General features: G+C 40.9%; 7 protein-coding genes across 8 annotated transcripts; 2 read left to right on the top strand and 5 right to left on the bottom strand.

Moving 5' to 3' along the window:
• Window positions 1-3,109: 3,109 nt before the first annotated feature.
• On the bottom strand, window positions 3,110-3,939 carry LOC115758319 (trypsin alpha-3-like). Its single transcript, XM_030698886.1, has 3 exons — window positions 3,788-3,939; window positions 3,456-3,726; window positions 3,110-3,400 (listed from the first exon to the last, which is right to left on the bottom strand). The coding sequence occupies exons 1-3, from the start codon at window positions 3,916-3,918 to the stop codon at window positions 3,110-3,112; spliced, it is 693 nt and encodes a 230-aa protein (XP_030554746.1). The 5' UTR covers window positions 3,919-3,939.
• A 706-nt stretch (window positions 3,940-4,645) lies between these two features.
• LOC115758314 (trypsin zeta-like) lies at window positions 4,646-5,802 on the bottom strand. 2 transcript variants are annotated; one of them, XR_004017418.1, is made up of 3 exons: window positions 5,368-5,802; window positions 5,030-5,302; window positions 4,646-4,968 (listed from the first exon to the last, which is right to left on the bottom strand). XR_004017418.1 is itself a non-coding variant. In XM_030698880.1 (3 exons), exons 1-3 carry the CDS (start codon window positions 5,622-5,624, stop codon window positions 4,894-4,896), a joined length of 609 nt encoding a protein of 202 aa, XP_030554740.1. In that variant the 5' UTR covers window positions 5,625-5,802; the 3' UTR covers window positions 4,646-4,893. The 2 variants fall into 2 exon arrangements, 1 of the variants encoding a protein (XP_030554740.1); XM_030698880.1 differs by having other exon boundaries at window positions 5,030-5,306.
• Window positions 5,803-10,584: 4,782 nt separating this feature from the next.
• Window positions 10,585-46,268, top strand: LOC115758318 (cyclic nucleotide-gated cation channel beta-1-like). The gene is made up of 10 exons (XM_030698885.1): window positions 10,585-10,855; window positions 11,206-11,569; window positions 11,630-12,678; window positions 40,363-40,514; window positions 40,691-40,832; window positions 41,005-41,142; window positions 44,820-44,987; window positions 45,409-45,625; window positions 45,676-45,821; window positions 45,943-46,268. The coding sequence occupies exons 1-10, from the start codon at window positions 10,585-10,587 to the stop codon at window positions 46,251-46,253; spliced, it is 2,958 nt and encodes a 985-aa protein (XP_030554745.1). The 3' UTR covers window positions 46,254-46,268.
• LOC115758316 (calmodulin-like) lies at window positions 14,821-15,474 on the bottom strand. The gene has a single exon (XM_030698882.1). The coding sequence runs from the start codon at window positions 15,355-15,357 to the stop codon at window positions 14,878-14,880; it is 480 nt and encodes a 159-aa protein (XP_030554742.1). The 5' UTR covers window positions 15,358-15,474; the 3' UTR covers window positions 14,821-14,877.
• On the bottom strand, window positions 36,664-37,332 carry LOC115758315 (galactose-specific lectin nattectin-like). The gene has a single exon (XM_030698881.1). It carries the CDS (start codon window positions 37,325-37,327, stop codon window positions 36,767-36,769), a length of 561 nt encoding a protein of 186 aa, XP_030554741.1. The 5' UTR covers window positions 37,328-37,332; the 3' UTR covers window positions 36,664-36,766.
• On the bottom strand, window positions 37,929-38,486 carry LOC115758313 (C-type lectin 37Da-like). Its single transcript, XM_030698879.1, has one exon. The coding sequence runs from the start codon at window positions 38,484-38,486 to the stop codon at window positions 37,929-37,931; it is 558 nt and encodes a 185-aa protein (XP_030554739.1).
• Window positions 46,269-56,371: 10,103 nt separating the features above from the next.
• Window positions 56,372-61,136, top strand: LOC115758317 (filamin-C-like; the record flags this gene model as incomplete). Its single annotated transcript, XM_030698883.1, is given in 6 exon segments — window positions 56,372-56,742; window positions 59,447-59,484; window positions 59,486-59,996; window positions 60,067-60,093; window positions 60,686-60,991; window positions 61,061-61,136. Coding segments are annotated over 6 exon segments (1,195 nt in total), but the record flags the coding sequence as incomplete, so codon positions are not given.
• Window positions 61,137-61,152: the final 16 nt, after the last annotated feature.

Genomic DNA, 61,152 nt, shown 5'->3' with positions numbered 1-61,152 from the left:
GTATATTTTTCATCGCGGCTCAATTTAATTGAGCTTTCATGTACCCAAAAGTCTGTCAGTCGTGCCTAGCAAGCCCATTTGGTCAGGTCAGGTTATTAAAAGCATTATGAATAAAACGCCAGCTAAGCTTGGCCATTTGGTCAAAATAAGAGTACACACCTGTATATACCTTATGCATATATATATGTATATATATATGTAGTCTGTTGTTACTTTGTGGGTCTGCTGCAGCTGGGACGTTTGTGCCTGCTAATTGAATTGGCTGATGCCTGCTGCTGTGGACACATCTCTCTGTACACCTGTCGCACACACACACACACATATATATATATATATATTTATATACATATATGAGTATTTACACGCACGTGCGCACAAGAACTACTACAGCGGCGGTTCCGGCTGCCTGCCACGCCCACTTGTCGCACACAGTCAATGCCCAATTCAGTATTCCCAATGGCGTGCACCTTAATACGCATTCAAGCGTACAAAGGGCGTATGAGTGCTGCGATATTGCCTTTCTGCCAGATATCTGCTGTTATCTGACTCAATGATGACTATGACAAGGATGCCATTTTCAGTTTCGTTTCGGGTTTGCTTTTCTTTAGCAGCCGCCTCTCTTCCCCACTGTCTCTTTCTCTCTCTCAGTCTCTCGCCCTGCCTTTGCGGGCGTTTAATTAAATGAAGTCGTTTGCATTAATGTTGTCATTACGCATTTGCCTACGGCGCGGCGCAGCAGCTCGGCAAGTGTCGGGTAGCAAAGGAGCAGCCGCAGGAGCTGGAGACGCTGTGGCACGAAATTCATTACATAAATGGAGCCCAGGTGCCGTCTATTGTCCATGTCCTGACATATGCGCAGCGGCAGCGTTACATACAAATTTGTATTATCAGACATCGGGGTTCATGAGTTCAAATTCGATATGACAACACGTCGCCTACAGCTCGATGATAATTTCTAACTTAATGTTGATTGCAATCATTTCGTAATTGCATTTGTACAGCTATCTGTGAATTGAGGAGCTTTGCAGTCTGCTAAAGATTTTGTAACTATTAATTGTCGCAAATCAAATGCACACTTGACACAAGTTGATGAGAGGTCATAGAGGTTAAGTGATTGCGAAGCCCTCATGGGGTTGTGCTCTTGTAGCAATATTTCCATTACTATCAATTGAGATAAATTTACTGTATCTATTCACACAGTTAGTAAATTGATTTTATTCATAGATTTAGTCCCAGTTAATATGCAATAAGTTGATGTGCTAAATCCTTGCAACCTTTAGCTTAGATGAGGACTTTACGAATCAAACCATAAGTTTGCCTAAAGAAAGTATTCGTTGAAGACATGATTTTTTAATTCTTGAATGAAGCAATTTTATTTTTAATAAAATAGGATGCGGGCTACATAAACCTTTCCCGTTCGATATCTTATCAAAAAGGATAAAATATTGGATTCGGGTTTGGTTCGGCTATTTTTTGACAGCTTTTTATTTGTCCAAGCTCGAGCCAGTTGTTCTTTCCTTAGTTTAGGCACTATATCATTTATAAGATTTACATGTTATATTGAACAGTCTGAGATATTACTCTTACTTTCCAATCATATAGATGGAAATTTTAATTAAAATGAAGACGCTTTCGACAAGATATGATACCATAGCTTAGATAAAGTATCCAGAAAGATGTTACGACTTAAAAATGAAGTTTCCTGATAAAACGATCTAGACTGATTCCTTGTGCTACGTGTGCTTCTACCTCGATGAATGGTTGAGTTATTGCTACTAATTAAAATGGTGTCGCGCTGCAGCAAACACGAGCTGATGACCTGCTTGGTGGTGTTTGTTAACTGCACCATGCTGCACAGGTCTGGTGTCAGCTCTGATGTAGACCCCATCCAACAGCGAAGAATGCATGTGGAAATTGTGTGGCACTTCTGCCAATCCATGCACCATGCACCATGCATGTCTGTGCTGCCAGTGGACTCTATATTCGGTTAACTCGGTTTATTCGTTCTAATTCAGTGATTCAGTCCGTGGCTGCACTCAACGTCAATTTGGCCACGCGTGTGCGTATGGCCATCATCTCTGCTGAGTCGCGAACGTGGTGCGCTGGTTTATGTTGCAGTTGCAACAACTTGTGGCCGTTGTTGTCTTTGCACACGCTGATTGTTTGCTTGCCAGGCGCAGCAATATTGGGGCACAAATCAAATCAAACACGGTTTCAAGCTGCGCCAGCAACCGTCGAGGCAGCCCACCAAGCTGCCAATTCATCCACGAAAACGACCTCAAGTTTTGTGCGTCCACCAAGCGACTAGGCAGCCAGGCAGGCAGGCTGGTTATTTGTATGGGCATCTACCTGTCAGCTGCCACCTGCCACCTGCCCACCTGCCACTTGTGTCGATTGGTTTTTCATTCCTTTCGCACACACAAAACGTTGCCGCTCCTGTTGACCCAGCAACATGGCAAAAAGCACCGAGATGTGGGCCGACTGGCTTCTGGCCGAATGACCGAAAGGCGACCGGCTAACCGTGTTCTTAATTACTGCAAACTGGGGCCGCGTCTGTGCGGTGCTTGCGAGCATTTTAATTGCCTCCTTCCAAAAGAAAAAAAGGAAAGCAATAAAGAACTCAAATTTAGATTTAGGAGAAGCTGCCATGCAACAAAACTGGCAACTAAGGCCTTAGCTTGCCTCAAGAAGCACTTCAACTTGTGATACTCTGCAAATACTGGACCTTGCTGGGCTATCAAAGTGGAGTGTGCATAAGTAACTTAAGCTGATGAACCAAGAGCTTAGAAACAGTATCTTTGATTGCATTTTGGATACTCTACAAATAATTTTCCTGTCAAGCCGAAGAGTCTTCAAAGAAAACTCCGCTTGCTTGAAGGAGTAAACTTTCTTTGAAAAGTGAACAGCTGAGAGGCATGGCTGGCGCTCGGCTTTGGCTCGAGCTATTAGCTCGCCTTAAGGCTTAACGCGGAGCTGCTTATTAAATTTGAATCTCTGGTACAAACCATCTCGGCTTAGAAACGCAAAACACTAGTCTATTCATTTTATTTGACAGTCAAACAAAGAAGCGAGAGTATCAGCAAAAATACAGCACCTATCTGCAGTTAGGCTAGATGCGTTGGTAATTGTGTCGTTTATCCAGTCCATGTGGTACCACATCAGTGTAGATCGAAGGCGTTGAACTTGAGCCGCAGCCCAGGCGATGCGATACGATGGCTACCAGCGTGTTATCAATCATAGGCCCGCCGGTGTCGCCAGCACAAGGACTATTGTCCCCGTCCTCTTCAAAATTGCCTGCGCATAGCATTTCGGGATACAAGGTCTTCACCATGCTCAGACAAGTCTTACGATCCATCAGCTTCACAAAAACATGCACTAGATTGCCAGTCAGGGGACCACCCTGTGGACAGTGGGGCAAGTTGAATGACTGCGAGTGGGTTAATGCCACATCTCACCTTGAACATACGTCCCCAGCCAACCACCATATAGATGATACCATAATTGGGTTCCGCCTTGGGCAGGTTAATTATATCGATGCTAGGATTACCTGTTGGCCACGAATCAAGCTTGAGCAGCGCAATATTGTTTGTGCTGCGTTGTACAAAATTATCCGCCACAAAGATCCTTTGCACCTTATTAGTAACTGTATCTTTGACGGCTATTAGTCGGTTGGGTGTGCCGCCAACGACAACAATAGATCGCAATGTGTGCTTCACTTTGCGATTGCTTCAGACAGATTCGGCTTTCAGGCAATTTCGTATTCATAAGAACTCCAATAGATACTCACCTCATAGTACACGCAGCAGCGGTAAGAACAAACCTGGGCGCAACTATGGAACCCACACAGAAATGATTGTCTCCAAAAATGATCTGCGGCTTTTGCGATCGTATGGAAACAACATATTTGGCCACCATCATTGTCTGTTCATTTTTTAGAGCTGAGGTAAACGTTCGTACGTTCCACAGTTTTGATATCGGCGCGCACGATCGCCTCCAACATCAGATATAGCGCAGAATATCTAAAACTGAATAATTTCGGTGTTGCATTTATACAAGTTTTGTAAAGTGGAAGAATTCGTAATAGAGCTGAAGGACGAGATGGTAATGCATATTCCCAGACCCAACTAATGCATGTTAATGTGTGGAGAAATCCCCTTAAAAATATTTTTTTCGACTGACAACTAGTGTTTCAAATGTGTGTGCTTGACTAGGGAAAACCAGTACTCAGCTCCAATTTGCGGGAATAAACATAACTTAGCTGTGCTTTGGTTTTTTTCTTTCAGCCGCGCACCTTAAAAATTGCATTCCTCTATATAATTTTTGTTGTATTTGACCAATCATTGATAAGTTTTTCTGGTTTTACGTGTGTGTATATCCACAACAGACAATACCTCTCAAAAGCTTGGGAAGCGTGGGAAAAATACTGATAGATGACGTGCATCCACTCGCCTGTTGATACCAACCAAAGTATATAAACATATTTATGTTAAAAATGACAACTTCTGCCGGCAACAAAAAATTTGCACAAATAAATGTGACCTCTTCTTTTACCGATACCTGGTACATGGCAATAAAAACTAACTTCGATATTATAATTAGGATACATATATTTCTCTGAGCCCAATCTAAAATGCCACACTGACAGTGAAAGCAAGGTGATCTTTATTATGGAATGCTGCGCAGCATTCATTATACTATTGATCCAATTTATGTGATACCACACATCCGAATAGACAGAGGGCAGGTAGTTTCTGCCACAGCCCAGCCGATAGGTAGCAATACCATACACAGTATCGTTCAAGATCATGGGCGCACCCTCGTCACCCTCGCAGGGATTCTGATCGACGCTGTCATTACTATGCTTGGCGCACAGCATCTCCTCTTTAAAGGTCATTAACATGCATTTGCATTTCTCACGATGCAAAGGGTAATATTGATATGCATGATGTTCGTAGCCAAAGGTCCGCCCTGTAAGTGAAATTGTGAAATATCTTAGCTGCAGCAACACCCTTAACAACAATTAACTCACCTTATATAATCTTCCCCAGCCAAGGACAGTGTAGCTCGTATTGAACGTGGGATTTGAGTTAGGAAGATTGATAATGCCAATGCGTGGATTATTTTTGGGAAACGGATCCCTTAGCAGCAGCACGGCAATGTTGTTGGTATTCTTACTGGTAAAATTAATAGGTACATATATGTTCTTAACTGGCAAATTCACAGAGACATCGTCAACGAACTTGAGCCTGTTCGGGGTGCCAGCCACAACGAGTATCGACCGGCTGGAGTACTTGAATTTGCTCTTGCTTTGGGCAAGGGACATACATTAAATTTGATCTAGCGGTCTACAAATGCATTTCTACCCACTCCATGACGCAATGGGCAGCAGTTAATACATATCTGGGCGCTATTATCGCACCACAACAAAAATGATTGTCCCCAAAGTAAAGACGAGGTGTACGGGACCGGATGGAGACCACATATTTGGCCAGCGCTTTCACTCGGTTCTTGTCGTAGTCAGGCGTTGAAAGGCGTTTCACGCGATTGTCAGATTTAGTGGGTTCTACGCACAGCAACAAAAACAGCAGTAACGTCTCTTTCACTGAACAATTTCGATAGTTCATTTCGAGCTACAAGTGCTTCCAATAGTTTTTATGAAAATTTTGAATAAATTTCCTGGCAAATTATGGGTCGAATTGTGCTCCAATTCCGACCACTATATCCATCCTCCGGCATTGCAAACTAACTTGTTTATGCGCGAATTAACTAACTAACTATTTATTATCAAAATATTCCAAGTACAGTTAAAATCATAGAAAAAGTGTTTTTAAATGTAGTTCACTTTTGAAATATGTTTTCCCTCAAGGGGTAAACTGGGTATACAGATATACAAATCATTTTCAAAATAATGAAGCGTTGACAGTTTCCTAAATCGGGATTTGCTTAAAGCTTCCAGTTCCCTTAATGATAACATCATCAATTCTATACATTTTTCAATCATGCGAATATTTCGGTGCCTGAACCGGCGAAAGTTTGAGATATCTTTTTTCAACACCTTATCTTCCCGCATTACCTTAAAACGATTGTCTTAAATCTTATATTTTAAAATGAGCTTGAAATAGGTCGATTTAAGGAATAAAAGGTATTCCGAAATTAGTCAAATAAAAAAGTTATCAGCGATTTTTGCTTGCAGGTGCAATTTCCCATCGAGTGCTGTGATTGAAGTAGAAGTTTTAGTTTTCTAGCGTAAGATTTGGGCCGAACGTTGACCACCAACTTGTCAGTCAGGACAAACAGTTATATATACGTAACATGTATAGATATGTATATTGTATCTGCAAAGTTTTTGAATCTTTGGCACTCCTAAAATAACTTCTCTTGCTTGCCAATAATATTATGTTTTTTTATAATATTGCTAGACTACATTTAACATTTCAATTTGTTGAGCAGATTATGCTTCTATTCGTTCGATTTGACGCTGTCAGTCAAGTATTTCTATTTCAGTTGAAAATTTGATTACATTTTAAATTCAGCTCCGGGAACTCGGCTCAGTTATGTTTTGGCCAGTTGTCAGTCAACGATTCTGAAATACTTTTAGTGGACTTCTGTGGCTGCGGTTGTGACAGAGCTTGGGTTGAAGTTCGTTCGAGCGGACAAACCCGCCTCAATGTCAATTCACTTGACAGCTGTTCCACTAAACACTTGACTATTGTAATTTTCAATGTGTCAGATATGTGCGGGTGGTATATGATGGGGGGCTTGGTGTTTCAAGTTTTTATTACTTGACTTCCGTTTTATGTATTTTTTGTATATTGCGGCAATTCTACAGCCACTTGCAGCTACCAGTTGCCAACTCTTTTAACTGTATGTGTGTGTGTGTGGCGTTGCTCTCAAGTATGTTTTAAGCAAAGTTTGCGCATAAACTTTTAGGCAAAAGTATATCTGGCTACAATGCTCAAATATTTTCATTTGCTTGTGGCAGCTGCACCAAATAATTGTGGCTCTGTTGGCTATCTCGCCCTCGCCCCCACTGTCTTTGGCCACATCGTGACTGGCCGCTTCGCTGATTTGTGGCAAGCAAATTTATTGACAATTCATGGCGCCAACACCACCACCACCACCACAAACACTAACACCATGAACACCAACTCCAGCTCCAACTCAACAGCCGCAAAAGCTATTCAAGCGGTTTTTTTCTGTTGAACTTTGGCGCAAGTTTGTCGCAAGTTGTGCTTTCCGGCTGGCCGCCCGTGACAAACTGCCTGCCCATTTAAGCCGCAGATTTTTCATTTTTCATCTTTTGCGCCTCTTCTTCTGCTTCTTCTGTAAGCACTCGCAATGTCCAGACGGAGCGCGGCGCGGCAGAATCTGTGCCTGCAAATGGCCAAAAGACAACAAAGTTTAAATTAATGGTACTCAACTATTAGCAAAAATTAAAAAGCCGCCACGGTTTGAGTTTTCATGCGAGTCAAGTGGGGGCGAGTGGCGAGCTGCTGCGGAAAACTTCAAGAGGGCGTGGCTAGGGCGGCTGGCAGCGGTCACGCCCATGGCCTGAGCCACAGTTATTGGGGCCAGAAACAGCGGCAAACTGTGGGCCAATTAGCGCTGACAGCGAATTTAAGTCGAGCAACAGGCCAGAATATCAAATGTGCGTGCGTGTGTGTATGTGTGTGTGTGTGTGCGCGTGTGTGCGCGTGTATGTATGTGCATTGTCTTACATTCGTACACACACAAAAAACTTTAGTCTACGTGACATGAAAATGCACTTTCACTTGGCCAAAAATGGCTGCCAGGCAACTGTAAACTGTAACTGTAGCTGTAACTGTAACTGTAATTTTAACTGTAACTGTAACTTTAACTTCAATTTTAACTGTTAACTGTAACTTGGTCAACTGACTAAAAGTAAATGGCTGTTGCGGCTGCTAACACATTTATTAAGAATTTATGCACCTGAATTAATAAATTAATTTGACTGATTTGAGTGTGTGTGCGTGTATGTATGTGTGTGTGTGTGTGTGTGCGTGTATGTATGTGTGTGTGTGTGTGTGTGTGTGTGTGTGTGTGTGTGTGTGTGTGTGTGTGTGCGAGCGCTGTGTATGTGTGTATGAGTATCTGTGTATGTGCGGCAGCTAAATTAATTCGAATTTATTGCGCAACTCGAGCAGCGGTAAGTGCAAATACATGTCGCTCATACGCCGCGTTTGCCGCTCAAATTAATTAAACAATTTTGCATTGTACGGCAACAGGGACAGGGCGGGTGACCTTTGAGGGGCAGCAGGAGCTTAGTCGGTCCTCAGCCCAGGGCTGATGCATTGCTTTTGGTGCTCTAATTGAATTAAAGGCGCTTCAAGACAGCGCAGCGCAATAATTAAAAGCGGTTGGCCTGATAATCAATTGGCAGCACAGCTGGAGACAGGTAAAACAGCAACAACAACAACAAGAACAGCGGTAAGAAAAAAACAACTGCTGAAAGTTGACAAAGCAACGGCAGCCACAGTGGCCGTAGCAACTGTGGCAGCAGCAACAGGCCAGACAGACAATTGGCAGCATTCGAGTAATAGAAATATATTGGCGCCGCACGCAGCTTCAAGCAAGCTTCTTGGCCATGGCAGTCAAGTGCCACTAGTGCTGTTCTTTGTGTTTATGTGTGTGTGTGTGTGTGTGCGTGAATTGCCAAGTAAGCCAGTTGCCAGCAGCTGCTTAAAACTAATGAACCACCCGCTCGCGCGTATGTGTGTGTGTGTATGTGTGTGCATACACGCATCCCTTCATGTGTTTGGATGTCTCATTTTCTTCTACATGCTCCATAAAGGCGCACGTAATTAAATCTAACTTTATTAGCACATTTGTTCAAGTGAGCAAACTCTTTGCATGCTGCCAAGCGCTCATAAGAGACCCACAGCCCAAAAACAAAAGTCAAGGAAAACAAAAGAGAAAAAACTCTGTCGATTATCTACATACCTGCCCATTGTCCACACGTGCCAGATGTTCAATGAATATTGCTTAAATAAGCCATGAGAACTTTTTCAAAGGTTTTTTCCACTTTAGTCGTAAGAGTGCAAGGAAAGTCAAATTTAAAACAAATGGCAACTTGGAACTCGAATTCAGAATAATATATCTACTTTTTGTAGCATACTTTTCGGGATATTCTAAATAAAATAAGGCAAAGTTCACATATGGTACATATTGGCTTGCGCCTAAAAGTATGCTACGGACAGATGCAAATATTTTTGTTTCTTAGATGGAGGTGTTCAGGTGTGTTATAAATGAAACAGAATATTCTCTTGCCATACAAAATAACTTAACAACAGTTTTTGTTTGGTTTGGAAGAATAAATAAATAAAATTGGAGCTTGTTAATTAGAAAACTTCAATATATTAAAGACACTAGTATTTTACTTTTTTGTGGAAGTTTTGTTATTTGTATAGATATATTTACATATACATAGTTATATATTTACAATTTTTAAATATAGAGCACAATTGAAGTCCTTACAAAATATTGAAGAAAAAATCAAATTAATAATAAGACTGTAGTCTTTAATATAAAAAATTTGTCTATGTTAAAAAAACATTTTAGAGCCTTACAGCTTAAGCATTAGCTTACTTTCTTTTAGAACTTTAGATACAAAACGTTAAGTGCATTTCAAATGAAATTTCTAAACTGAATTTTGAATCGTTACGAAAGTGAAATTCTCAGCATGTTTTATATATTATATTTTAGTTGTTTATTTTTTTTACCATTTGCTCTGCTTCTTGACCATTTTGCTACCCTTTGCCCCCTCAACCTTATGTCAATGGAAAATAACAATTAGCTTAAGCTTTATCCAGTATTTAATTTATACACTATAAATAAATATAAGTTGTTCGAATCTTGTTGTTGCTGTTAATTGTTGTTAAATGTTGTTGTTAATTGCAGTTGTTGACACCAGACACCTGTAGCCACAAAAAAAAAAACCACCAACCACTACATCACCACTGTCCGTCACTTTAGCTGCCCCACCCTCTTTTTCTTTATATTTCACTCTGTATATAGCAGCTTCCTTTCCAAGTACACACAAACGTTTAATATGGTTAATATGCATATAATCTTACTATCTGCTCACATTTCTCTTGTTTTTCAAAAATAAATAAAACAACAAATAAACAAAAACTCGGACATAAATGCAACAAATTATATAATTAATGCAAAAATCTATCAACAACAATTGCAAATGATTTCAACTGAATTGCTTGGATGGCTGCAGCCGAGCTTAAGAAGGCCACGCCCAGTGGCCGCTTGTGCCGCACAGCGGCCATTGATGGTGGTGACGCAGACGTCAACGCGGACGTCGACGCCGCCGCCGACGCCAATGCTGGCTGTGACGTCAACGATGATGCTGACGATGATGAACGATGGCAGCCAAATGTGCTGAATGCAACAACTGCAACACTTGACAGCAGACAGACCAAAACGACAGCAACTAAAATAACAACAACAATAGCAAAATATCAAAACAACAAAAGAAATACAACAACAACAGCAGCAACAACAACAACTAAAACCAGTCAAAGATTCGCGCCACGCGCTAGCTTTCCTGAAATAATGCAGCCACGGCTATCCCTGAACGGCATGCTAAATCCACCGTATCCATCGTTAATGCCATCGCCGCGTCCTCTGTACCGGGATCACAGCTCGAGGTCGATAAATCCACTGACCGCTTACGAGCAGCAAATGGCCGAGCTCGATGGCAGCTTCTATGGCAGCAATGCGGCATATTTGGGCGCTGGCATGAGTGGCAGCGCCGGTGGAGCCACCACGTGCACCAATCTGACAGTGGGCGGTGCTGCGACAGCAGCTTCTGCTGCTGCTGGTTGTGGGGGTGGTGGTGGTGGTGGTGTTGGCAGCGGTGCTGCCAGTGGCGGTGGTGGTGGTGGTGGTGTAGGCGGTGGTGGTGCTGGTGCCTTTCATACAACCGAACTCTCAATAACACCAACAATGCCAGCTGATGAGCAGTTTATTGATTTGGGTAGCCTGCGTCGCTTCTCAATCGATCGACAGAGCTTTCTCGGTAAGACTGCAGTGTGTCTGTGTGTGTGTGTGTGTGTGTGTGTGTGTGTGTGTGTGTGTGTGTGTGTACTCCTGCTGTGCGCTTTGTATACACTGTGCCCCATAATTTCATCAATTAGCAACCCGTTCAACTCGAATTTCTCGTCTCTTCTTCAGATCTAGGCCCCAAGTTTGGCATGTCCCAGCCGAAATTCGGCCAGAGCGTCTCGCAACAAGGTTTCTTCACGTCGCATGACAGCTTGGCCACACCATGCGCCTCCAGAGCATCGAACTCGCATATGGCCACCGTAAGCACTGCCTCCGAAATGGATTTATTGCACAACAAGCAACGCCCCAACAACAACAAATCGCGCGGCCGTCTGAAAACGACCGGCGGCGATCAGCCACTGCTGGGCACCTGGAATCGATCCACAGGCCGCGGCTCGCAGGATAACACGCTAAGTGGAGGTGGTGGTGGTGCTACCAGTGTGCTCATGGGGCATACACAATATGGCGGCAACTATTGCAACGGCACCGATCGGTGAGTACCCACTTTTATAATCTATTCTATAATCTGATTCAACTTCGTTTTCAACGACAGCTACCCGCGTTCGCGTTCGCAGCAGCAGTCGCACCACAATGCCGGACAAGCCACGCACCACCCATACCAGTTGCAGCACTCTGCCTCCACGGTGTCGCACCACCCGCATGCGCATGGTCAGTCCGCACATGGCGGCCCTGGTCCGCCCCATGGCGGCCATCCGCACCATCAACTGCATGGCGGCGGCGGTCCTGGAAGTGGGGGTGTCAGCGGACATTCAACACAGCATCAGAAACCGCATCGCACTGCCTCGCAGCGTATACGCGCCGCCACGGCCGCCCGCAAGCTGCATTTTGTATTCGATCCGGCGGGGCGGCTCTGCTACTATTGGTCCATGGTGGTTTCCATGGCCTTTTTGTACAATTTCTGGGTGATAATCTACCGCTTCGCCTTCCAGGAGATCAATCGGCGCACGATCGCCGTGTGGTTCTGCTTGGATTACCTGTCCGATTTTCTATATCTGATTGACATATTCTTTCACTTTCGCACTGGATATCTGGAGGATGGGGTGCTGCAAACGGACGCAATCAAACTGCGCACACACTACATGAACTCGACGATCTTCTATATCGACTGCCTCTGCCTGCTGCCGCTGGACTTTCTCTACTTGTCGATTGGCTTCAATTCGATACTGCGCAGCTTTCGGCTGGTCAAGATCTACCGGTTTTGGGCCTTCATGGACCGCACCGAGCGGCACACCAACTATCCGAATCTGTTTCGCTCCACGGCCCTTATACACTATCTGCTTGTGATATTCCATTGGAACGGCTGTCTCTACCACATTATTCACAAGAACAACGGCTTCGGCTCACGGAATTGGGTCTATCACGACTCCGAGTCGGCGGACGTAGTTAAACAGTATCTGCAGAGCTATTACTGGTGCACTTTGGCATTAACCACCATCGGGGACCTGCCCAAGCCCCGCTCCAAGGGCGAGTACGTGTTTGTGATATTGCAATTGCTATTCGGTCTGATGCTCTTTGCCACGGTGCTCGGACATGTGGCGAACATTGTGACGTCGGTGAGTGCGGCGCGCAAGGAGTTTCAAGGTGAGTGCATTATCACAAATAAGTTCTAATTGTTGGCCGGTGAATCGGTTATGAAGTGAAACGGGTTTGTTCCAAAAACAGCTGATTGAAATTGAAGAACTCTCGCTGGATTATGATTTAATCGGTTTAGAAACAAAACGGTTATGATTGATAGGTAAAGGTGTAGCTAGACATAAGAGATGAAATAAATTGAATTAGTATAACAAAATCGAACCGGTTGGGAACCGGTTACATACGTTTTAATTCGAAACACTTTAAACACTTTAAATGGGTAGATACGCGTATAGTTGGAAAACATAAAAGATGTCGAAAATGCGGCAGTCGAATCAGTTATGAACCGGTTATATGCATTTTACGGTGAAGCACAAATAGTTAATGAATAGATAGAAGTATAGCTTGAAGACATAAAAGATGAAGACAATTGGCATAATTGAACAATGCATTTTAGTTTGAAACGGTTAAGCTAAGAAGCGAGAGGGAATTCAGCTAAAGAAATATTACATAGAATATGCATATATTACGATTATGCGCTGTCAACATTTTATCACTATATAAGCATGTATACATCGATTGTTAATATAAAACGCCTTTGCAGAGAATTGTTTTAGTTGTTTGGCAATATATGAGTGCGTGTATAAGTATGAGTTGCATTAAAAATCAAACGGATAGATGACGAACAAGTCAAAAGCAGAAACGGTCCTAAAGCGGCGGAGGTAAAAGCTCGAAGGATTTTCGACACAACAAAAAAGGGGCTTGTGTACTTTGGAATGGTATAACAAGGACAAACAGTTTCCACTCGAAATGCTGCCTGATACGGTAAAACTGATCTTTAAAAAGAGTACAAGGGCAACACGTTTTTGGGCCCAAGCGAATTAAGGCCAACATATAATTATTAGGCTCAGGAGAGTACCATAAATCACAGCATACAATGTTGAAATGTAATCATTATCCGTTGTTGGTTTTTCTTTTTTGCTTTTCCTTCTTCTTCTTATTTTTGCAAATCCTTATCAAGACAATTTTAAGCTGGAACATATAAATTGTTGTTGTTTCTTTGTTTGGCTTCAATATTTACGAGCTGTCTGATTAAACTGTTGCTCAGAGCTAGGTTAGATACGCATACATATGGGAACAATAATCCGCAGCTAACATAGCAACAAGATGAGAAAGCTGGAGACACCAAACGGACAGACGGATGGAGCGACGGACAAACGGATGGGATACACGAATGATACCTGGGGGTAGAGACATTTGACAAAACAGAACAATGAGCAAAGCTCTCAAAAGTATGCAAAACTTTTTGGCTTTGCCATTTTAGCTGCTTAAATTGAGGAAAATGTTGTATGTGTGTGTGTGTGTGTGTGTATACGGGCAATTGTATACAATATATACAAATCCTGGCTGGCTTAAGAGACGTTGCTCCTTTTGTGCCTGACAAGACTCTCTACTCGTGCTGCTTGAGCAAACGCTCCTCGAGCATTTTGCACTGCCAGGCAGCCTCTTGTGAGCCCAGTAGGCCATGCGGCCATTAGCTAAATGAACTCGTTTATTTGCTCCATAAATAACTGGACAAAATGCAAGTGTCGCCATTGCAGTCGGATGGCGTCTTGTCGTTTTAATTTCAAAAGACCGCCCAAGTCAAATGCCTGGCAAGCAATTCAAGAAAATGGCAAAACCGGGGCTGTCCGAGAACGGACTCTCATTAGGCGAACGTCAGCTGAAAATATTAAGGCCACTCAACGGCAATGGGCCACAATGGCGAATGCCCAAGGGACAACGGATGCTAAACTTAGCAGTGGACATTGGCCGGCAGCTGGAGCCGTAGCTTGGGGCAAACAAAGCAATTCCTCTGCTCATTGATGGGCGTGGCAACAGTTTGCACCTCTACAGAGAGTAACTGCCAGATGCAGCATCAACATGTTTACACAACACTTTTTCATGTGCATGTGTGCATGTGTGTGTGCGTGTGTGTTGTGTGTGCGAATGTTGCATGCACACAAGAGAGTCGCAAGTGATTGAGGGCTTGAGTCTAACGGAGCGGGGAGTGAGGCAAAAAGTCAGCAAGCAAAGCTCAGCGGCTTAATGGACGAAACGTGCTGCTGCATTAATTTCTGGTTTTATGCACTCGAAACTTTTTCTCATATTTGCATGCAGCAAATCTCAATTTTTATTGCACCAGTGGAAATTGTGTATGCCTTTTTTTTATGAATACCGTGACGCCATTTCGCTGGGTCCGCCCGCATGCATATAGTCGAGAAATGCTCTTAATCCCACACGATGTTCGTTGTGGGTGTCCATTTCGTTAATTATTAAGCTGCTGTCCGCCTCGCTAATCACCTCACCCACGGTGGCCATCACGGTGCGCACATCGAGAGCGTTAAAATACCCGTCACCCTGGCGATCGAACACTTCAAAGGCTTTACGCAGATTCTCATCGCTCTCGACTTCGCGCAGCTTGGGCGCCATCACTTGGAGGAACTCCTTAAAATCTAAGCAGCGCAGTTCACCGACGTCCGCCGCGTCGATGAATTCGTTCAGGTCCGCTTCGGTTGGCTCGAAGCCCACGTCACGCATGATGAGGTTCAGATCACGGGCCTCAATGGACCCATTCCGATCCTCATCATATTTGTCGAAGATCCTTTTCAGCTCTATATGCAGCTCCTGGCCCATATACTGTGGCATTGTGCGAGCTAAACAGATTGGCCAGGGATATTCGCGAATTTTATTCAAAACTTTGTACGAAAACAAAAATAAATAACAATATAAAAAGTAAATAACTGATTCTCTAACAGTAAACCAACAAATAAAAACAAATAACGAGAAACGAACTGACAACCAACTCAGAGCCGCAACTTAAACTCAAGGGCTAATAAAACACTTAGGTGACCGTTGCGCATCGCTGAATCGGCAACTTTTCACGTAGTTTTTGCCCCAAAGCCGTCGCAACTTTTGCCTCCACCACAATAATAATACATCATATAACCATGGACATGCAACGAGGACCATCCATCAATTTGTCAATTCAGCGCTTGCCGCTTCGAGTGCGCGAGACCACAAGAAGCAAACGATGCTCGATGCCTGATGCCCGATGCCTGCTGCCTGATGCCTGCTGCTTGCTGATGCGGAGCGCTTCGCGGTGCGGGGGCGGGCTGACTGGAAGGTTGGTTGTGAGCAAGCAAAATCGCAATAAAAAAACATGACTGAAATCAAATGCAGCGTTTGGTGACGCTCAAATGCTCTTTAAGTGCGGCCACAAAGCGTATGTGTAATATATTGTCGAATATAACTCATGCGCCTCGTGGACCACATGTAAAAGCAGCGAATAAAATGGTGTCAACAGGAAAAGGTTAAGTAAAAAGAAAACACGGAGCGCGTTTGACATCTAACAAGTGCACTGCATTTTAAATTCTCAGCGTTGTTGCAGATTTCCATGTGTTATTCAACATTACAAGTTTTCGAAATTTGTGCAAAGGACCTTGTCAACTTTGAAAGTTTCTATGGGGATTCTTTTATTTAAAATTCTTGTCATGAGATTTTGCTCATAGGATAAAATGCAACTCATAGCTAAGATTTGCATACGTTATGCAACACTATAAACACTAGAAATATATATTTCAAAATTCTCATTTACTTTCTTGCTTTCATTTTCTGTCGTTTTTCAACACTCTACTTAAACTCCTAACGCATAACCCTTTAAGAAAAGAGCTTTAAGTCGCGTTGAAGCTTTAACTTAAACTTGAAAAAGTTGTTTGTGGTCCACTTCTTCTTTCAATTAACTTTCAGTGCAAGCTGTTTTAATAACTTCCGCTCGATTTATGAGTGTCATAGCATTAAAGGCTGTCTTACTAGGCTGCCATTAATCTTAAAGTTTTCGAAAGTACTTGCATTTCTTAAGAAAATTTACATTATCCTTTTAATGAGCATTTTCTTCTCTTTTTATTATTATTCTCATTTTTTTTATAATCCCGCTTGCAGCTGATGCAGCAATAATTATCATTAATAATTATTAACCCTGTAGCTTGACATGATCCCGCCGATCTGTGATATCTCAACCTTTTGGCATTTACAAACTCATTCAGTTTTGTTGCCATTGCTACCCTATTCTACTTTCTCTTTCTTCTATATTTTTTTTGCACGCACTTTGCAAGCAAATATTACAAATACCGCTAGTCATGGCTTAGGGCGCAACACTTTAGTGATGGCCTTCTGCTACATTAAGCAAACTCCCTCTGGCCAACAACTTAAAAACTTATATATTTACTTAGTAACAGGCACCCCGCTTCGCATCTCCGCATCGCAACATCTCCGCATCTCAGCATCTTCGCATTTTCTCTGTTACGTACTCATCATGGGTTTCTTACTCGTTCAGTTCGTTGTGTTGGGTTGAGCGCATGAAAATTGATTTTCAAATAGTTGGCCTGCCTTTTTTCAAATTTGATTGACGTTATTACATTACATAACATCACATCAGGCACTGAGGCAACTTACACGCGCACACACATACACACAAACACATTGGTACGTATACAAGCAGCTGGTTTAAGTTATTCATCCATTTAGCCCCACTTAGGGCCCGGTTGGCTGAATGGCTGGCTGGTTGCCTGCCTGCTTGCCTGGCTGACTGGCAACAACAAGTGGAAAACTGTCATTATATTTGAGTTATTGATGGTTTTTCAAAATCATTTTAGCAACAATGTTGTTGCCACATACACCAGCACACTCGCACGCCGCAAGTTACATTTACGCTTAGTTAAGCGCCATAGCTGCGGCTTGTTAACGCCAAACAGACGCAAACTTTAAACGCTGTGCGAATTCTGTTGCTGTTGTTATTGCTGTTTTTGGGTTTCGCATAAATCCAAAAACGCTTTTCAAATATGCCATTCAAAATTATGTTAATTTGTTGCTAGCTGGCGGCTGCCTGCTGCCTGCTCTTATGTAATTATTATTGTAAATAGTTTTTTATGCAAATTATGCGTCAGCAGCGCTGTCAACGCTTTTGATTGATGTTGTGCACACAACTTATCTGTGTTTGGTGTTCGTGTGGGTGTGTGCTGTGCCTGTGTCTGTGTGTATGTGTAAGTTATTCGCTCTGCTGCTAAAATTGCGGCTGTGGCTGTGGCTGCGGCTGCGGCTGCGGCTGTTGCTGCTTCAGCTGGTCATTTGCAACGCCTTTTGCTGCAGTTGTTTACTGCAATTAAAACAATTTATGCGCTCAATTTACTCACACACACAGACGCACACACAGGCTCACACGGATATATACACTAGCTGGGCACTGGCTCAGTACTTTGAGACTTGTAGTACTTTACGTGCGAGATTTGCAGCCATTTTGACTTGAACCCGTTTCAGTGCTTCGTCTCACTCGCGCACTGGCTAGCTATGTATGTTTGTGTGTGTGTTTTTATTACTTTTTTTTTTTTTTTGTTTTTCTTTTACTTGCAGCAATTGTTGCTGTTGCTTTTGCTCTCGCACAATGAGCGCGTGTCTAAAAATAGAATTGAGCGACGTACGCACGAGTTGCGAACGGCTGAGCGAGCATTGGCTTGAGAGAGGGACGCACAAATTCGCAGTCGGTGCGCTCTTTTGCCTTTTGCCATTGGCTTTGCTTCAGTCTTCAGTCAAGGCGAGCAGCAGCGGCAGCAGCAGCAGAGGCAGCGTCCATTATCCACTTTAGCTTGGCCGACTTGCCAGTGTTGGGTAGCGTGTGTGTGAGTGTGTGTGTTTGTGCTGCTGTTGTTGTTGTTGTTCGTTTTGCTGTTTGCTTTCGCTTGCCACAGCTTCAACAACAACAATAAGAGCAACAGTAATGTGCGTTTGTGTGTGTGTGTATGTGTGAGTCTTTCTCGCTCTGTGCATGTGTATTTGTGTGTGTTTATATTTGCTGCTGCTGCTGCTGCTGCTGCTTATGCCCTACAGCTGTAACCGTAACCGTGAGTGCGCTCCTATGTGCGACTGTGTGTGCGTGTCTGTTTGCGTGTTTGTGTGTGTATTCCAATCAATATTGTAGACGCAGTCGCCGCTGTTGGCCGCTTTTGCCCATTAAGCTGCATGTACGCCAACTTACCGTCGTATTTTTAGAACATGGCTTTTTTTTGTAGCTGATGCTGCTGGCATTGTATGGCATGTAGCTGCCCTTAAAGGGCAAAATATTCCATTATCCTTGAAAAGCGAATTTGCCAAGGATATTGCTAGTGCTGCCACGCTGCTGCAGCTGCAGCTGCAGCTAACATGCGCATTGTTATTGTTAGTGTTATTGTAAGTGTTATTGTTATTGTTATTGTTATTGCAACGCTGGCTAACGGAGCGCATTTATATTTGTTTGCCGCCCGAACAAATCTACGAGAGCATCCAACATCGAGCATCGAGCACCCAAAGTACAACATACAACATTCAACGCCACCCGGCACCTCATCCAGAGCGCGTGTGTTCAGCAGTAACCGCATATGCATAATTAATGATACAAATTGGTTTTTCTGGAAAACTCAGGCAAGCGCAAAAGAAAACCCAACCATCAGTCTTTGCAGCGGAAGCTGCGAGTGCTTACAAAAGCGTGGCCAATATTTAATTATATCAGCTTTTAAAACATACCCCGGTTTCTCTTACTGGTTTTGTTAATAGAAAAAATCATGACTTCTAAAGCAAGACTTTTAAGCCCAAGATCAATTGTCTAATCGAACCAGTTGTTTTCGTTAAGGTGGTTATCCACATCCTTGAACCAAGGTTTTGGCTTAATCCATAATTTACGCTTTAATTTATAATTGCTCGTTCTACTGAAAATATTGCCAGCAAATATACAAAAAATCGACCATCATTGTTGTCCTACCAAATGTGGTCCCTCAATAGATTTCTATTGTGCTTAAATTCTGGATTGGTTCGGGCTTCGGCTCGGCTTCATTCAAGACAAGAGATATAATTTTAGCTCCAATCCTTCTTAAAAAAAAAAAAAAATGAAAATCCAGGGCTCGAATGCAGCTTGTAGCCTGGCATGGAATACATGGAATACAATTTTAAGCCTATCTAACAAAAGACTTTAAGAGTTATGAATGGGCAATTTTTCGTTTTGAACGGCAAATACCTATCATCTTGCATTTAACCTAGAATAATTGCTGCATTGTAAGCCGAAAACCACTTTTCAATCGTTTCTATGCTACTTTCCAGCTAGTTTTCAGTCCCACAACATATCAGCTCAATATTAAGCTGTTTTCTATTTTTTGTACTTCTTTTCAATGCAGTTCCGCAGAGAACTTTTAGCTTTTTCATTTTTTCATAGCCTGCCCATTGCTGGACTGGTTCTTTGTCCTAGCAACTGCATGCACATGCACATCAGCGTCGCTCTTAAGTGGTTTCTAGTTAGTTTGAAATTTTCACTTGGCCAGTTACCCACAACGTATATGCATTCAGCTTGGCCAGCACCCCGAACCGAACATCCCCTTGCTGTGTGCTCTTCGTGTGCTTTTTGTCTTGGGCTTATGAAAAGGCAGGAAGAGCAAGTTTTTGTCACGCATATTTACTGTTTGTATAAACTCGTGGTGCCACCCGCTCTCTGCTGCATCCTGCTGGCCTCAACTGAAAAACTTGCTGCAGCTTGTTTGCCAGACAATGGCTTGAACTTTTGCACCCCAGATTTTTATATTGTTGCGCCACAAAAGGCAAAAACTCACACATGATGCCAAGTTTTTTTATTTTTTTCATTTCTATTTTCATATATTTTTTTTTTTTGCAATACGCACTTAATCCCAAACCCAGCGACAATTGTCTTGATTGCCAGACTGTCAGACGCGCTAGCTGTCGGCTCAGAGGTCAGATTTGCTGCCACTTGAGCTCTTGATCTGGACAAAGCGGCCGTGTGCAATATCTAAATGCAATTATGGTTGCAGATTAGTGCTTAAGGTGGCAGGCGCCGCAAAGTGTGGCCCACAAACTGCTGTAACAACAAGAATAACAACAAAAACAACAACAACAGCACCAGCAGCAGCGGATCAAAATGCGCCAGAGGCAACTGTGGCCAAGCAGAGCATAAAATGAAAAATAAATATGAAAAACGAAGAAAAATAACGGAAAATCTGAAGAAAATGTGCGGCAAGATGCGAAGCCAAATGCAGTTTACCCAGCAAGCCCTGCCCCAACCCCAACCCCAACCGACAGCTCAACCACAAACCCTGCATGGCCACGCCCCAGCTGTGCTTACTTCAGGGCAAAATGGCAAATTAAATTTTGTGTCGGCAAAATGCAGCGGGATGGAAAAATGCGTTGAAAGCAGAACGCAATGCAATGGGGCTAAGGATAAACTGTGCGCCACAACCAACAACCACAGAGAGCAGGAATTAAATCTCAAATAATTGCTACATAAACAAAGTGTACAACTAACCACAGTTATTGAGCCGAGACCAGGCGACGCAACGCTCGAAATATCTATATATAAATATATATTTTTGGCAATTTCCATTTTCTAAACATACACACAACCGCATTCTCGCATATACACACATGCAAATAAAATGCTGCTATGGAATATGCAATTAATATTTAGATTGATTTTCAATTGTTAAAAAAGAATCCACAAAGCGTAACGTGACATGCACAACCAGTACTCGAATCCGTAACCATCCCACCCCGCCTCCAATTCTGTCCGCCATTCAGAGTCCCAGTCGCCCCTCACGTCTCAGGCTTCATTGCCGGAATGCTGGCAGTGTCATGCAGTCAAGCAGAACCGCAATAAAAATCGCTGTAATTTTGCATACTGTCGCCCTGCCACGTGTGTGTGTGTGTGCGTGTGCTTGTGTGTACTTGAGTGTGTGTTTTTGCTATCAGCAAGCATATCCGTTGTATGTAATGGTTATGTGTTGTGTGCCAAGACGCTGCGTTGCCATGCAATAATCCTTGGATGCGTTTCGTTGCCAATGAGGCAAAATTGTTTGCAGGCAAAAGAAGTAAACGTATGATAATCGATACCTCGATACCCGATACCCGATACTGCTGCCAGCATCAGTTACGCAATATTTCTTACACAGCAACAACAACAACAACGACAACAACAATAAAATAATAAAAACCCACAATGTAACACGCTTTGGGGCAAACCATGCAAAGTATTTCAAACAGCAAACGGGTAAGCCCAAAAGTATGCTATGAATTCCGTGCAAGCCATGGGCTACAATATTGAAAGAGATAGAGACAAAGAAGCGAACAAAGTAAGTCGAACCTTTTATTTGATGTACGCTTAAACAATGTCTATTGACTAAAATGTAATGTAAATAATCCATTCCATCCGATTTTTACGAGGTGTGGCTTTTTCTTCATGGTTTTCCCTCTAGATTAATCTTGCATTCAAGTCTCGACACCGATTTTTTGGTCGAAATTCATGTCCAAATCTTACCCCAAGATTCGTATATAGACATGGGTCAAAAATTACCACCCCCATAACTCGGTCAAATCTCATCCGATTTTCACGAAGTTTGGCGTTTTCTTCATGGTTTTCCCTCTAGATTAATCTTGCATTCAAATCTCTACACCGATTTTTTGTTCGAAATTCATGTCCAAATCTTACCCCAAGATTCGTATATAGACATAGGTCAAAAATTACCACCCCCATAACTCGGTCAAATCTCATCCGATTTTCACGAGGTGTGGCTTTTTCTTCATGGGTTTCCCTCTAGATTAATCTTGCATTCAAATCTCGACACCGATTTTTTGGTCGAAATTCATGTCCAAATCTTACCCCAAGATTCGTATATAGACATGGGTCAAAAATTACTACCCCTATAACTCGGTCAAATCTCATCCGATTTTCACGAAGTTTGGCGTTTTCTTCATGGTTTTCCCTCTAGATTAATCTTGCATTCAAATCTCGACACCGATTTTTTGGTCGAAATTCATGTCCAAATCTTACCCCAAGATTCGTATATACCCATGGGTCAACATTTACCACCCCCATATCTCGGCCAAATCTTATCCGATTTTCAAGAAGTTTGGCTTTTTCTTCATGGTTTTCCCTCTAGATTAATCTTGCATTCAAATTTCGACACCGATTTTTTGGTCGAAATTCATGTCCAAATCTTACCCCTAGATTCGTATATGGACATGGGTCAAAAATTACCACCCCCATAACTCGGTCAAATCTCATCCGATTTTCACTAAGTTTGGCGTTTTCTTCATGGTTTTCCCTCTAGATTAATCTTGCATTCAAATCTCGACACCGATTTTTTGGTCGAAATTCATGTCCAAATCTTACCCCTAGATTCGTATATAGACATGGGTCAAAAAATTACCACCCCCATAACTCGGTCAAATCTCATCCGATTTTCACGAGGTGTGGCTTTCTCTTCATGGTTTTCCCTCTAGATTAATCTTGCATTCAAATCTCGACACCGATTTTTTGTGTCGAAATTCATGTCCAAATCTTACCCCAAGATTCGTATATAGACATGGGTCAAAAATTACCACCCCCATAACTCGGTCAAATCTCATCCGATTTTCACGAAGTTTGGCGTTTTCTTCATGGTTTTCCCTCTAGATTAATCTTGCATTCAAATCTCGACACCGATTTTTTGGTCGAAATTCATGTCCAAATCTTACCCCTAGATTCGTATATAGACATGGGTCAAAAAATTACCACCCCCATAACTCGGTCAAATCTCATCCGATTTTCACGAGGTGTGGCTTTCTCTTCATGGTTTTCCCTCTAGATTAATCTTGCATTCAAATCTCGACACCGATTTTTTGGTCGAAATTCATGTCCAAATCTTACCCCAAGATTCGTATATAGACATGGGTCAAAAATTACCACCCCCATAACTCGGTCAAATCTCATCCGATTTTCACGAAGTTTGGCGTTCTCTTCATGGTTTTCCCTCTAGATTAATCTTGCATTCAAATCTCGACACCGATTTTTTGGTCGAAATTCATGTCCAAATCTTACCCCTAGATTCGTATATAGACATGGGTCAAAAATTACCACCCCCATAACTCGGTCAAATCTCATCCGATTTTCACGAGGTGTGGCTTTCTCTTCATGGTTTTCTCTCTAGATTAATCTTGCATTCAAATTCTCTTCATGGTTTTCCCCCTAGATTAATCTTGCATTCAAATCTCGACACCGATTTTTTGGTCGAAATTCATGTCCAAATCTTACCCCAAGATTCGTATATAGACATGGGTCAAAAATTACCACCCCCATAACTCGGTCAAATCTCATCCGATTTTCACGCAGTTTGGCGTTCTCTTCATGGTTTTCCCCCTAGATTAATCTTGCATTCAAATCTCGACACCGATTTTTTGGTCGAAATTCATGTCCAAATCTTACCCCAAGATTCGTATATAGACATGGGTCAAAAATTACCACCCCCATAACTCGGTCAAATCTCATCCGATTTTCACGAGGTGTGGCTTTTTCTTCATGGTTTTTCCTCTAGATTAATCTTGCATTCAAATCTCGACACCGATTTTTTGGTCGACATTCATGTCCAAATCTTACCCCAAGATTCGTATATAGACATGGGTCAAAAATTACCACTCCCATAACTCGGTCAAATCTCATCCGATTTTCACGAAGTTTGGCGTTCTCTTCATGGCTTTCCCCCTAGATTAATCTTGCATTCAAATCTCGACACCGATTTTTTGGTCGAAATTCATGTCCAAATCTTACCCCAAGATTCGTATATAGACATGGGTCAAAAATTACCACCCCCATAACTCGGTCAAATCTCATCCGATTTTCACGAAGTTTGGCTTTTTCTTCATGGTTTTCCCTCTAGATTTATCTTGCATTCAAATCTCGACACCGATTTTTTGGTCAAAATTCATGTCCAAATCTTACCCCAAGATTCGTATATAGACATGGGTCAAAAATTACCACGCCCATAACTCGGTCAAATCTCATCCGATTTTCACGAAGTTTGGCGTTCTCTTCGTGGTTTTCCCCCTAGATTAATCTTGCATTCAAATCTCGACACCGATTTTTTGGTCGAAATTCATGTCCAAATCTTACCCCAAGATTCGTATATAGACATGGGTCAAAAATTACCACCCCCATAACTCGGTCAAATCTCATCCGATTATCACGCAGTTTGGCGTTCTCTTCATGGTTTTCCCCCTAGATTAATCTTGCATTCAAATCTCGACACCGATTTTTTGGTCGAAATTCATGTCCAAATCTTACCCCAAGATTCGTATATAGACATGGGTCAAAAATTACCACCCCCATAACTCGGTCAAATCTCATCCGATTTTCACGAAGTTTGGCTTTTTCTTCATGGTTTTCCCTCTAGATTTATCTTGCATTCACATCTCGACACCGATTTTTTGGTCGAAATTCATGTCCAAATCTTACCCCAAGATTCGTATATAGACATAGGTCAAAAATTACCACCCCCATAACTCGGTCAAATCTCATCCGATTTTCACGAGGTGTGGCTTTTTCTTCATGGTTTTCCCTCTAGATTAATCTTGCATTCAAATCTCGACACCGATTTTTTGGTCGAAATTCATGTCCAAATCTTACCCCAAGATTCGTATATAGACATGGGTCAAAAATTACCACCCCCATAACTCGGTCAAATCTCATCCGATTTTCACGAGGTGTGGCTTTTTCTTCATGGTTTTCCCTCTAGATTAATCTTGCATTCAAATCTCGACACCGATTTTTTGGTCGAAATTCATGTCCGAATCTTACCCCAAGATTCGAATATAGACATGGGTCAAAAATTACCACCCCCATAACTCGGTCAAATCTCATCCGATTTTCACGAGGTGTGGCTTTTTCTTCATGGTTTTCCCTCTAGATTAATGTGGCATTCAAATCTCGACACCGATTTTTTGGTCAAAATTCATGTCCAAATCTTACCCCAAGATTCGTATATAGACATGGGTCAAAAATTACCACGCCCATAACTCGGTCAAATCTCATCCGATTTTCACGAAGTTTGGCGTTCTCTTCATGGTTTTCCCCCTAGATTAATCTTGCATTCAAATCTCGACACCGATTTTTTGGTCGAAATTCATGTCCAAATCTTACCCCAAGATTCGTATATAGACATGGGTCAAAAATTACCACCCCCATAACTCGGTCAAATCTCATCCGATTTTCACGCAGTTTGGCGTTCTCTTCATGGTTTTCCCCCTAGATTAATCTTGCATTCAAATCTCGACACCGATTTTTTGGTCGAAATTCATGTCCAAATCTTACCCCAAGATTCGTATATAGACATGGGTCAAAAATTACCACGCCCATAACTCGGTCAAATCTCATCCGATTTTCACGAAGTTTGGCGTTCTCTTCGTGGTTTTCCCCCTAGATTAATCTTGCATTCAAATCTCGACACCGATTTTTTGGTCGAAATTCATGTCCAAATCTTACCCCAAGATTCGTATATAGACATGGGTCAAAAATTACCACCCCCATAACTCGGTCAAATCTCATCCGATTATCACGCAGTTTGGCGTTCTCTTCATGGTTTTCCCCCTAGATTAATCTTGCATTCAAATCTCGACACCGATTTTTTGGTCGACATTCATGTCCAAATCTTACCCCAAGATTCGTATATAGACATGGGTCAAAAATTACCACTCCCATAACTCGGTCAAATCTCATCCGATTTTCACGAAGTTTGGCGTTCTCTTCATGGCTTTCCCCCTAGATTAATCTTGCATTCAAATCTCGACACCGATTTTTTGGTCGAAATTCATGTCCAAATCTTACCCCAAGATTCGTATATAGACATGGGTCAAAAATTACCACCCCCATAACTCGGTCAAATCTCATCCGATTTTCACGAGGTGTGGCTTTTTCTTCATGGTTTTTCCTCTAGATTAATCTTGCATTCAAATCTCGACACCGATTTTTTGGTCGACATTCATGTCCAAATCTTACCCCAAGATTCGTATATAGACATGGGTCAAAAATTACCACTCCCATAACTCGGTCAAATCTCATCCGATTTTCACGAAGTTTGGCGTTCTCTTCATGGCTTTCCCCCTAGATTAATCTTGCATTCAAATCTCGACACCGATTTTTTGGTCGAAATTCATGTCCAAATCTTACCCCAAGATTCGTATATAGACATGGGTCAAAAATTACCACCCCCATAACTCGGTCAAATCTCATCCGATTTTCACGAAGTTTGGCTTTTTCTTCATGGTTTTCCCTCTAGATTTATCTTGCATTCAAATCTCGACACCGATTTTTTGGTCAAAATTCATGTCCAAATCTTACCCCAAGATTCGTATATAGACATGGGTCAAAAATTACCACGCCCATAACTCGGTCAAATCTCATCCGATTTTCACGAAGTTTGGCGTTCTCTTCGTGGTTTTCCCCCTAGATTAATCTTGCATTCAAATCTCGACACCGATTTTTTGGTCGAAATTCATGTCCAAATCTTACCCCAAGATTCGTATATAGACATGGGTCAAAAATTACCACCCCCATAACTCGGTCAAATCTCATCCGATTATCACGCAGTTTGGCGTTCTCTTCATGGTTTTCCCCCTAGATTAATCTTGCATTCAAATCTCGACACCGATTTTTTGGTCGAAATTCATGTCCAAATCTTACCCCAAGATTCGTATATAGACATGGGTCAAAAATTACCACCCCCATAACTCGGTCAAATCTCATCCGATTTTCACGAAGTTTGGCTTTTTCTTCATGGTTTTCCCTCTAGATTTATCTTGCATTCAAATGTCGACACCGATTTTTTGGTCGAAATTCATGTCCAAATCTTACCCCAAGATTCGTATATAGACATAGGTCAAAAATTACCACCCCCATAACTCGGTCAAATCTCATCCGATTTTCACGAGGTGTGGCTTTTTCTTCATGGTTTTCCCTCTAGATTAATCTTGCATTCAAATCTCGACACCGATTTTTTGGTCGAAATTCATGTCCAAATCTTACCCCAAGATTCGTATATAGACATGGGTCAAAAATTACCACCCCCATAACTCGGTCAAATCTCATCCGATTTTCACGAAGTTTGGCTTTTTCTTCATGGTTTTCCCTCTAGATTTATCTTGCATTCAAATCTCGACACCGATTTTTTGGTCAAAATTCATGTCCGAATCTTACCCCAAGATTCGTATATAGACATGGGTCAAAAATTACCACCCCCATAACTCGGTCAAATCTCATCCGATTTTCACGAGGTGTGGCTTTTTCTTCATGGCTTTCCCTCTAGATTAATCTTGCATTCAAATCTCGACACCGATTTTTTGGTCGAAATTCATGTCCGAATCTTACCCCAAGATTCGAATATAGACATGGGTCAAAAATTACCACCCCCATAACTCGGTCAAATCTCATCCGATTTTCACGAGGTGTGGCTTTTTCTTCATGGTTTTCCCTCTAGATTAATGTGGCATTCAAATCTCGACACCGATTTTTTGGTCGAAATTCATGTCCGAATCTTACCCCAAGATTCGAATATAGACATGGGTCAAAAATTACCACGCCCATAACTCGGTCAAATCTCATCCGATTTTCACGAAGTTTGGCGTTCTCTTCATGGTTTTCCCCCTAGATTAATCTTGCATTCAAATCTCGACACCGATTTTTTGGTCGAAATTCATGTCCAAATCTTACCCCAAGATTCGTATATAGACATGGGTCAAAAATTACCACCCCCATAACTCGGTCAAATCTCATCCGATTTTCACGCAGTTTGGCGTTCTCTTCATGGTTTTCCCCCTAGATTAATCTTGCATTCAAATCTCGACACCGATTTTTTGGTCGAAATTCATGTCCAAATCTTACCCCAAGATTCGTATATAGACATGGGTCAAAAATTACCACGCCCATAACTCGGTCAAATCTCATCCGATTTTCACGAAGTTTGGCGTTCTCTTCGTGGTTTTCCCCCTAGATTAATCTTGCATTCAAATCTCGACACCGATTTTTTGGTCGAAATTCATGTCCAAATCTTACCCCAAGATTCGTATATAGACATGGGTCAAAAATTACCACCCCCATAACTCGGTCAAATCTCATCCGATTATCACGCAGTTTGGCGTTCTCTTCATGGTTTTCCCCCTAGATTAATCTTGCATTCAAATCTCGACACCGATTTTTTGGTCGAAATTCATGTCCAAATCTTACCCCAAGATTCGTATATAGACATAGGTCAAAAATTACCACCCCCATAACTCGGTCAAATCTCATCCGATTTTCACGAGGTGTGGCTTTTTCTTCATGGTTTTCCCTCTAGATTAATGTGGCATTCAAATCTCGACACCGATTTTTTGGTCGAAATTCATGTCCAAATCTTACCCCAAGATTCGTATATAGACATGGGTCAAAAATTACCACGCCCATAACTCGGTCAAATCTCATCCGATTTTCACGAAGTTTGGCGTTTTCTTCATGGTTTTCCCCCTAGATTAATCTTGCATTCAAATCTCGACACCGATTTTTTGGTCGAAATTCATGTCCAAATCTTACCCCAAGATTCGTATATAGACATGGGTCAAAAATTACCACCCCCATAACTCGGTCAAATCTCATCCGATTTTCACGAGGTGTGGCTTTTTCTTCATGGTTTTTCCTCTAGATTAATCTTGCATTCAAATCTCGACACCGATTTTTTGGTCGACATTCATGTCCAAATCTTACCCCAAGATTCGTATATAGACATGGGTCAAAAATTACCACTCCCATAACTCGGTCAAATCTCATCCGATTTTCACGAAGTTTGGCGTTCTCTTCATGGCTTTCCCCCTAGATTAATCTTGCATTCAAATCTCGACACCGATTTTTTGGTCGAAATTCATGTCCAAATCTTACCCCAAGATTCGTATATAGACATGGGTCAAAAATTACCACCCCCATAACTCGGTCAAATCTCATCCGATTTTCACGAAGTTTGGCTTTTTCTTCATGGTTTTCCCTCTAGATTTATCTTGCATTCAAATCTCGACACCGATTTTTTGGTCAAAATTCATGTCCAAATCTTACCCCAAGATTCGTATATAGACATGGGTCAAAAATTACCACGCCCATAACTCGGTCAAATCTCATCCGATTTTCACGAAGTTTGGCGTTCTCTTCGTGGTTTTCCCCCTAGATTAATCTTGCATTCAAATCTCGACACCGATTTTTTGGTCGAAATTCATGTCCAAATCTTACCCCAAGATTCGTATATAGACATGGGTCAAAAATTACCACCCCCATAACTCGGTCAAATCTCATCCGATTATCACGCAGTTTGGCGTTCTCTTCATGGTTTTCCCCCTAGATTAATCTTGCATTCAAATCTCGACACCGATTTTTTGGTCGAAATTCATGTCCAAATCTTACCCCAAGATTCGTATATAGACATGGGTCAAAAATTACCACCCCCATAACTCGGTCAAATCTCATCCGATTTTCACGAAGTTTGGCTTTTTCTTCATGGTTTTCCCTCTAGATTTATCTTGCATTCAAATCTCGACACCGATTTTTTGGTCGAAATTCATGTCCAAATCTTACCCCAAGATTCGTATATAGACATAGGTCAAAAATTACCACCCCCATAACTCGGTCAAATCTCATCCGATTTTCACGAGGTGTGGCTTTTTCTTCATGGTTTTCCCTCTAGATTAATGTGGCATTCAAATCTCGACACCGATTTTTTGGTCGAAATTCATGTCCAAATCTCGACACTGATTTTTTGGTCGAAATTCATGTCCAAATCTTACCCCAAGATTCGTATATAGACATAGGTCAAAAATTACCACCCCCATATCTCGGCCAAATCTCATCCGATTTTCACAAAGTTTGGCTTTTTCTTCATGGTTTTCCCTCCAGATTAATCTGGCATTCAAATCTAAACATCGATTTTTTTATTCGAAATTCATGTCCAAATATTAGCCCAAGATTCGTATATAGACATGGGTCAAAAATTACCACCCCCATAACTCGGCCAAATCTCATCCGATTTTCACAAAGTTTGGCTTTTTCTTCATGGTTTTCCCTCCAGATTAATCTGGCATTCAAATCTAAACATCGATTTTTTTATTCGAAATTCATGTCCAAATATTAGCCCAAGATTCGTATATAGACATGGGTCAAAAATTACCACCCCCATAACTCGGTCAAATCTCATCCGATTTTCACGAAGTTTGGCTTTTTCTTCATGGTTTTCCCTCTAGATTAATCTTGCATTCAAATCTCGACACCGATTTTTTGGTCGAAATTCATGTCCAAATCTTACCCCTAGATTCGTATATAGACATGGGTCAAAAATTACCACCCCCATAACTCGGTCAAATCTAATCCGATTTTCACAAAGTTTGGCTTTTTCTTCATGGTTTTCCCTCCAGATTAATCTGGCATTCAAATCTAAACATCGATTTTTTTATTCGAAATTCATGTCCAAATATTAGCCCAAGATTCGTATATAGACATGGGTCAAAAATTACCACCCCCATAACTCGGCCAAATCTCATCCGATTTTCACAAAGTTTGGCTTTTTCTTCATGGTTTTCCCTCCAGATTAATCTGGCATTCAAATCTAAACATCGATTTTTTTATTCGAAATTCATGTCCAAATATTAGCCCAAGATTCGTATATAGACATGGGTCAAAAATTACCACCCCCATAACTCGGTCAAATCTCATCCGATTTTCACGAAGTTTGGCTTTTTCTTCATGGTTTTCCCTCTAGATTAATCTTGCATTCAAATCTCGACACCGATTTTTTGGTCGAAATTCATGTCCAAATCTTACCCCTAGATTCGTATATAGACATGGGTCAAAAATTACCACCCCCATAACTCGGTCAAATCTAATCCGATTTTCACGAAGTTTGGCGTTTTCTTCATGGTTTTCCCTCTAGATTAATCTTGCATTCAAATCTCGACACCGATTTTTTGGTCGAAATTCATGTCCGAATCTTACCCCAAGATTCGTATATAGACATGGGTCAAAAATTACCACCCCCATAACTCGGGCAAATCTCATCCGATTTTCACGAGGTGTGGCTTTTTCTTCATGGTTTTCCCTCTAGATTTATCTTGCATTCAAATCTCGACACTGATTTTTTGGTCGAAATTCATGTCCAAATCTTACCCCAAGATTCGTATATAGACATAGGTCAAAAATTACCACCCCCATATCTCGGCCAAATCTCATCCGATTTTCACAAAGTTTGGCTTTTTCTTCATGGTTTTCCCTCCAGATTAATCTGGCATTCAAATCTAAACATCGATTTTTTTATTCGAAATTCATGTCCAAATATTAGCCCAAGATTCGTATATAGACATGGGTCAAAAATTACCACGCCCATAAATCGGTCAAATCTCATCCGATTTTCACGAGGTGTGGCTTTTTCTTCATGGTTTTCCCTCTAGATTTATCTTGCATTCAAATCTCGACACTGATTTTTTGGTCGAAATTCATGTCCAAATCTTACCCCAAGATTCGTATATAGACATGGGTCAAAAATTACCACCCCCATAACTCGGTCAAATCTAATCCGATTTTCACGAAGTTTGGCGTTTTCTTCATGGTTTTCCCTCTAGATTAATCTTGCATTCAAATCTCGACACCGATTTTTTGGTCGAAATTCATGTCCAAATATTAGCCCAAGATTCGTATATAGACATGGGTCAAAAATTACCACGCCCATAAATCGGTCAAATCTCATCCGATTTTCACGAAGTTTGGCGTTCTCTTCATGGTTTTCCCCCTAGATTAATCTTGCATTCAAATCTCGACACCGATTTTTTGGTCGAAATTCATGTCCAAATCTTACCCCAAGATTCGTATATAGACATGGGTCAAAAATTACCACCCCCATAACTCGGTCAAATCTCATCCGATTTTCACGCAGTTTGGCGTTCTCTTCATGGTTTTCCCCCTAGATTAATCTTGCATTCAAATCTCGACACCGATTTTTTGGTCGAAATTCATGTCCAAATCTTACCCCAAGATTCGTATATAGACATGGGTCAAAAATTACCACCCCCATAACTCGGTCAAATCTCATCCGATTTTCACGAGGTGTGGCTTTTTCTTCATGGTTTTTCCTCTAGATTAATCTTGCATTCAAATCTCGACATCGATTTTTTGGTCGAAATTCATGTCCAAATCTTACCCCAAGATTCGTATATAGACATGGGTCAAAAATTACCACCCCCATAACTCGGTCAAATCTCATCCGATTTTCACCAAGTTTGGCTTTTTCTTCATGGTTTTCCCTCTAGATTTATCTTGCATTCAAATCTCGACACCGATTTTTTGGTCGAAATTCATGTCCAAATCTTACCCCAAGATTCGTATATAGACATAGGTCAAAAATTACCACCCCCATAACTTGGTCAAATCTCATCCGATTTTCACGAGGTGTGGCTTTTTCTTCATGGTTTTCCCTCTAGATTAATGTGGCATTCAAATCTCGACACCGATTTTTTGGTCGAAATTCATGTCCAAATCTTACCCTAAGATTCGTATATAGACATGGGTCAAAATTTACCACCCCCATATCTCGGCCAAATCTCATCCGATTTTCACAAAGTTTGGCTTTTTCTTCATGGTTTTCCCTCCAGATTAATCTGGCATTCAAATCTAAACATCGATTTTTTTATTCGAAATTCATGTCCAAATATTAGCCCAAGATTCGTATATAGACATGGGTCAAAAATTACCACCCCCATAACTCGGTCAAATCCCATCCGATTTTCACGAAGTTTGGCTTTTTCTTCATGGTTTTCCCTCTAGATTAATCTTTTATTCAAATCTCGACACCGATTTTTTGGTCGAAATTCATGTCCAAATCTTACCCCTAGATTCGTGTATAGACATGGGTCAAAAATTACCACCCCCATAACTCGGTCAAATCTAATCCGATTTTCACGAAGTTTGGCGTTTTCTTCATGGTTTTCCCTCTAGATTAATCTTGCATTCAAATCTCGACACCGATTTTTTGGTCGAAATTCATGTCCGAATCTTATATAGACATGGGTCAAAAATTACCACCCCCATAACTCGGGCAAATCTCATCCGATTTTCACGCAGTTTGGCGTTCTCTTCATGGTTTTCCCCCTAGATTAATCTTGCATTCAAATCTCGACACCGATTTTTTGGTCGAAATTCATGTCCAAATCTTACCCCAAGATTCGTATATAGACATGGGTGAAAAATTACCACCCCCATGACTCGGTCAAATCTCATCCGATTTTCACGAGGTATGGCTTTTTCTTCATGGTTTTTCCTCTAGATTAATCTTGCATTCAAATCTCGACACCGATTTTTTGGTCGAAATTCATGTCCAAATCTTACCCCAAGATTCGTATATAGACATAGGTCAAAAATTACCACCCCCATAACTCGGTCAAATCTCATCCGATTTTCACGAGGTGTGGCTTTTTCTTCATGGTTTTTCCTCTAGATTAATCTTGCATTCAAATCTCGACACCGATTTTTTGGTCGAAATTCAGGTCCAAATCTTACCCCAAGATTCGTATATAGACATGGGTCAAAATTTACCACCCCCATATCTCGGCCAAATCTCATCCGATTTTCACAAAGTTTACCTTTTTCTTCATGGTTTTCCCTCCAGATTAATCTGGCATTCAAATCTAAACATCGATTTTTTTATTCGAAATTAATGTCCAAATATTAGCCCAAGATTCGTATATAGACATGGGTCAAAAATAACCACCCCCATAACTCGGTCAAATCCCATCCGATTTTCACGAAGTTTGGCGTTTTCTTCATGGTTTCCCTTCTAGATTAATCTTGCATTCAAATCTCGACACCGATTTTTTGGTCGAAATTTATGTCCAAATCTTACCCCAAGATTCGTATATAGACATGGGTCAAAAATTACCACCCCCATAACTCGGTCAAATCTCATCCGATTTTCACGAGGTGTGGCTTTTTCTTCATGGTTTTCCCTCTTGATTAATGTGGCATTCAAATCTCGACACCGATTTTTTGGTGGAAATTCATGTCCAAATCTTACCCCAACATTCGTATATAGACATGGGTCAAAATTTACCACCCCCATATCTCGGCCAAATCTCATCAGATTTTCACGAGGTGTGGCTTTTTCTTCATGGTTTTCCCCCTTGTTTTATCTTGCATTCAAATCTCTACACCGATTTTTTGGTCGAAATTCATGACCAAATCTTACCCCTAGATTCGTATACAGACATGGGTCAAAAATTACCACCCCCATAACTCGGTCAAATCTCATCCGATTTTCACGAAGTTTGGCTTTTTATACCCTGAACCCATTAAAACTGGGTATAAGGGTATATTGTATTTGTGCGAAAGCCAAATGTATGTAACAGGCAGAAGGAAGCAACTCCGACCCCATAAAGTATATATATTCTTGATCAGCATAAATAACTGAGTCGATCTAGCCATGTCCGTCTGTCTGTCTGTCCGTCCGTACGTCCGTCCGTCCGTATGTATGAACGCAAGGATCTCAGAACCTATAGGAGCTAGAGACTTGAAATTTAGATGTAGATGCTCCTAGCTCCCGCGCAGATCGAGTTTTTTTCCGATAATCGATAACTTACTCCGTTTCCAAGCAATCGATAAAAATCGATATCGATATACTGTTTTTTGGGCAATTTTGGTAAATAATAAGAACTAGAGTCACCAAACTTGACATATAGCTTCTAAAATAAAGTAAAATACTTAATCATGGTAACCCAAACTAAATACGTTTTAGTTAAGACATCTATGGCCTAGTTACAAGCTAGCGGATAAACGCAGGCAGGCTTAGATCAGAAACTAAGACCTATTACATTTTAAAGAGTGTCTCATCGAAACTACCTATTTAAGACAGAAATAATATTTGAACAGTGTGAATTTAGCTTTAAGTAGGTTTAAAAAAGTGCCTCTAATATTTTGCCTCTACCACCTCTCCATTTACCGACTGTAACTGGAGCTGCGCCTTAACACAACTTACTAAAAAGGTACAATCATAATAATATAGCATAACAGAAAATAACAAGCGATAACGATAGCATGATATAAAGTAAAATAATAATATATCTAAACTGCCATAACGTAATATAACAAAAAAATAACCGAATATATCATAATTATCCAGCAGATAACACTTAACATGTTATATAACATAACCGATGTTTTAATGTGCATAGGTCGAAACAATTAATCGTAATCGATCCCGAATAATCCCAAACAAATTCATAACCTCTTGACACTTTAATCAAAGTTATTCGGCTGCAGGTATTACCATTCATTTATGGGCTATTCCCGACCACAAGACGTTAATTCGACACACATCAACTGGCATAGTTGGCAGCATGGAACATCATGCAATCGCCATTAGCCAGTTTGGGTAAAATTACAGCCCCGGGCAAATATATTGCCGGCTGATCAGAGCTCTGCGCGTAGAATTGAATCTCATTGCCGTAATCGCTGCCCGTAGCGTAGAACTCCATTTTGCAGGGTGCAGCAACGTGTAGCCAATCGATAGGCAGATTCGGTTGGCTCTCAATCTGCAGTGCGACCCGTCTGGAGCCTCGGGAACAGCAGTCGCGAATTAACAGAAGCCAGTCGGACCATTTGTCAGCCACGGGCGGACAGCCGCCAGCAGCGAGGTCTCTGCTAGCAGAATGAGGCTGCGTCAGAGCGAAACTGACCATTGTAAAATGCAGTAATATTTTCGCAGTAGTTGCTAATAACTGATTAGTTTGCTATATAGCGTATATGATACCCGGGCCTTGGTGATATGATAAGCAAGTTTCAGCTTTGCATAAGCAAAAGATAAGAACGATAAGAATGGCGATAATGACTATAAGCTATCTTAATTTGAAGGAAGCCCAATTCAAACAAGGCACAATCATTTATATGGAAAATTATTCATGGATATTTTAAATATGGCTCTGAGTCATCAAAGCAAAGTATTGCTTAAAATTGTTGATAAGCAATTCATTTTCATCAACACATATCAGATGCTGTTAAGAAAATATGTATGTATTAGTTTTTTTTTTTTTAATGAGTTTCTACCCTTCCCTCCATACAATCATATTATCATACTTTAGTTTTTACTTCAGTTACCAACTTTTCACATTACCCTTACATGTGTTAGATTCTAGAAAAATGCATTTTTAACCTTCAATGAACAAATTATTTTTTTATTTACACCACCACCTGAGCCATTTCAAAGGACTCGGGCTTGAGGCAAACGCGGGTAGACCGATTTTGTGACTGCTGCTCGCAGACAGAAACAGCCCAGTTGGAGCAGTTTCTGATCGCTAGGCGATAATTTCCAACGCCCAATCCGCTGTAGGTTCCAGTTAGCATCAGGCAGTCGCCGTCAGATGGTCGGGGCTGGCCCGTGGCCCAGGGCAAATAGCGGGACTGTTCGCCAGTGTTTTGCCAAAAGTAGATGCCCTTTTGGCCCAGACTGTTGCCCGAGGTCCACAGCTCCAGCTGGTTTGCCAGAGACGTATTAAGCCACTTGTTGATCAACTGCAGCTGCGTATCATTCTTCAGGCTGAGCAGTCCGGCGCCCTTGGTGTGACAGTAGCGGTCTGCCTCGTACCAGTTCAACCAACTGTTGACAGCCAACAGGCACTGGTCGCCCACCTCAGTGAAGTTCTTGGCACACTTGGATGTAGCTGTTTGGCTGCTGGCAGAGTGCAGCTGGGTCAGCGCCAGGGCGAGCACTGCGCAGGCAATTAATTGATGCCACAACATGTTTGGAGTATAAAGAAATCAATACTAACTAACTATTCTGTTGGACTTGGTGCTTATATAGTCGCTGTCCAGTTTAGACTGAGGGTCGCCTATCTAACGCTTATCACTTGGGCGAAATGATAAGCTTTGATTGACCAGAGTCGAAAATAGATGAATTAACTATAAATTTCGCTTATCTTTACAAAGGAATCCCAAGCAACTTTCCAAGAATAAACCGATGAATCAGTTAATAATTAACAATAAGTCTAAGGGAGAGGCACTCTAATGAGCAATATTTATTTTGGCGTTGCTTAGCAGATAGCCAATAAGTCAAATGAAATAAGCTTGTTACTTAATATCAAGTGTTTAATAGAGGAATTTATTTGAAATCGGAAATCAAATAGTTTTAAAACTGCGCAATTAAGACTCTGAAGATTGCAAAAACTAGGAAAATGGGAACTGAATAGAATCCACCGAAAATAGACATACATAAAGATTTCTCCTCAACACTCTGGAATTGCGAACCTCAAAATTCGTCTCACGTAGTTGCTTCGCAAATTCCATAGTCAAAGATACCCCGCAATTATAGGCTTCTCCTAAGTCAGATCATAGAACCTTTTAATTAATTGACAACAACTTGCGCCGTATCAAAGGCAGTTGGCTTCAGGCAAACTCGCGTCTCAAAGGCGCGTGGCTCCTGTTCGCAAATGTAGGGCGCCAGCGTAGAGCAATTCTCGACCGCTAGTCGGTAGTCAAGTACTAGCAAACTGTGGTCAGCCAAGAGAAGCAGACAATCGCCATTTGCAGCTTGAGGCTGACCCGTGCTCCAGGGCAGATAGCTCGCCAGCTTGCCCGTGCTCTGCCAGTAGTAAGCACCCTTGTTGCTCAGATTGTTGCCCGAGGTCCAGACATCGCTGCGATACTCATTCAGCCAATTGTTTATCTGCTCCAGCTGTGAGTCGTTATCCAGGGTAAGTAGTCTGGCGCCCTTGGAGCGACAGTTGCGATACGCCTCGAACCAGTTTTGTGCATTGCTCTCATGTAGCACACACTTGTCGCCCACCTGGGTGAACTCCGTGTCACAGCTGGCCGCAACGGACTGACTGCTAACTACAACTAAATGCAGCTTGATCAAAGCCAGGCTGAGAATAGTAAATGCGGCTAACTGATGACACAACATTTTTGGAGTGTGTAGAGACAAAAACTCACTAAATGTGGGGTTGGATGCGCTATTTATATAGTCGCGGATCAATTGTGATTGGCGATCGCAAATTCTTAGATTTATATTGTTGACACTATGATAAGTTGATTAAGGCACTTATTTTTAACATCTACATGACCTTATCAGTTTGATATAATCATAATTTTGCGATAAATAAGCTTACAGCATACAATTAGTAGAACGCGGTAACCATTAAAGTTTAAGATTGTTTTCAATTTATGAGGTTTACTTTGAATTTTTCTATCAAAACTACAGTTTTTATTGGATACTTAAATCTTAACCTAGTTTCACAAGAATGGCAAACCCACTGGAAAACTGTAATAAATATAGATCTTCCCAATTCGCCACGCCCCCATTGGCCATAGCCACCTAATCTGAACGTCGTATTGGAGGGTATTCACAATTATAGATTCAAAATATCAAGCCTCTTACTTCAACATACGGATAGCTGGACTGATATGTACACTCTTTTCAATTTGTGAATGCTTTGACTAAAACAACACTCATGATCTTTAATGTTTTTTTTTCGGGCGAATATCAATTATGAAAAGCCACCCACAGCATTTGGTATTGGCTGCTAACCTTTTGAACCGTATTCACTTCGACTGACTGATTGGGCGACAAGGTATTGAAGCCAACAATGATTCAATGATAAATGAATGTGGCTGTGTGTGGCAAGAAAATGCGGGGCAACTGTGACTGCCGCGCGTCACTTGCATTATAGATGAGTCTGTGAAATTAGGAGAAGCTCTGTTGGGAGTTTGCCTGCTGGGCCGACAAGCAATTTTATTTATTTGTTTTCAATCTGTTTGCTTGTTTGCCAGTTGGTTTGCTAATGTTTACACGAGCAAACAACTCCTCCCGCCAAAAGCTCTCAGCCGTTGTCTGTCAATGTGGCACCACCACCAACATCAACAACAACGATGAGAACAACAACAGCAGCACCTTCACCACCTCCGCCACCCCCTACAGCACCGCCAACATCTACAGCCAGCCGCAGTTGTCAATCGACAAATTGTGTCAATATTTGCTGGCAGTGACGTTGAGCTAAGTAGAGATTTAATTTCCTCACACACGCGCACATACACACATACCTGGCAGTTAGTAAGAACAAAGACGTCCGGAACTGCACTTAACTCTAGAAAACGAACGTAAATTTTGATTACACAGTCTGTAAATCTAGCTAAGGTTCCGCATATAGCCTAGTTCTAAAAATAATGTTCGAGATAAAGCGACATTCTGCAAACATTCCTAAATAGCCCGAACTAATTACAACTTAATATTAAGCATACGCCAGGTGTTACGGCTCGAACTGATTTTCTTTTCTAGGAAATTGGGCTAAGCACAAAAAGCTTGTACACTGAGAGAAAGCGCAGCTGAAGTAATTTCAATTTATTTTTAATTTTAATTTAATAGTTTGTTACGTTTTCAATTTAAGTGGAGAATTTCTTAAATGAAGAAGGCTTTGATAGTTGATATACATTTTGTAATTGAACAATGTTCTTTATTTAAGATATTCTTATTTGAATTCAAAAGAATCAGTATTGATTGCAATTTTTATCATTTTGCCTAATTCAAGTACAAAAAGCTTGGGGTTTTCTCTGAGTGTATGCGCATAATGAAATTTATGCAGAATAAAACGCTGATTGGGTCTGAAGCCGCAGCGATTAGCTGGAGGGGCCGCTGGCCAATGGCCATTTGTATGCGGCAAGCGTTTCGATTTGCGTGTAATCCACAGCACAAACAAGCATGCATATATAATAAGCATATCTATATGTATACAGATATATATGTATAGATTGAGATATAAATCGAATACTATTGCCATTCGTAGCCAAGCTGGACGGAGTTAAGACGTACATGCGCATGCGGCGTGTGCCGAATCATCTGCAGGTGAAGGTCATCAAATGGTTCGATTACCTGTGGCTCACGCAAAAGTGCTCGGACGAGGAGCGCGCCGTATCCTGTCTTCCTGATAAATTAAAGGTAAATAATCCGCACCGTACACAAAACAGATGCTCCAACCAACTGCTGTGGCAACATGAATTGTCCATTTTCTGTAGCATGTTATCCTGCTACTGGTTACGCCCTTTGTCCTTAATTCCAAAACAGACCCAACCGCTCAACTGTGTCTCTGTTTTCTGTTCTTTTCTGTTTTCCAGGCTGAAATAGCAATTAACGTCCATTTAGATACACTTAAGCGGGTTGAGATTTTTCAAAACACTGAAGCGGGTTTCCTTTGCGAATTGGTGCTGAGACTGCGGCCCGTGCTCTTCTCCCCGGGCGACTACATTTGCCGGAAAGGTGAGTGACCAGAGAGACGTTCAGCTTATGCTTCTATATAAATGCACTTACATATATCTACACTATATATATGTATATATATCTATATATATATATATATATATCATTTGAGAAACCACCCTAACTTACTCACTTCGCTTTCTCTCTCACACTTTCTCTTTCACTCTCGCAGGCGAGGTGGGCAAGGAGATGTACATTGTGAATCGTGGACGATTGCAGGTCGTTGCTGACAATGGCAAAACGGTGATGGCCTCGTTAAAGGCAGGTTCCTATTTCGGCGAGATTAGTATACTGAATATGGGCACCGCAGGTAAAGAACTTGGTAAATATCCCGTTTTAGTGCGACAGGCGGAACAATAACAATAACAACAAATTAATGTAACTACAACAACAACAACAACAGCAACAACAACCAATCCAAATGATTAAAACAAAACACAACACAAGTTTTTAATAAAATTCTCCAAATATTTTTTAGCTATGTATTTTATACGTGTCTATAGAAAGTACATTTTGCAAAAGAAGTCCTTAAAGAGTATTCCACTGCACATTAACTTAGGCAACGCTCATGTTGCATTTCATTTAGCAGCACAACTACCTTATCTGGTTTAAGCTCCTTTTCCTCCACCCGGACACCCTCATACCCCCACTCATCCACAATCACACACACATTTTTGTCTGTGTTTTTTCGCACACATTTATTTATTATTTTTACAATTTCGTTGCAATATTTAATAGAGCAGACATCAGCCAGGCGCACTCGTAATCGTTTAAATTCCATCAATTGATTAAAATATACAAAAATACAATTGATGTAATTTAATTTATTTATGCTTACATTTATTGAAGCACTACAATTGCTTATAATGCGCTTGCGGCGGGTATCATTAATGTGCCATTAAATGTGTTACACAATTTCGACTTATATTAGGTTTTAGCAGGTTATTATTTTAGCCGTTGGTTGTAAATTTATTGGACTGTATGCAGATATCGTATCGCTACAGTAGAACATATAGGTTACAAATGGAATGTTTTTGTATACAGCTTTTAAGTTTTTTAAGTGCGTTGATACCTTGATTTACTACTATATTATATAGCACGAAAAGAAAGATTCAGTTCACAAAATCTGAATTGTTATAGTCTATATCTGCCATATTTACTAGCAGTCGATAATTGAGTTCTTCTAAAAGCAACGCGTTTTTATTGAAAGGTATTACGACCAAGTTAACCAATTATGTGTGTTATTATTTTTAAGGCAAATTGATCAAAAATATACAAAATCATGCTTTTATATATCAAGCGTTAAGCCTTTAGCATTGGAACTTGCTTACGATAATGTAAATTTTGTGTTCTGAACAAAAGTTTATTATTTTTTTTGACCAGATCGGCTTTACATATATAGTTTAGTGTATTTATAGTTCGGCAACATGAAGTTAACTATTGTTTCCTGTTTTTTATTGTTTGTTTTTTGCTGTTTTTCACTGGCAGCTGCAAAACGCACGTAACAATTTTTTTGCTCTTTTGCATATTTTTGCATTTTTCTGCCAAAAAATTGTTTTAATGCCCGTCCTAAAAGTATGCAATGCTCTTTTATAGCACACAAACACACACACATGCATAAAAACAAGTTTATTTGCCCTGTTCTCTCACCCTGTTTACCCCCCGCTCACTCACTGGCTTTGCCCTGGCGCTGAGCACAATTAATGAATGCCAAATGCAATTATTACACCTGCATGCACACCGTTTTATTTACCTACATATATAAATGGATATATATATATGTGTATATATATACACACATATGTACAGTACATTTTGCACAATTAAACAATGCAATAAACTACAGATAAATTGGCTTAAATCAGCAATAATAATGTGCAATTTATTGTTACTGTCAAAGTAAATTTTGGTTTTTATTTTCAGTTGATATTGAAAGGCAGCTTAAAGCGATGCTACTTGATTTTAGCTAAACGCAACTCAACTCAACTGAACTCGACTGTAAATTACTGCGATAAATCACGTACACATACCTTTTATATACATATATATATTCCTATATATAGTGTTCTCATGTGTGACACATAATTAACAACAATGCCAAAATTTATCTTAGCGCATCCCATGCTCGCATATAGTGTGTGTTCATGTGGGACACTACATGCTGCAGTGGCGCTTCACTTGCAGCCGCTTAATTCAATTTACAACAGGAGCAGCAACAACAACTTAATTCTATTAGCAAGGGCTGACAAAAGTTGCCGTTTGCCGTTGCCACAAAACTTTTGCCTCGTCTGGCTCAATTAGTCGTTGACTTTGTCAGACAATTGGCCAAGTTGCTGTCAAGCTGTTGTCACCTCAAGCGAATTGCTGCTATTGTTGCTGCTGCTGCTGCTGCAAACTTGGACACACAAATCAATAAAATCGAAGCATTTCGTTTATCATTTAAATTGTTTATTGTTCATTCTTTTATGCACTTGCATGATTTAAGCACTTTCATTACCAACGAAAACACAATCCAATTAGTATGTCCCTTAAGTAGTTTTAAGCGTGAGCAACTGACAATTTCAAATATCTATTAATTTCTTTTTCTAATCAGCTCTACTTTCTCTATAACTCTCGCCCTGTCTCTGTATCTCTCTCTCTCTCTCTCTCTCCCTCTATATTTATAACTGTCTCTCTGTGAATCGTTGTTGTATTGCTTTGCCTGGCCGTAATTTAAACGTTTGAATTGTTTTTGACAGTGTTAAAATTAAGTATATGTTACCTTGTTGCCACAATTTACATACATTTCGATATTCCACACACACACACAAATACGCGAAGGCATTTAAATTGCACGCCAACTTAAACTCCAATAAATAGATAACATCATTTGCTACAATTTAGGCTGCATATCTTAGGGACTTTTCGTTAGAATGTATCAAGCAATCAATTTTGTTACATTTTCGCAACAATATTGCATTTTCTTAAGTTTATATGCTGCTGTAAGCTGATAAGAATTTCCAAATTTGACAAGCTTTCAGGTTGCATTTTGCTATCTCATGCTCAATGTCAAGTTTGGCAACGCGGAATTAATAGTGTTGTATAAATTCTTGAAATTCCTTATTCAACAATTTCTTATCCAGCTTGCCGAAGACTTTCTGTCAACTAAGCATATCATAAATCAGTCATAAAGCTATGTAAGACAAGGTGGCAACGCTCTACCTTGTAAATATTTAATAGCTGATTTGTCTAGCTGGTAAGTTAAGCCAGGTTGTTCCGTCCACAAAAACTTGTGAGAAGAGCATGAAATTTGACAATAAGTTAAAGTAAATCTTACCCTTAGCTGGAATAGGCCTGCGTAAACGATTAAAAACAAATGTTATGCTAATTGCCAACAAGTTAAATTGAAATGTTGAAATGGCAACTCAGCGACTCAGCAACCAACCAACTTTCAACGGCTCAACTAGCTGCAATCTGGCAGCTCGCAAAAGTATGCAATGAAATATTTAAGCACAATTTGAGCTGTTGGTCTGAGTAAACTGTTGCTGTTATAGCAGCCAGTGCTTGATTGTAGCAAAAGGATGCCCGAACAAAAGCGACAGACAGAAAAACAGACAGACGTACATAACATATCTTTGTAGCTATATGTAGCACTTGGGCATCCAATAAATTGCCCTGTGAAATTGTCAGCCCAATTTCCCAACTTCCAATTTCCAATTGCAACAAGTCCCCCAACCCTGTATAGCTCGCAACCAATTGCCTGCATACCTTCAGTTGGCATGCAATATTAATGTGTGTGTGTGTGTGTACGAATGTGTTTGTTTGTTTGTGTGCAGACAACAATAAGAACAACAGACTACACCCACAACAACAACAACAAGAACAAGAGCAACGAGAAATACCTTTGGCAAGTTATTGATATTAAACTTTATGCCTCATTCCCTTCATTGCTGCAAACGTGCAACATCGCCACATTTGCCAACTTGCCACACTGTGCTACTTGTGCAGGCAACAGACGGACCGCCAGCGTTCGCTCCGTGGGCTACAGCGATCTGTTCGTGCTGAGCAAAAAGGACATGTGGGACGTGCTTAAGGAGTATCCGGCGGCGCGTGTTCGCTTGGAGTCGATAGCCGTCAAGCGTTTGGAGAAATACAAGAAGGCGCCACTGGAGAAAGGTATGTTGTAAAGCAGCTCATAAACTTCTTTATATAGTTATACCTCGCACACAGCCGCCCAGCACACATCCACACACACACACACTCGAAATTAAGCCCAAAAGCAGGGTATGTGCATACACTCAGAGAAAAACACAAACTCAAATGTTGTTGATAATCAAATTCGTATTTTAACTATTCTGAAAACCGAAACTATTAATTTCAAGTACGCAAAGCCGTGTAATAAGTATTTTGTACTTATTTCAAGCTTTTTTCTAACACACTGCGTTTTTCTCCGAGTGTACGAATTTGAATGCAAATACGATTGCCCCCCTTGAAATAACACAAATCGATTGTTTTGCTTTCCGTTTGTTTTTCCCCCTCACTTGTTTTTTCTGTGATCGTTTTTGATTTTAAAACACAGTCAAATACTTTAATGTAGTTGCCATGGGCCGCTGCCAGTCAACGCCGGGCCTGGTGGAGAGCTGCGGCCGCACCACGCTGGAGGATATGTGGCTGCCGCCGGCCTCAGTCAACATGCTGCATCAGGTGCAGCATCATCAGGTGCAGCAGCAACAGCAGCAGCAGCTGCAACTGCAGCAGCAACAGGCACAACAGCAGCAACATCACCAGCAGCTGCCGCATACGCATGGCTACAGGTGAGTCTTGGCTTCTGCTCGCTGCGCTTCCCCCGACTAAATGCTTGCAGTCCACGCAGCTATACGGAGCATTTGGTGCGTGCCACGGACTCGCCACGTTCGGTCAGTCCCAGCGCACATGGCTCTGAGGAGCGGCCGCGCAGTCGCGCCACCTCGCACCACTCAATGCGACCGCAATCTCAGCCCAGTCACACAGGTGAGCTCACATTCTCCCCCCTCTCTTCCTCTCTCTCTCTCTCGGTCTTTAAATAAAACCTATGCCACTCTAACATGCCCACCCTCTCGCCCCGTCTCTCGTTTTTTTTCTAACTGTTTAGGTCACATTTGCGACTCGAGCTCACAGCTGGAGTGCTATGGCGCTGGCGTTGGAGGTGTTGGTGGCGGCACCACACCGCTGCTCGGCTCTCATGAGGCTCTGGAGGATGAGATCAAGCGTTTGAGAGAACGCCTGCATACAGTTGAATCGGAGAATCAGGCTCTTAATACGAAACTCTCGCAGCAGCAATGGGATTTGGAGAATCGTCTAGCAGAGATTGAAATGCAAATCTGCGGCGTTTCGTCCACGTCCAGCGTGGATCCAGATAATGAGGCCGAGGAGCTGGAACGGAATCGCGAGAGTATCATATAACACGGGAGCGTGCTGCCCCATCAGCATCAGCCGATCGGTATGGTGTACATATCATGTTCCTCATGACTCCATGATTCATTCGACATTCGACAAAAATCCAACCAAAACCAAAAAACTAAATAATCAAATGGGCGTGGTCGTGGCCGTGCCGCCCACAACGAATGCGAAAGCAACGCCTCATAAACATTTGCATCATACTCTCTCTCTCTCTCTCTCTCTTTCTCTCTCTGTGTGTTAAACTCTCTATGTGTCTCGCTGTGTGTGTGCCGCGCCCCGCTCCAAACATGTTTGTACATGTCTTTCATACGCTCGCTCCCTCTATCTATGTGTGTGTCTGTGTGTTTGTGTGTGTGTGTGTGATTGTTGTGCATGCGGTTGAAATATTGCCAAATTGACAAATTGCCTTACTAACTGAATGACCCCGACGCGAACAGGAGCAGCAGCTGCTAGCACAAGCAACAGCACGGCGGGGGAGACGGAGCTGCAACAGGAGCTGCAACAGCCAAAGCCACAGGTACAGCTGCAGCCACAGCGACAGCGACAGCAAACTGGCCAAATCTTGCGGCGCATGCAACGCGCCAGCAACAATGCAACACAAACAACAACAGCAACAACAACACACAACAACAACAACCACAAGAATGCCAAATATTGCTCGCTGTAGGACCACAGAGAAACGAGAAAGGTGAAACCATAAATGAGAGACAAGCAAATCGCAAGTAAGATACATGAGTATAAAAGTTAATGAGTATTGTTTTCAGTGTAGGCAGAGCTAAGTGAATAGGCTAGTGTTAGGAACGCATGTGGTTTGTGCTAGGATCCACCATTCACCCACTAAATGGCACTGCCAGAATTGTTTAGACAACTGCAACAACCGCTCTGAGGTTGGCATAGGTCAAAGCAATATGTACATAAAGCTAATAAAAAAATGATGAAGACAAATGAATGAATAAACCCATTTACTAGTTTTGTTTGCATCTTTCAAATTCCAAAAAGAAAACCAAGGAAGTTATAGTTAAGTTAAGACTTGTGAAAAACTTTTTAAAAACTAAGCCAATATATTTGCAAAGTATCTATTTAAGTAAATACCTATATCGGAAAAGCTTTAATAGATATTCCGAATTACAGAAACTCCAAACAGAAAACTCAACTCAGCTCATATAAACCGTTGTTTGACAGCTCTAGCTGTCACTCTCGCTCTATACAAATATATACCTACAACTTTTTGCCATGCTACCATTTTCATAAACATATATGTATACATGCAAATATATATATACATATATATATATAGCTAGGTGTGTAGGTAGCATCATTAGAGTTTAGTATTTTCGCTAATTTTATTTAAATGATTACAAATTACACTCTCATTATTAATCCATATACAACTACGCGCATTGTAAATATTTTCTATCTAAGGATTCAATTAGAAAATATCAAAAATTAAAATGATTATCTAACAAAAATACAAAAAAAAAAGAAAAAAAAAAGTAACAAAAACACAAACACAAACAAACCGGTATTTACTCTAATAATAATTTAATTTAAATTGAACTAACTAATAATAATGTAATAATGAACAATTAGCGTATTGTAATATTTGCTAAATGTAATTGTAATTTGACAAAATTTACTAGATGTGTATATGGGAAACGATTTACTTTAAAATTGAAAATAATATTCAATACAGAAAAAAGGAAAAACTAAACAAATTTATGATAAAACTAAACAAAAGATATTTGCAAAATATTTGTACTATTGGAAAAGAACTGCCACAGCATACAACAGACACTAAAACTAAACTGAAATACAAACTAAACCAAGAAAAAAAATATTAAAAAAAAACATTATACACACAAAATACATACAAAATCGAAACGAAAAACCAAAACCAATAATTGGGTAGAAAAAAGCAAGAAAATGGTAAAAAAAAAAAAAAAAAACAACTGTCAAACAACTTTTAATGCAATATTATATTGTGCTACTATATTAGTATATTGTATGTAATATGGCATTGGGTATGTTGATATATATGCTATGGATACTCTCAACTGAAAGATCTAAATGTATTGTAATGTTAGTTAGTTGCCAAGCGAAACGAATGCTGAAGTCACATTTGAGATAAGATTCAAAGATATAGTTGATGATGACGATGATGATGATCATGATGATGATGGATTCTAAACGCTGTAGAGTAAGTTCTGTAGCAGAACTCAGCGATGATTTTGGTAAACCCATAATATGGGAACGCACTGCAGGCTTAAGTGATCGAAGACCGAAGAATTTAGATATTAACTTTAGAAATAACAAAAAAAAAAGAAACTTAATTAGTTACCATTAGATGTGTACAAGGGAAGACCAAATAATATTTCAGAAATTGTTCTGTGTCAACACAAATACACACACACACACACATACACACACTCACTGACACACACACACACACTCATATACACACACATATATTCCACAAGTAATAATTACGAGTATATACGACAAAAAATTAAGCTATTTACTTAAGTGTATCAATGAGTATGCGATTAATTGACGATTGATTGATGATTGATTGATTGATTGATTGATTGATTGATTGATTGATTGATTGATTGATTGATTGATTGAATGTCTATAAGCCGCTAGTTAATGTGCTATTGTAGCTCCAGCTGCGAGCAAATCCCATATAGAAAGAAAAACCAACTATAACAAACTAATTCACTTCATGCTGATGATGGAAATTCCACGCACACAAACTCATTTTGTTAGCATTTTCTCTTAGATTTTTCATACTTTTTTCGGATAAAAACTAAAAAGACGCAATTCAAGCAACTACAATTTCATAATTCCTTTTCATAGTTTAAACCTAATTGTATTGTATTTCAAAACATTTTTGCAATTTATTATTATTATAAACGAAAGAAACATATATAAAAGAGAAGTTTATTCATTAATATGCCTACATTAAAAATTACAATAAACATAAAATGGGGTTTCATCTAAGACGAAAAATGATAATGAAAATGAGAAAAAAAAATATTGAAAACAAAAAGAAATTACGCTAAAAATTGTTGAAGGTTTTGATTTTTAGTTAGCCAAGTGTGAACAAAATAACGTTATTATTAGATAATTATAATTATACATTTTATTGCTTCTTAGCATGCTTAAACATAGCACCTAATGCAGAGAAGGCTTGAACTAGGGCCTGGAAGGATTTGGAGATGATCTCATTGAAGAAAACATCAGAGAATCTCGATATAGAAAAACTTCCTTTCCCGGTTGGCATCTACAAATGTTTGTTGGCATTTCTTTGGTTAGCTCAAGGCTTTCGTTATTCGATTTGTTAGGAAGAGTATATAGGAAAGAGGAAGAGAAGAAACTACATCGATTTGGTTGTGTTGTTGCTAATTGTAGAACAAATATGGGGAGTTGCGGAAGGTAGAGCCGTGGATTTGCCGTATGTTAAAGCTTACAGTTTGTGTAGGGCTTGAGAAATGTGCTAAATAATTTTATGAATTAATTTAAAGCATTGTACTATGAGAAAACCAACAACATTTATAGCTTTATTTTGTGACTATAAATTAATTAATTAATTATAAGATTATACAATAAATTAATTCAGCATGACTTCATTCACAAGTAAAAACAAAAAAATATATATATAAAAAAAAAAAACATAAGAGCAGCAGCAAAAAATGAAAGCAAAAAAATCGTATAAAAACAAATTAATGGCATTTTTTAAGATAATATTCAGAGCAGTCAGCGCCGATTTGCAGCAAGTGAATCGAGCTTATCTAATACACCTGTATACCCAAATACTTATGTACTTATGATTGTTCAGTTCGATCATAAACAAGAGCATTTTAAAGCCATGTTGTGCTTAGCCACAAAACAACACAAAACTGACAGCTACAGCGCAAGCAAAGGGTAACAAATATGACAAATTGATGAAAAAACGAACAACAAACACACAAAAAGGAAAAAAAAAACACTAAAAATACAAATAAAATCAAAACAAACAAAAAAAATTCTTGAGAAATGAAAGAAAACGCATTGTTTCCACTTATGAGGTGGGGCTTGGCGAAGGGTAAGACTTAAGTAAGGGGACAGCAGAGGGAGGGCGCCAGTAATAGCTCAAGCTGCGTTTTATAATCAATAACTTTTGAAATAAGCCGCAGCGACCCATACAAATTGTTCAATTATCAAGAGAAAAACCACAGAGTCATCGATAATTAACGTGCAGTCCATTAAAACTAACTGAAATAACAACTCCAGAATCGAAATGCGTTTCGTAAACGGAGCCACTAAACCACTCGCAACAACAACAACAACAACAACGTCAACAACAGCAACAGAGGGAACTTTAAGGCGAATGAAGAGCCCAAAACAAAAGCGCAACAAAGCTGGTAAGCAAAACAAGCCAAGATCGCAATGTGGAAACGATGACGTCTTCGGCTGGTTTCCAGCTAAAAGCTTTTTGCGGCTGGAAATGATCGCAACTGAAACTTGGCTTAAAGCGCGCTACGTAGTTCAGTCGTTGTGAGCAACTCGTGCGCGCTGGACGTGTTTTTTCGCCGAATCAAAGTAAAGCAAAAAAGGGGCACTGCCCCGCCCCGCCCCATTCGAGGCAAGTGCAAGAAGAGGCGAACAGCAACAAGTGCTAAACAAATAAAACACAAAAACAAAGATAAAAGATAATAAAATATGATATAAAAACCTAGCGAGAAATGCTATAAAAATAAATAACCGCCGCTTAACTTGGCCCCAACTAACTTTGATATAAAACTAACAATAACTGCTCAAGTGCACCGCGTAGCAACGCCCGCGCCCCTCTCCGATGCCATCCCTAGCTAACGCTCAAGCATAATTTAATATTTATGCATAAGTTAAGCGAGTAGTGTTTTGACTGCTTCGCTGTGTGCGTTGTTTTTAGCCAAGTTTGAAACACATTCTCAAAGTTATTATTCTCTGTGCCTGCCCGAGACGAGACAAGACGAGACACAGGCACAGCTGCTCGCATCTCAGCTCGCGTTGCGTGCTGTTCTAATTTCCAGCCACAAATTAGGCAGCCATACAGCATTATTGTTGCTCTACCTCTGCCTGTTTATACATATACATACATATACATATATATATATATATATATCTATCTTTTTTGCTGCCTGATATTTGTGCTAAACACGTGAACTAAATGCGGCCGTGTGAACAAGGCAACGGCAATAATAGTCGTAACAGCAAACATCATAATCACAATATCAGAACAGCTAGTTCACAATGGAAGTTCGTTTTTGGGCGTGCAAATACCAAAAGTCGCGGGCGTTGTCTTTGAATATTTCTGTTGCTGTATTTGCATTTTCTTGGCCCATTACGTAATGCCGCATACGACGATCAGCGCTAAAACCGAAAGTTATTTCTTGTGTCGGAATCTCTATCTGAATCTGGTTTTTCGATTGGTTTTTAGTTTACTTTTTACTGTTTTGTTTTAGCTTCAGTTTTAGTTTTTAGTTTTTAGTTTTTGCTCGCCTCGTGTTAGGCCGCATTCAGTTGCAGTTAGTTAATGGTAATTGGGCTGTTATGGACTGCCTGGCACACTGGCTTTTTTTCTTGATTTTTTTAAGTGCCCCTAAGTCGAGTGTGTAAAATAATGAGCAAAAATTAAAAAAAAAAAAAAAAAAAACAATAGAGGTAAAAAATACAATAGAACACACGGCTGCGCTTTGGTGACGTCTAACGGCATAAATCAAAAGACTGAAGACACAAACTTGAAGCGCGCCTCAAGTGTGCTGGGTATGCGTGTGTGTGTGTCGGTGTATGTGTGTGCATTTGTGCGCTGGTGTGTGTTCTCTTCTATTTATGAAAAGCAATAAATGCTGCCAAAAATAAACGCTCGTTTGCCAACAATTCATAGGAAACGCGACGTTAATGAGCTGCCAGTTAGTTCAAGGCGTGTCCAAAAGCCAAGTTATAGATAAATAATGGCTATAGTATAGCTGACATAGCATTTGCCAATGAGACAGCCGAAAGGCATACAAGGCAAATAAAATTAACATGAATATCATGCGAAGCCAATAATAATGGAAATTCGTTGTATTATGAAACAAATTACAATTAACAATCCATTGGCATTTCCTATTATATGTAAAAATAGCTAATGTTTTTTACATATCAAATTCAAGAATGAGCCAAATAAAAAATGTGGCATCCTATAGTAAGAGTCAAATAATAAATAGTCAACTTGTTAATTTATTGTGTGCTTATTCAGCTGTTAGCTTGACTGCAATTAAAGCCTTTTTACAGAGTCAGGAATACATCTCACATAATTTGACTTTGTTTTTAAGCTAACAAACCACTTAACATCGGGAAGTACATGTATCAGGACTGCAAGAAGATTAACATAACAGATTAATGTAACAAGAGAGGATTACAGAGGACATTAACATTTGAGCTAGATTAAAGAAAATATTCAACTTCTCTTGATTGAACTTTAACTTTATAATCACTGGATTAAGAAAAATAAAAATGAAATTAACGTACACATAGACTGTTATTTATATATTAAATATTTAACAATTACATAGCTTAAACACTCAGATACTTAACTAATTGCTCTGCTCTGCTGAGTGTTATTCAAAAGCATTGAGCACCTTCTAACTCATTGACATAATTACTCGAAGCCATAACTGAGTTCTAACCCACACAGTAGCAATTATTTCCTTGCAACACTAGAAACTCCCCTTTTTATCGTTTACTTGACGACTTGGCTATGCCGTGAGTTTCGCTACAAGTTGAAGCATAATAAAAGTGTCGTATCTTACATTGTTTTGTATCACACCATAAAATTATTCACAATTCAATGCGCATTTGTCGCTTGCTTTGGCACAAATCAAACTTGAAAACCTCGCCCACGTCTAGAACGAGGCGTTGAACCACCACAGCACAACGGCCAGAAGCAGCTCCATGTTCATGTGGGTGCTCTGCTGACGCTGCTCTGGGGTTGTGTGTGAATTAGGTATGCGTGTGTGGGTGTGTGGGGTGTTCTGGCAAGGCGAATTTCGGACAGCAAAATCGAACCAAATCGAAAAATGTGTAAAAATGCCACACAGCCAAATGGGAAAAAAATAAAGGAAAACACCTACACATGCAATGCATGATATCGTTGCAAAAACTTGGCCAGCTCCAGTTTGGCCAGATTTAGTGGCTAAGCCTAAAATGTTTTCAGCCGCTTACGTAATGTAACTGGCATGGCCCTAAAACTAAAACTGGGCGTGTACACGTTGTATTGTTCGGCTCAAACAAGCCGCTTGAGTCACGTTAAAGATGTTAACAGAAAACAACAACATCAACTGGCGACAACAACAGCAACAAGGCTAGTAAAAAACGGCAAACAAATGAGGCAACTAGCCAAACACTTTCGTTGACTGTTTGCTCTCTTGACCACTGTTCAAACAGCGCATTGCCTCAATTGTGGCTGTAGTTGGGAGTGATGTTAAAGCTTAGAGTTGTTGTTGAAGTGGACGTTAAACTTCAGGCTGTGCCCATTCCCATGACCTTGCGAAATTAGCTGGCGCTGTCCCACTAAAATGCCTCGATTTAGAACGCGTGCTCATTAACTACAACTAATTACGACCAGGTTCATTGCCAATGCCAATTGCAACCACATGACATCAGCAGCAGCAACAGCAACAGATCACAATTGACTTCATTTCAGTTGAGTTCAGTTGAATTGAGTTGACTTCAGTTCAGTTTAGTCACATAATGTATAATATATACTACACTACATTCCACATATACGAGTACATAAATCCATAACTCATTTCGCTGACGACCTTAAAGCTTTTTTTCAGCCTGTTGACCGTTTACACATGTGGAAATCACTTCCAACTATTTGCTGTCTATCTAAATTTATGCAATTTTCGCAGCGCAATTCATAGTGTAATTATACCCTGTAGCCATAAAAATGTTTAAAGTGCAGGGTATCATTAAGGTTCACGTCATCTAGCCTTTATAGAAAAGTATAGGTAAAAATCGTATGGCATATATATACACTTACAGTTTGCATTACAGCTGCTGTGAAAGCAGAACTGTTAACAGAGCTGTTAAATAACAGGAATGTTGATGATTATTCTGTTAATATATTATGAATGAATATATGACCCTCTCGGTCAATTAACACTACTTGGGATCAATGTAGGTAATTCATTGCGCTTTCAAGTCTTATTCATCTTTACATTGTGATGCATGTCTGAGAGAGAGAGAGAGATTCAGACACCATGCGAACACAGGGCATCAGCTCGTCGAGCACAACCGTCGAGGGCGTTCTTACTTGTTTTTCAATCAGTTTTTGTACAAAAAAGTCAGCACACTGAGCTTGTGGACTTGTCGCGCTTCCATGGAAGATGCGTGATGTCATCATCAAATACAGTAAACACGTTCAACAAAAATTGTTTCTCAATATGCGAAAATAAAACAATTTTGGTATTTGAAATGTGAGCCCCCAAGATGATGTATGTAAATGGCTAATACGAATGTGTGTATGAATCTATTTAAAACCGGATTTCCGATAATTAAGGCCTTTGCACCTTTGACGCCTCGCTGTCTTCTGCCCAAATGCAAATGTTGGCCAGCTTTGAGTAGGCGCGCGGGGCCTTTGGACCGCAACAACAAACCGCAATTTGTGTTTTTTGGCAGCATTTGCTAAACGAACTATCAAGCAGACCCCAATTAGCGCATTTCAAGTAGCTTTCAATTTGGTCGAAATGCCTGCGGTAAAAGCGAAGTGAAATTGTCCCACATTGATCAATTGCCCAGACAATTATAATTGCAATTGTATGTGTGTGCTTGTGTGTGTGTGTGTGTGTTTGTCTAAGCTGCCACATTTGCTGGCGCAGTGCGTCAGAGCGACACCCCACCCAGACACCAGCGAGACCAGGCCGCAGCAAACGCTGTTTATGTTATATGGGCTGTAAGCAGAAACCTTGACGGCCTTCTAACTCGCTCCACGCTGTGGCTGTTGTGAAAGACTTACAGTTTCCTACGCTGCGCCAACAACAACCACACACTTTTAATACCCTGTAACCACGGAAAATGGCTAAAAAGGGTTATAGTAGTTTTGTGCGAATCTATGTAACAGGCCAAGGAGGCATCTGTGATCGCATAATCTAAGGAATATTCCAGATCAGGACGGCGAGCTGATTTGATCTAGGCATATGCCTCTGCTCCCAGTCTGTTGTAACACGGGCACTCGAAAGCTAGAAGAAGTTCATTTAAAAATAACAAAATATCGAGTTTAACTTTATTTATCCATAACACCTCCTGATATTGACTTGAATTGTTGAGGTTTTTAAGGATAACTCGAAGATTATAAAGGCTAAAGATACCAACTATGGTATATGGATTATTTCTATACCATATACAGAGTAGGAACTCTAGATACTGGACACTGGGTACGGGGTATCTACTAGCTAGCACTCCCTTACTAGAGCACTCTTATTTGTTTTTTATTTTTTTTTTTTATATTTTTTTTTAGACGCTGCCCACCGCACTGAGATCGCAAAGTTTTTGTTTTTGCGGCGAAATTCCAAACTAAGTGAATATTTTCTGTGGTTGTTGTTTTTCGTGTTTTATTGTCAGATACTTTTTTCAATTTTTCCTTTTGGCTCGCTTCGCTTTGGCTTGGAACGAACGTTGCAAACCAGTTTTTCTATAGCCAGATTCGGATTCGGATTCGCATACCCACATTTTTGTATCTCTTGTTGTTGTGCTGGTGGTTGTTGTTGTTCTTGTTGTTGTTGTTGCCGTTGTCAAGCCGAGCTTTAAGCTCTGTCATGACGTCATTGTTTTTGCACTCACCGCCTCGCATGCTGTTTGTTTTGGCCAGAAAGCAAGTGGCCCAAAGTGCCAGCCACTCAGTTCGCATTGGGCAATGATCGCGTGCGCTCGGCAAATCGAAATCGAAATCGAATCGAACCGGAGTCGGAGTCGAAATCGGGAAATCGGACGTTGAAATCGCAACGAATCGCGTTTCCCAATTAACAAGTTAATAGAATTTTTGTTAATCTTTCGTTTCACGCTGATTGGATAGTCATTAAAATAAATCAAAATATAGAAATACAATAAAAGCAAATACAATGAAACAATTGCCAGCTGAAGTTGCATAGAAAAAACTGAGGCAAACGAAACGCAACGAAAGTGTACCGAAGTGAAGTGTAGTGAGCTGAGGTGAAGTGAGGTGACGAAAAGTGAGCGCCACAACGCCACAATGGACGTCAAAGATATCAAGGGCGCCAAGGTGACGCACGCGGGTCTGCTCAAGCACAATACAGATGGCACCACCGAGACCCAAAAGATCACACATGCCGGCCTGGTGGCGCGCAGTCCCGAAGGCACCGCCGCCAAGGGCATGAATATACGCGGCAACGAAGACCTGTGGGTGGAAATCCAAGCGAACACCTTTCGCAATTGGGTCAACGAGCATTTGCGCGAGACGGGCATGCAGGTGAGTGCTATGCATATGGGCTAGTCCGTAGACACTTACATAAGAGGCGAGCGTTCAGTGAAGCGCAACTGTCTAACAATACGACGCTCGGTTACTCAGTCAATGGTCGGCCAGTCAATAGAACTATCGATTACCTGTATGTAACATACAAATGGATTAGATCAGCGCCTCGAGCAGGGCCTGGGCTCATTGGCATGCCCAGCTACAGCTTGCACGCTTGGACAGCTCGTGGGCCTGCAGGTCTGGCTGGTATGCTGCTCTTCCGTGGGGCCTTAAAATGCCTTAAATGGCCAGGCACCATACGCCACCCCGGTACAGTCATAAATATCAGCTCAGATCTCGACTCATTGTCGCCCACACACACACGCACACGCGGCGTATACGCAACGCCCACGCCTGGAGCAAGTGCGACGACTTCAATGGCAAACTTTACTCACACAAAGCCGAAACACTCGAAGGCGACATTTTCAAATTGCGTCGGTCAATTTAATTACAATTACGAACATGCAATCGCTGCTTTGCGCTCAAGTGGCATGCATTTCATTAGTCAATTTGAAAGCCAGCTTCGGGTCGAGTCGCCTTTGTTGGATTTTAGTTGTTTTTGATTTTTATAGATATTTTTCTCACACATGAACTGGCCATATTTGGGCGCATGAATGCCAAGGCCGCAGCTCAAAAAAAACAACAAATTAAAATAAATACATATATAAATAAAAAACACAGCATCGCTGCAAAGCCATTACGTGTTACAAAACAAAAGCCAGCGACAGATCTTTCAAGTTTTATGCATACATTTGGGACAGTCAAAAAAAACCGAGAGATGATGCGACGAGGCAGCCCGGCAACCAGGCAGCTGGGGCAAGGCCGCAGCCCTCCAAAATGGGCAGAGTTCGCATACGAGTCAGGTTGTAAACAGCGCTAATTGAGCACCCAGCCAATGACAATAGGCCTTAAAAAATGAATAACAACATGCCAACAAACCTGGCTGCTATATTTAGGTCAAAATGCCAAATTGAGACTGTCAAGTGTGCATTTTATATTCTAGCTTATGGCTAATAAAATTGCAATCAACTCTGTGTGCCATATTCTCTTTTGTGCCATAAAATAACAACTAAAGAAAACTATGCTCGGCATGCCACAGCTCAATACTCTATCAGGTGCATTTAATTGAGTCTAAAATGCATTAGGTTTTTGATATACAATATTCACAAACTGTTCTCACAACAAGCTGTAAAGTATTCCCATGCATTAGTATCTTTACGCAGTAAAGTAGTATCTTTATTAACAGCGCATACTAATTACAAGCGTAAAACGTTTTTTCAGTTTGCAATAAATGAAACGTTCATTTTTAAGGCAGAAAAATCGTGTGGCATATTGCTTGTCATATAGATAAACAATTAAAGTACAACTAGAATTCATTAAATTCATTCAAAAAAGCTAGTGAAAAAATGCCCACACATTTGTCTGCTAGCATTACAGCTGGTTAGACTGTTGTTAACAGCCCCTTTAAATTGTTTGACGTAAAACGCTTTTCAGTTTTGCAATTAAACTAAAATGCATTTGCTTATTACACATTGGTGAGAAAACTAATTTAAAAAGACTCTGGTTTTGCACTTGCTTGGGAATAAATATCATACAGCTATTGGATAGTAATTTATACCCAGAAAACTCTAACAGACATGTGTTAGCAACGCTAGTTGCTTTTATGTTATGCATTTTAAACATTGAAAATGGAATATATTTAGCATAGTTTAATGCATGAAAAGGAATCAATATTGCCTTACCGATCAACTCAACAAAGATTGTAGGAAGCTATATGTTAAACTATTAACATCTAGTGTCTTACATAGCTTATGATGTTATCAATTAACAGTATCTAATGCGAATGGAGCAGATGTCAGCAGAGAGTCCTCTAGGCCAGTCCCTCGCGCATGTGGTTGCCTCTAGGATATATGATGAAACTTTTCGCATAGCAGACAATAGGAATTTATGAGCGCTTCTTGATAATATCCACTCCCGCACAGCATAGACTTGCAAATTCAAAGGTTATGCGCACATGACAACAAGAAGAAGAACAGTAACAGCAACAACAGCAACAACGATAACAGCAAAAGACAACACCCCCAACTGCCAGCCAAAGTGGAGCTGTTGTTGGCGCTTGTTAGGGAACAGCGCGTTGGCAACTATGTGCGAGATTTTTATGGCCATCCACAGAATATTTGCTGTATGGGGCACGAACAGAAAACAAACAGCAACAGACACGCGATTGTCTCGCCGGCTGCTGACAGCTCCAAGATAAAAAGCTTTATGTCAAATGGCAAAAATTGCAAAGACGATGCCGGAGAAAGCCAACTGGCAACAGCTTCAGCTCCAGCCTCAGCTTCAGCTCCAGCCTTGCCGTGTGAGTGTATTCCGGCCAAGTCAGAAGGCGGTACACGCCCAATGTGGGCCACAACTAGCGGGCTTTTCAACTTATTGTTGTTTTTGTGTTGTTGTTGTGTGTTGTTGTACCTTTGCTGATTGCCCATTATGAAAGCTGGCTGACAGCAGCAGGCATGTAGGTACATTAGCAGAAAACATGCATAGTTTCGCACAGACAATGCTAATTAACGCCCATTGAAAGATTCGCCATTAGTGATTAAAATAAAAACATAAATAATAAAACTAAAAAAAAAACATCTGCCATTTCTTCCACTTGGGGCAGGTGCATGACTGGGCTACGGACTTCTGCGATGGCACCTGTCTGTGCGCTGGTCGAGAACCTGCAAACGCGTCCGCTGAAACCATCGTGGAATCGCCGGCCGGCCAATCAGCATCATTATCTGGAGAATGCCACAACCGCTCTCAAGTCGATTGAGGCGGATCACATCAAGCTGGTGAACATTGGCAACGTGGACATTGTCAATGGCAACGTGAAGCTGATATTGGGCCTCATCTGGTCGCTGATTGTGCGCTACCAGATCGGACGCAGCAAATTTCCACCGCGCAAGCTCATGCTGGCCTGGCTGCAGGCCGCGCTGCCGGATTGCAAAATCACCAATCTCACGACAGATTGGAATAGCGGCGTCAACTTGGCCGCGTTGCTGGACTACTGCCAGCCGGGCCTGTTTCCGCACTGGCGCAGTCTCGATCCTAGTCAGAGTGTGCGCAATTGCACCAATGCCATGAATCTGGCGCAGCGCGAGTTCGGTGTGCCCAAGGTGCTAGAGCCCGAGTATCTGGCCTCGCCTTGGCTGGATGAGCTCCGGCATGACGTATTTGTCGTACTTCATGAAACCAGGTGGACCCGGCTACAATGCCACCATGCGTTGGGTTAACACACAGGTTAAGGAGCCCGTCAAGAATTTTACGGTGAGTGATAACAATATATTGACCCTTAATAAATTCAAAGTTATAACCGATGAAAATCACATTCCTCTCACACACGCTCTCTCTCTCTCTCTTTCGCTCTTCATCTTTGTTTAAAATTATTCTTCCCCCCCCCCCTCGTACTGTATTTTTAATATTTATTATAACTTTAATTTCTTTTTTCTACTTCTGTCCGATATCCCTCTCTATTTTTTAGTTTCTCTCTCATTCTCTTTTCTGTTTCTCTCTCTCTCTCCCTCTTTCTCGATCTCGCACTCTTCCCTACTTTTCTTCACCTCTATCTAATCCCTTTCTTCACATCTCTCTCTTGCAACCTTCTGCATCTACTTCCGTTCCTATTGACCCACTTACCTTTTATTATAATCGGCTCTCTATGCGATTCTCATGTTTGGTTTCTTATGTATATAATTATATAATAGTGTTATTTTAAACAATGGTATTTTAAAAAGCCATTGCTCTGCTTACTCACTATTACTTTATCCCTCACTCTGGCTGAATATACAATTGCGCGCCCGCAATCATAATTGTGCATTAATTGTAATTGGTTTAAACTATTAATTGCATTGCATTGTAGACCGATTGGAACGATGGACGCGTGCTGTGCGAAATCATCAAGGGACTGGGCGGCTCGGCACCAGCGCCAGATAAGCTGAGCACCGATCCCTTTCACTATGAGAACAATATACGCAAGGCCGTCGATGCTGGCGCCAAGCTGGGCGTTCAGCCCATATTGACGCCCAAGGACATGGCGAATCCGGAAGTTGAGCATCTGGGCATCATGGCATATGCAGCCCATCTGCAGTGGGTGCCGCCGCGACCACCGCTCTCCGACCTGGTCAACGTTTATTTGGAGAGCACATCCGGCCGTGTGGGCGAACCGGTATGTACCACGCACAGCTGTGTGCTTGACATGACCTGCATTAATGCTTAATACCCATTTCACACGCAGACGCATTTCCGCATCGACGTGCTGTCGCGGGACATCAGCTTGAGTTCAGTGCGCTGTCACGTGGTGCCCCCGTCCGGTAATCCCGGCCAGCC

Source organism: Drosophila novamexicana, unplaced genomic scaffold (assembly GCF_003285875.2).
Source record: "Drosophila novamexicana strain 15010-1031.04,08,12 unplaced genomic scaffold, DnovRS2.1 tig00000152-arrow-arrow-pilon, whole genome shotgun sequence".
Classification (NCBI taxonomy): domain Eukaryota; kingdom Metazoa; phylum Arthropoda; class Insecta; order Diptera; family Drosophilidae; genus Drosophila; species Drosophila novamexicana.
This window is presented reverse-complemented; position numbering and strand designations above follow the sequence as displayed.

What these genes read in the sequence shown, in the direction of transcription:
- LOC115758313 (XM_030698879.1), bottom strand. Translation starts at nt 38,486, where the DNA reads ATGTTGTGTCATCAGTTAGCCGCATTTACTATTCTCAGCCTGGCTTTG.
- LOC115758314 (XM_030698880.1), bottom strand. Translation starts at nt 5,624, where the DNA reads ATGAACTATCGAAATTGTTCAGTGAAAGAGACGTTACTGCTGTTTTTG. An exon ending in GCTGCCCATTGCGTCATGGA is followed by an intron (nt 5,307 to 5,367) that starts GTGGGTAGAAAT and finishes CCTTGCCCAAAG; the next exon opens with CAAGAGCAAATTCAAGTACT. An exon ending in GCTGGGGAAGATTATATAAG is followed by an intron (nt 4,969 to 5,029) that starts GTGAGTTAATTG and finishes TTTCACTTACAG; the next exon opens with GGCGGACCTTTGGCTACGAA.
- LOC115758315 (XM_030698881.1), bottom strand. Translation starts at nt 37,327, where the DNA reads ATGTTGTGGCATCAATTAATTGCCTGCGCAGTGCTCGCCCTGGCGCTG.
- LOC115758316 (XM_030698882.1), bottom strand. Translation starts at nt 15,357, where the DNA reads ATGCCACAGTATATGGGCCAGGAGCTGCATATAGAGCTGAAAAGGATC.
- LOC115758319 (XM_030698886.1), bottom strand. Translation starts at nt 3,918, where the DNA reads ATGATGGTGGCCAAATATGTTGTTTCCATACGATCGCAAAAGCCGCAG. An exon ending in GCTGCTGCGTGTACTATGAG is followed by an intron (nt 3,727 to 3,787) that starts GTGAGTATCTAT and finishes ATCTGTCTGAAG; the next exon opens with CAATCGCAAAGTGAAGCACA. An exon ending in GCTGGGGACGTATGTTCAAG is followed by an intron (nt 3,401 to 3,455) that starts GTGAGATGTGGC and finishes CACTGTCCACAG; the next exon opens with GGTGGTCCCCTGACTGGCAA.
- LOC115758318 (XM_030698885.1), top strand. Translation starts at nt 10,585, where the DNA reads ATGCAGCCACGGCTATCCCTGAACGGCATGCTAAATCCACCGTATCCA. An exon ending in GTCTTCCTGATAAATTAAAG is followed by an intron (nt 40,515 to 40,690) that starts GTAAATAATCCG and finishes TCTGTTTTCCAG; the next exon opens with GCTGAAATAGCAATTAACGT. An exon ending in CCGCATACGCATGGCTACAG is followed by an intron (nt 45,626 to 45,675) that starts GTGAGTCTTGGC and finishes AAATGCTTGCAG; the next exon opens with TCCACGCAGCTATACGGAGC.